At 38.9% G+C, this 72089-nt stretch overlaps 1 protein-coding gene across 4 annotated transcripts; it reads right to left on the reverse strand.

Moving 5' to 3' along the window:
* Nucleotides 1-5336: 5336 nt before the first annotated feature.
* Mtdh (metadherin) lies at nucleotides 5337-59364 on the reverse strand. 4 transcript variants are annotated; one of them, XM_021658523.2, is made up of 13 exons: nucleotides 58660-59364; nucleotides 43976-44077; nucleotides 33347-33431; nucleotides 32509-32685; nucleotides 31027-31092; nucleotides 29622-29858; nucleotides 26746-26835; nucleotides 24406-24504; nucleotides 16519-16643; nucleotides 14207-14314; nucleotides 11736-11876; nucleotides 8960-9116; nucleotides 5337-8260 (listed from the first exon to the last, which is right to left on the reverse strand). In XM_021658523.2, exons 1-13 carry the CDS (start codon nucleotides 59035-59037, stop codon nucleotides 8190-8192), a joined length of 1836 nt encoding a protein of 611 aa, XP_021514198.1. In that variant the 5' UTR covers nucleotides 59038-59364; the 3' UTR covers nucleotides 5337-8189. The 4 variants fall into 4 exon arrangements, with proteins under 4 accessions (XP_021514198.1, XP_060248973.1, XP_021514199.1 ...); XM_060392990.1 differs by lacking the exon at nucleotides 32509-32685; XM_021658524.2 differs by lacking the exon at nucleotides 26746-26835.
* Nucleotides 59365-72089: the final 12725 nt, after the last annotated feature.

Consider the following 72089-nt stretch of genomic DNA (forward strand, 5'->3'; position numbering starts at 1 on the left):
AGTTTTATGGTTGGTCACCAGAGAGAGAAACTAAGAAAGCAGAACACAAATGTGTGTGTGGGATGTTGTCAGAAATTAGAACAAGAGAATAACAAAGATCCGTAAGAAAGAAATCAAGATACAAAGAACAGCTCAGGAGAGAAAACCAGGAAAGAACTGAAGTATGGCAAAGAGTCTCCAAGCAAGGAGTCTGGCTTCCAGGACTTTGCCCTTGTTGCCAATGCACACCCACCTGGGGATGTGCCACCTGTAGTCTCGTTTGAAAAGCAGCACTCATGGCCTGGTGATGGTCAAGGTGCCCTCTTGTGGTGTCTTCAGTTTCACTTTTTGAATGTTTTATTTTAAAAGATTTACTTTTAAGTGTGGGTGTGTTTTGGGTATGTGCACACGAGTTCAAGTTCCTGTGGATCCCAGAGATATCAGATCTTCTGGAGCTGGAGCTGCAGGTGGTTATGAGCAGCTTATCCTGGGTGCTCAGAACTGAATCCAGGTCTTCTGCAAGAGCAAAATGCGCTCTAACCACTGAGCCCAGATTCTTGCTAAGCCTCTTAACCCAGATATGGGTTGGATGGGGGGCTCACGTTCCTCCTGCTGTTCCTCTTAATTAGTTACCTGTAACTTGACGCTTGGGGACTTAAAAAAAAGATTTTGTGTGAGAGAGAGTTGGGGGAGAGAGAAATTGGTGAGCAGCAGCAGCCTGGGCTACAGGAAGCATTTCAAAACACCTCTCGTGGCAAGTCCTGAAGCAGCCACCTGAAGATCATCTGGAGCCACAGCAAGCTGTGGGCCTCCCTGCCTTGAACCCAACCCCAGTCCTCTGAGAGAGCTGTAAACTGTCTCACCTGCCTGGCCACCACTCTCGTCCCCTACTTGGGGTCTGAGGTGGATTTTGGTTGCTCTGTGTGTATATGAAAGCCCAGTGATGGGAGAAAGGATGCCGCATATCTGAGTTTAGAGTCTGGAATGATACATGGGGTTTTCTCCCTTGCAGCAATTGTAGTTTCAGTGTCTCCTGCCTCAGAGAGCACACAGAGAGCACAGTGACACTATGCCCCTTAAAGCTGCCTGTTTTTTTTTTTTTTTCTTTTGGTCTTGGTATCATTGTACACACACATTATATATACATATATATCAACTCTCTATTATATATATATATATATATATATATATATATATATATATATATATATAGTGCTTAGGAGAGACAATTCTCCAGCAAGGAGTTCATGGGCTCCCTGGGTGTATATGCGATTTTTTTTAAAGTAGTTTATTTAATTTTATGTACATTTGTGTGAAGGTGTCAGATCGCTGGAGTTACAGACAGTTGTGAGCTGCCATGTAGGTGCTGGGAATTGAACCTGGGTCCTTTAGAAGAACAGCCAGTACTCTTAACCTCTGAGCCATCTTTCCAGCCCCGTGTGTGAGATTTTTGTGAACTCAACTTCCCACCACTCCCATGATTGTGGAGAGAACCCAGGGCCTGTGCTCATCACACGGACTGTTTTGACTTCAGGAATGACAAGCATTGCATTAGAAAAGTCTGTCCCAGAGAGGGTCCCTACTTTCTTTTTTTCCCATCTGTGTAATTAGCATAAGATGTCATTTGTCTTTTGACATTGTTTGCAGTGGTTTATTTATTTTTTGGGCCTGTCACTTTTTTTTTTTTTTTTTTTTAAGATAAACTGCATCTGTCTTTTAAAACTTACAACTGGATTTTGGGCCATAGACATATTTCCCTATGCCCACAATATACAGAAATTTACATTTTGCTCCTGTAAATGATCGGGGTTCTGCTCCCAGCACCCACATGGCAGCTTATAATCATTGAAACTCCAATTCCAGAGGATCTGATGCCCTCCTGACCTCCTTGGGTACCAGGCATACATGTGGTAGACAGACATATATGTAGCCAAACACTCATACACATAAAACTTTTTATTTAAAGCTATGCACAACTTTTTTTGTTTGTCAAGACAGGGTTTCTCTGTAATAGACCAGGCTGGCTTCCAAATTCAGAGGTCCCCCTGCCTCTGGAGTGCTGGGATTACAGGTGTGTACCACCACACCTGGCCTCTATATACGTTTCTTTGTGTGTATGTACATACCACAGCTCCAAGGTAGAGGTCAAAGGACCACTTTCAGACTGTTAAGCTTGGTAGCTATCTCCCTGGATCCACATTTTCCTTTAGTATTTTTTTCTTTCTTTTTCCTTTTTTAAATGTAGAGGATCTCTTTTCTACTTAAGTTTATTCTTGTGCATGGGGCGAACAGCAGGTTTACTATGGACCAGTACCTCATGTAATGAGCTGCTGGTTCTCTGGAAAAGCACCCAGTGCTCTTAACCTCTGGGCCATCTCCACTAGATTTTCAACTAGTCTTTGTTTTCCATAATAATTCAAGATATTTATATGCATGCATATTTTTGCCTGTGTGTATATCTACATACAATGTACTTGCCTGGTACTCATTGAGGCCATAAGAGGATTTCAGATCCCACAGAACTCAATTTGTAGATGGTTGTGGTGTGTGGCTATTGAATAGTCATTTAAGCAGGGTCTTTCTACATATCCCTGCTGTTCTAGAACTATGCAGACCATGTTGACCTCAAAGTCAGAGATCTGCCTGCCTCTACTGGGATTAAAGGAGTGTGCTACCATGCCCAGTTGCTACTGAGTTTTATTAAATATATCTTCAACCTAACATCACAATCTTGTCTTATAATTTAACTTTGTGATGAAATCTTTTGAGATTTTCTACTATCAACTCCTCATGCAGCCTTGATCTGATTCTAGTAACAGAAACATCTAGTACCAAGGATGCCCAGTGTTTAGGCAGGTTTTCTCACATTTTCATTATTAGCTTGTTTCAATTTTGACTAGATACAGGAATTGCTACAACAGCAATCTATTTCTACATATTAAAAGCAGTTTAGAAGAGAATCATTTGTAATTCCAATAGTCTTAAGCCGCAGTACACTAGCTATTGTATACCATGAACTCCCTTTGCTGTTTGTCAGAGCCTCATTGAGGGGAGGGGGCACTTGCTGTTTCCCTATTGGCTCTCACATAGTTGTGCTCTGACCTCCAGGCGGCATCACTCACATGCAGCCACAGTAGCTATGCATACTCAGGAGTTTTCCCAGGAGGTATGCACTCAATGTCTCAAGGGTGGCTTATGAGACTACTGTGAACAGGCTGAGACCAGGGTACACATTACCTGGAATCCTTAGTCATGTCTTCCAAGGTAGGCATTTTAGAGTACCCATTTTCATCCATTACCGAATAGTCACGCTCACTTCAGGTTCACTGCTGCTTGATGTTCCCACACTGGTGGTGTTTCATTTAAGCAGTGGTGGTTTTAGATGTATCTTTTATTACGTTTTAAAGTTTCTGGAAGTGGCTGGGCGATGGTGGCACATGCAGCACTCGGGAGACAGAGGAAGGTGGATCTCTGTGAGTTTGAGGCCAACCTGGTCTACAAAGTAAGTCCAGGATAGCCACGGTAACAGAAACCCTATGTGTGGTTGGGGGGAGATAAAAATAAAAAAAAGCATGTCTTGATGCTAGAGTAAGAAAAGTATTTAAGACTAGAACTGCAGTAGTGTTTACTTTTCAATGACTTTTGCATGGCTGGGCATTTATTACAACTTACAATCCACACTTGCAGCGTGGCAACAGAATGTCTCAGCATGTCTCAGTTTAACCAGCTCTTCGGTGTGGTGGGACGCACACACGTGTAGGCCCAAAGCAGGACACTGAATATTCTGCTCCATCACTTGCCACCTAACTCCTTTGAGACAGGGTCTCTCACTGAACCTGCAGCTAGGCTGCCACCACTAAGCCCCACGATTCTGTCTCTGCCCCAGCCCCACACCAGGGCTGGGGTTACAAGCAGGCATGTGGTCACACCCTGCTTTTTACATAGGTGCCGAGAGTCAGGACCTCATGCTTGTGCAGCAAGCACTCTCACCATCAGCCAACTCTCCAGCTCTGAAGCTGTTACAAAGTGGCTTTTTTTTTTTTTTTTTTTTTTTGAAGAAACTACTAAGTAGAAAATTGGGCCAGGTGTAGTGGTGCAGACCAGTAAAGGTACATGCCTTTACTCCTAGCACTAGTGAGTTAAAGGCTAGCATGGGATAGGTACATAGTGAGTTCTAAGACAGCCAGAGCTACATAGTGAGGCCCTGTTGAGAGAAAGAAATCAGAGCATCCACAAGTTTTAAATTTCTGCATAGCTGGAAAAGCTAAATGACCTCAGAAATGCTTTGGTACGCAAACACTGAGACTAGCAGCAGTGTCCTCTGCCTAATTCTGTTCATTACAGAAGCAGAAAATATGAATTTAGTCAACAAAAACCTTGGATAAAAACTACTCCTGCCACCCCCCCGCTGTTGGGACCAAGCAACTATGAACATTCTCTGGGAAATGCTTTTTCCAAGTGGCCCAGGTGCTGACAGGAAGTGTGTAGTGAAAGCAGCCGTCTTCAACGACTAGGAAGCAACACAGAAGGACCCCCACTGCTGTACTATCACACTTGGTCCGGGCTACTTGCCAGATCCTTTGTGTGTGTGTATTCATGTTTGTGCAGACACGCATAGTGTAAGCCAGAGACTAACAGGTGTCCTCTTTGATGACTCTTCATATCCTTTTAAAGGCAGGGTCTCTGAACCTGGAACTCAACAATTTGGCTAGACTGGCTACCAGTAAGCAGACTTAGGGATGCTTCTGCCTTCCCAGTACTGGGATTACAAGCCTACGCTACTGCACCTAATTTCTTATGTGGGAGTTAGTTATCTGCCATACTTTAAGGGCTGAACCATCTCCCCAGATTTTTATATGTAATAGAAACAAGTATCTTAAGTCACTACTATTTGGGAACACAGCTAATCTATATACCCACATGCCAAATTCTAGTTCAATTTCTTTAACCTAAAAGGCCACACCTATTAAGCTGACCTATGGTTGTTTCCCATGGAGGACACTATCACGAATGCTCACTGACCCTCCCGCTCAACACACACACACACCACACACCTCTAGGGTCTTACTCTGTAGCCCTGGCTGTCCTGGAAATCACTGTGTAGACCAGAATAGCCTCATACAGATTTACCTGCCTCTGCCTCCTGAGTACTGTGAGTAAAGAAGAATATAACCATGTCTGGCTGCAAATGTTCATTTTCAGATGCTTTAACTTCAAATATGTGATTCTTTGTTGGCAAAGCCTGAAATGGTTTTAATAGAAAGGAAAAACAAATCTCATGAACCAAAGGCTCAATATCTTAAACAGAACAACATAAAAGGACAAAGTCCCTTCCCACACAGAATGTTAACAAACAATTTAAACAAAACAAAAATGGTCTGTTTTATTTACAACACTCAGTGCATCTTACACATGACACATTTTCATTCCCCAAGTCTTTTGAAAGCAATTCCAATTCCAGTTTGTGCAATGAGTTTACAGGAAAACCTTAAGATAGCCATTAGATACCTTAAACCTAAATCCTAAATTTTGATATTTCACACTATATTAAGAGGACTGTTTTTAATTAAGAAAAACTAAACTCTGCAATTAATTACTACCCTCTGGGATTTTTTTTAACTCAAATACAAACTGGATTAGCCTACAAAATAATACCATTAGATTTGGATAAATTATTCCAACCTCCCCTCCTCAATAAAATGCATGCACAAATTAAACATGGTAAATTACATTAATGATATTTTATTTCAATACTTTCTTTTTGGACTCTCTCAACTGTTTATTTCTCAATTTAAGGTATAGACAGGGATAATGCAGTTGGAGAACTCTGACATGCCCACACTCTGTTCAAGAACAGAAAGGCTATTCACAGAACCTATTTCAAAGAGGCAGGAGGCATCAGAGGCCCTTAACCCGCCAGCACAGAACAGCAGGCCTTTACCTCTACTCCCTAATCACCATTACCTAGATTTCTGAGTTTTCTGAGCTGATGACAGAAACCAGTTACTCTGTTCAGTAAAAACAAAAACAAAAACAAAACTCCACTGTCTTGCCACATAAAGATCTGTAAAGAGGCAAAGAGCAATGAACAATTTTATGAGAACTGGCTTAATTTTCACTCATATAGCTGCCTCCTTCTAAAAAAATAAAGAGAGAAAGCAGGCACAGAGGCTATCTACACACTGACCCACCCAGTGTATGACTGTGCTTGCCCACTCCCATGACACATTTCTTCTCAAAAAGATGGTTTCTTGCTACATGGTATAGGTGCTGCCTCCTACAAGAAGTGACTGAATTGGGAGATACTGAACTGAGAAGTAAAGTTTCATGTTCGACCTAGCCCAAAGAATTATAAGAAAAAGGAACGGTGAGGTAGAGTTGAGAGAGTTCAATTAAACTTGTGAGCACTGACCTTTTGGCACACTCTGTAATTACAGACTCCCTATCAAAGTTTCCTTGAGACACAGTGTGGCAGCCCCCCTGAGGGAACAGGAAGCTCAGCAGCCATGTGAAGGCTCTATTCCTGGCACGTCAGCTATTATTCACCCAACAGTGAAGCAAATAAAAACAATGCTATCTATTTCTGCATTTATTTAAACAACTCAATTAATTTAGAAATCTTATTCAATCAAACAAAACTTCTGACGACATGTAAACGTACTGCCATGTTCCTGAAACAGATGTTAATACCCAATGAAAAGTTGTTGATTGCATGTGAGGAAAGCTGTCCAGTAATAAGGCCAGTCTTCAACAGAACTAAAACCATTTTACATCTTGCAGCTTTTCATAGTTGACAATATTATTAAACTACAGTCAAATATAAAGACAGTATTTAATGAATAGATCAGTACCATTGGTTATAGCTTTTAAACAGGTTCATTCCTGGAGCCACACGAAAACAAGCCACTCACATCAATAAATCATGGCTTTTTTTTAAAATCACAATTCACTAAGTGATGTTAATTATGGTCCTTGTCAAACACGCTTGGTAAAGGCTATTTACAGTGTACATGGCCAAGCATGCACTATTAACAATTACAGAGAGGCCTGCCAGTTTCTTAGGGATCACACAGTGCCTGAAAATGGTGACAGATCATACATCACTTAAATCAACACAGTTTCAAGCAGAAAATGTTCCTTTTTGACCACAATTGCAATAATTACATGAAAATTCTTATAAAAACATGAATCCCCTTCAAGAAATTGATGCATATTCTACGTACTACAGGTTAAGGCAGTAAAAAAATGTATTCCTGATAACTGGAGGTCTCAACAATGTCAATTAAAGCGGTCTACTTTTCCATTTTCCATCATATTCTCAAAAGTTATGAATTACTTCATTTTTAAGGTAAAAAAATTACTAGCAACTAAGACTTGACACTGGAAAAACTGATAGGGAAAGAAAGAAATATTAAGTTGGATTTTGCCTGAAAAGTTTTCAAATCAATGAACAAGAGCATTATCTGTTAGTCTCAGTCTTAAACATATCAAACAAATAATATAGTTCACCTTTCTTAATTTAAAATATACTGTTACTTTGAATAATTCAAGTAATGTAAGACTATCAAAAATAACTTTGTAAGCCATAAGTGTCTGTCAATTGCATTTCAATGTTTTAATTAAGAACTTCTAAAGAACTGTAAACTAAACCAAGACAGTTTAGTTAAACAAATGATAAATGACTTTTTATTTGCACTTGTGATTCTTTTAATACAAATTGCTACAACAAATATGTAAAGATATGGCAGATTATGCATTTGATCAAAGCACTTTGATTTAAGCACAAAACAGATTCAAATGGTCTAAGTTTGTGCATTAAGATCCAAGGAGTTGCCTACTGGTTTCTAGGCAGCCTTTTCTCCAATCAGAATCCATTATTCCTCAGCTGCAGATGAGACAGGGCACAATCCGTTGTAAACAGGGAACTGTTGTAAAACCAGGATAATATTCTTAAATTAAGATCATTCTCATTTAATTGAAAAGACTCTCCCAAGTGTCTTCCAGTACTGCAGTATGTATTCTGTTGACCTCTTAATTTCATAAATTAACTTTCCTTTGATTCCATTTTATGGTGGTTGTGTTCAGTTTTGTTTTAAAAATTGGTTTAAATTTATATAAAACTCTGTACATGTTCACAAATTATTGCATAAACAGCATATTCTTCAAGACAGTGTTTGTAAACACATGTCCAATTCAGGGAAAAAAATAATTCACGTTTCCCGCCTGGCTTTTTTCTTCTTTTTTATTTGTTTTGGAGATTCCCAGTTAGCTTCAGACTTGGCTAAAAGGAAAAAGAAAAGGGGTGGTGAGGAGAGAAAAGTGTAAGGAGGATGGTCAAATACACATCAATAATATAAAAATGACAACTATGCTGCCAGGCTTTGGTAGCACAGGCCTTTAACCCCACTACTAGAGAGGCAGCGGTACACAGATCTCTTGAGTTTGAGGACAGTTAGATCAATAGAGCAAGTTCTAGGACAGCCAGGGCTACAAAGAGAGACCCTGTCTAAAAAAGACAAAACAAAACAACTATAAAAAAAAAAAAAACAAACCGGTTTTAAATGTTCAAATTTTATAATTTAAGTTTTCCAGCCTTAAATATTTTCAAGTTAGCTATTATCTTCGTCCGTTCTTTTCTAACCCAAAATATTAACTGTAACAGCTGATACTCAAGTGTTGGCAACCTCCCTCCTGCCTCTCTGAGATGGAACACCATTATGTAGCTGGCTCCCTTGGATTGATAGCTGGTGAAGAGAAGGAATAAAAGTAACAGGGAGCCCCAGGAACATGTGCAAATAAAAAGGGCAAAGAGTCAAGCGAGCAGGCATGACCCAAGCTTGCTCTTACTGTCTTCAGTGCTTACAGATTATATGATTTTAGCAGCCTGGTTCTTACAACTCAAGTCTGAGAAACTTCAAGGAACCACACACTTCCAGCAGGCAGGTAAGAAAAAATGCAAGAGGGCAAACAAAGCACTTACTCTGTGAGGGAGGCACACTGTTTTGCTTAGCATTTGACTTGGGCTTGTCTGTGTCTTGTAACATCGGTGGCACTTGGGAAGAGCTCTTATCAGAGTCACCTTTTGATAAGGTAACAGATGGCTCGGCAGATACAGCAGGTGGAAGAGTCTTGATAGGCTATTTTGGAATACAATTATCTCAGAATTTTGTATAGATTTCATGTAACACATTAAGCATTACAGCAGTATCCAGAGACTATTTAGTAGCATGCAAAATTAAAATGGCTTCTAATTAGGTTATAGGGTAGCACTGTAACTCATTTCTGCCCTCCAGTGACAGAACTAAACAAATCATCTACAACATCTCTAAGTATAATTAAAGATAAAAACAATAAACATGGCAGTGGTGGCACAAATCTTTAATCCCAACAATCAAAAGGCAGAGTAGGGGGATATCTGTGAGTTCTAGGCTAGCCTGGTCTACAGAGTGAGTTCCAGGATAGTCAAGGCTACACAGAGAAACTCTGTCTCGAGAAACCAAACCAAACCAAACCAAACACACAAGCAAAAAACAAACAAACAAACAAACAAAAAACCCATTAGAATGTCAAACCACTCTTTGCTGTAATACTCACCTTTATGTATACTGAGATTATATTTTACCTCACAATACTTAGGTATTTAATAGCATCAAATCTGCCGGGTGTGGTGGTGAACACTTTTATACTAGTACTCCAGAAGACAGAGGCAGGTGTCACTATGAGTTCAAGGCCAGCCTGGTCTACAAATTGAGTCCAGGACAGCCAAGATTACACAGAGAAACCCTGTCTTGGAATGGAACAGAATAGAACAGCACAGCATCAAACCTAAGTGGAAAGTCTGACTACCATTTTAGAACATCACCACTAGAGCTCCTTGTCTTAGCAGCACTTTTGTTAGAGCTGGCCTGCTAACTGTAAAAGTTTCATTAGACAGAATGCTATGTTTTGTCCACTGTTGTGTTTAGTTACTCAAACAGCAGGTGGCACATAAACTTCAAAAATACTTTTTGATCTGGGTGCGCAAGTGCAAGCCTGTGATCCCAGCACTCAGGGAGGCAGAGGCAGGTGGATCTCTGTGAGTTCCAGGCTGGCTGGTCTACAGAGTGAGTCCAAGGACAGCCACAGCTACACAGAGAAACCCTGTTTTGAAAAACAGAAACATTAATTTTTGAACATGTAAATCAGGCAATTCAAAAAGAATGTACTTTATTTAAATCCTTAAAATTTATTTTATGGTGTAAGTGTTTTGCCTGCAAATATTTACGTATACCATCTGTTTGGTACCCAACTGTAGTTACATGGTTGTAAACCACCATGTGGGTAATGGGAACCAAACCCTGGTCTGCAAGAGCTACATGGCCTCTTAACCACTGAGCCAACTTTCTAGCCCCCTTGGATATATTTTAATAAGGCTCAGTGTATTAGCAACTATCCTATCGCTGTGAAGAGATACAACAGCCAAAACAACTCTTAATAAAAGAAAGCATTTAACTGGAGGTTGGCTTACAGTTTCAGAGTTACTCATCATGGTGGGAGCATCGTGGCAAGCATGGTGCTGGATTTGTAGCTGAGAGCCACACCCTGATCCACAGAGACTGGATCTGGCATGGACACTGGAAACCTCAAAGACTATCTCTAACTACACACTTCCTCTAACAAGGCCACACCTCTTAATCCTTCTAATCCTATCAAAGAGTTTTAATCCCTCATGACTAAACCATTCAAATATATGGGCCTCTGGGGAGAGGTATTCAAACCATCACACGCATGTTACCCAATTAGAAATCATCATGTTTTTATTTCATGTCACTGACCTAGAACTTTCATAAACTAGTCTCTTCTGACATCAAAATTCCAGAGGAGGTACATGATTAAAAGACTTGTCACTGTCAGGTGTAAAATCCCAGCAGTGGGATGGTAGAGGCAGGAGGTTCAGGAATTTATGCCAGCTGTGGCTAGACAATAAGTTTGAGGTTGGCCAGAGCTGTAAGAAACCTTGTCTCAAACAACAAAGCAAAATCATAACAAAGCCTCAAAAAAATGAAACAAATGTTACATTTTGAGAAACTGGTCATATTAAGGTGGGTACTTTGGGTAAATGCAGTGGTAAAAGCTCTTTCTCTTAGGTCTTCTATCTTCCATGCCTAGATGTTTAGGAGGGGAAAGCATAGTGCAGCGATCCCTTTAACACTGAAGTGATCTGTTTGGAGACTAGCAGTGGGTGCTTGAAACTGCAGGTAGTGCCAAGCCCTATGCTTTTTTTTTTGGAGACAGGGCTGACCTACAACTCACTTTGTAGACTAGGCTGGTTCTTTTTTCTTTTTTTTCTGTGTAGTCCCAGCTGTCTTGGAACTCATTTCGTAGATCATGCTGGCCTCAAACTCAAGAAATCCACCTTCTTATGCCTTCTAAGTGCTGGCTTAAAGGTGTGCTCCACCACACCTAAGTTGTTCTACATTTCTCTTTAAATTTTCTTTGTGGTCACTGAATCTCATATGTTTAGCATAGTACTTCAATAAAATATGAATTATTGTACAATTATTAAAGCAACACAACTTTATTCTTCTTCTTAAAAAAGATTTATTATATATATAGTGGTCTGCCTGCACTGTAACCTGCACCAGATCTCATTATAGATGGTTGTGAGCCACCATGTAGTTGCTGGGAATTGAACTCAGGACCTTTAGAAGAGCAGCCAGTGCTCTTAACCTTTGAGCCATCTCTCTAGCCTAACTTTATTATTCTTTAAAAATTACCTGGCTATTTTTGACGAGTACTTCAGCTGGATCACTAGTGCTCATGGTCTTCAGGGAAAAAGCTTTCTCCTGTTTTGGACGGGATTTGGAGGTATTCACTGGAAGCTCTTCTCTAATGTCCTTTTCTGGTTCTTCTGTGTCCTGAAGAAGAAAGCTATTTGAGGACTGTTACAAGTTCAAGGCCAGCGTGGGCTACAGAGTGAAACCCTGTTTCAAATCCTGTCTCTTTAAATTACATATACTAAAACACATACCAGAACGATAATCACTGTAATCAAATAGGCCAACTCAAAGAGAATAAACTTAGCATTCAATTTACAAGAAGCATGGCTGATATAGAAACAAACCTTAAGAAAAAAAAAAAAAAGGCATTTCATTCAGTGACTTCTTCAAGGAGTAATGTGTTCACATGTACATATTATAAAGAGTCAAGACATGACTTATCCATGTAATTCCAGGGACAAATCTCTTAGCTTGTGTTTTTATTCCCTTAACTGTGAAAGTTTCTACAGGAAATTTCTATGGTTCTAAGTTTTAATGTATCCAGTGTTCACTATTTATAAAGTTTAACAAAATAATGCTTACATATATAAAGAACACAGAATTTGTTGGTGTGGTTGTGCGTGCCTATAATACCAGTATTCGGGGGAGGCAGAGGCCAGCCTGGTCTACAAAATGAATCCAGGACAGCTGAGGCTACACACAGAACCTGTCTCAGAAAACGAAACTGAAACCAAACCAAAAACACCAAAACAAAAAAGACATACAATTTACTGAATGTCAAGGCATACTCTAGTGACTGCTCTAAAAACTGCCCAAGATGACTGCAAAACTTTCCTTCCTGGGCAGTGAGAGGGCTTACTGGATAAAGACACCTGCTACCAGGCCATGGATCTGATCCCCAGCACGAACATAGTAGAGAGAACCCCCAGAAGTTAGTCTCTGACCTCCACATACATGTTGTGGCACAGGAGTGCATGCTGCATGCATGGACACACATACAAGCAAATGTTATAACAAAATTTCCTTCCAACATTGTTATTTTATGAAATGTGATACAACACCGGGTTTGAATAGCAACTCAAAATTCTGATGTCAATTTAAGTTCAGCACTGAGTTTTGTTTTTTCTATTCTTTTTCTTCTCCAGGCGGGGTTTCCTGGACTTGAACTCCCATGCACTAGGATTAAAGGTGTGGACCACCACCTTTTTAATTTTTTGAGATAGGATTTCTCACTGAACCTGAAGCTCACCAATTTGGTGAGACTGGCTAGACAATGAGCTTCAGGGACCTGCCTGAAGTATCTGACTGCCCTTGCCTCCTGAGACTGGGATTACAGGACATAACACTCTGTCCAGTTCTTCCTGTGGGTTCTGGAGATCCAGACTCAGGTCTTTGTGCTTGTAGAGCAGGTACTTCACCAAAGGAGCCAAATCCCAAAACACTGCCTATCCTCTTGATGAAATGGTCCTCTGGGAAGTCAGAAATTAGAGAGACGTTATAGAGTTCAGGCAGGACTCAAGGCATAAAGATCCAAAAGAGTACATGGATCAGCTTTCCTTAAGACCATGGAGTCCAGAATATATTGGTTTTCACCGTCACCCTTGCACTAAACAATCAAGTAGCTTGTGGAAAAAAATGATGCCTTATGGATCTATATTATCCTTGACTCCATAGTAGTTGAGAGGCCCACAGATGGCTGAGGGCAGCCTCCACTCTGGTGGATTACTTTTGAAGCATATGGAAAGCCATGGTTAGTTGGCAGTATGGAGAGAGCAAAAAAGTGGTGCTGGCTGATTTTGGAAGCAGGCTATAGAAAAAGATGTTCCTGGGGGACATTAGCACTGCAGAGGAGGATTAGAAGGAAGGTGAAAAGGGAAGCGGAAGTGGACTTAGGTCTAGTCCATCCACACGCTAGTGAAGCTAAAGGCAGATCTGCAAAAGCTCGGCATTTGTTCTTTCATGTGTGATCTTGTACTGCCTTTCTTACCTCACCATTTCATAATACATGTGCAATTTGGTTTAAAGGTATAAACGCTTGATATATTTTTAGGGCAATACAATTTTTATTGTAATAATATAATGCAACAATTCTCTACCATGTCTAAATTTTCAAAAGTCCAATTTTTATATTTTAAAAACTCATTGGAGTGGGCAGAAGAGACGGTCCAGTGACCAGGATCACTTGCTGCTCTTGTAGCAGAACTGGGTTTGATTACCACCATCCATGTGTTGGTTCACAATCATCTACACTTTCAGTTGCAGGGGCTCTGATGGGTTCTTCTGACCTCTGCGGGTACTAGGACACATGTGGTACACATACACACAGTCAGGCAGAACACTCGAAAATTTTTATAGATGGTTTAGCTGCTGTCATCTATCTCTACATATTTTTAGTGCCTGTACATTATCTTTCTATACCACCCACAGTAAGTACATCAGAGTGAATGCTCATTGTTCAGGTACTTTACCTGTGTAAGAGAGTTGTCTTCACCTTGCTTCTTCTTTTTCTTTTTTTTCTTTTTAGATTTTCCAGTTGGAAGAGCTCCCTCTCCTTTTTCTTTATCATCATCTGAAACCTGATATTAAAAACAAAACACTGAAGTAAAACCACCTAGTTAAGCTTATATTACTCAGAACAATTGTGAAATAATTTCAGACACTGTTTGGTCTTTATCTTTCAAAATCCAAGTAACAATAAGGCAACTAACAAAAATTTAATAAAACTTACATTATTTAAAAACTCTCTGGAGCAACCTCTCCACTGAGGCAGTTGGGAGAACTGGCTCTGAGATCATGAGAGGACAGCTTACCCTGCACATTGCCTGAGCAACACAGTGGAGTTGGCCCTGATGGTGAAAGGTACAAGTGAGCCAGCCCTGAAGAGCTGGCCCAGGCCCTTAGCTTTAGCACTTGGGAGAGTGGGCCCTGTGCCTTAACTGGGCAGCACAGGGGAGCTGGCTTTAGAGGCAAAGGAGTGGGTGAGCAGGCCCCTAGGACATGAGAGTGGGAGAGCCAACCTTGCCTTCTGCCAGTGCCAGCACTGGGCGGGCTAGCCAGGCAGTGCTGGAGAGCTCATCCTGGTGGTGCCAATTTGGGAGAGCCCCTGGGCTCAACTACTACCCAGGCCCAGATCAAGGGCTTTGAGTTGGCCCACCCCCCAAATCTACACCATCTGTGAACTGTTGGAATGCGTGAATGGGCTGGTCCTGCCAAGTCAAAGCTACAGGATCGCTATGACACAGGGCAAAAGCAGGATAACTGGGAGGAGGTCCCAGTAAGAATTCAATATTGATGGTGTGGCAGAAGCCTTAAACCAGATCTCATCACAATAATCACTTACAAGTAACAATGTGTGGACAGAGGAGTATAGTGTAAGGACACACTACACAGTTATCAGAAGTTGTTTTCTGTGCTTTGTTTTTTTTTTTTTTTTTTTTTTTTTTTTTTTTTTTTTTTGTGGGGGACGTTGCAAAGGTGAAGGGAGGATAAGAGGGGGTGGAGAGATGATTGGGACTGGGTTGCAAAAGTTGAAACAGACAAATAAGAAACCTTCACTGGATAGAAACAGGAGGATCAGGACTTTAAGGACAGTTTGGATTGGATGAGGTTGTCACAAAACTGCCCCAAATCAACATTATCAATAACTCTCAAAGTCTAGACCCCATTCTCCCAAGAGAGGACCATTACCTTGAATTTTTGTGTACATTCAATTTTCTCAAAATTTATAGACATAAAATTTCATAGAAATATTTTACAGTATCATTCAGCTTTTGCTTACTGTTTAGTGCATTTTAAAGCATCTATTCATACTTCATTTACTATAGCTTTAATTCATCCCTTTTTCCTTTTCTTTGCAGTGTTAAGGGATCTAGGGCTTTACAGATAGACAAGGCAAGGAATCTGCCTCTGAGCAGCTGAGCTGCACACACATCCATACCACTCTCTAGATCTTAAACCTGAGCTGGAGAGATGGCTCAGAGTAAAGAACACTTGCTGTTCTTCCAGAGGTCCCAAGTTCAATTCCCGGCATGATGTCTATACTTACTTGAACAGCCCTTACAAAGGGCTGCGTCAGATTCTATGGTTCTTTTGTAACCAGTCTACCACCTCTGCACTAAAATCTCTATTAACATTCCCTCCTATCCTTCCTCATACTGTGTATCACTGTCATCTACTGCTCCTCCTCCAATCCTATCTACTTATTTTTTGTCCCTGAACCTTTTATTTGCTAGTACTTCTTTTTAAAGAAAATTATTTATTTTATGTGTATGAATGTTTTGCTTGTCTGTGGACTAGATGCTGTATTTGGTGCCTGAGGAAGTTGGATACTAGGGATTGGAATTACACATGGTTGTGACGTGGGTGCTGGGAATCAAATGCACTCATCTGTAAGAGCAGCCAGTGTTCTTAACTTTTGAGCTATCTCTCCAATCCCTAATACTAATCTCTTAACCACTCACATTTTTCTGAAATACAGTTTGTAGTCCAGCATTCTTTTAATCTTTTTTGCTGCTGAGGATTGAACTCAGGGCTTTGTACATGCTAAGCATATGCTCTACCACACAGCTATACCTCCAACCCAATTCCAAAATTTGTAATGAGAATACTTTAAATTACAAAGAAGTAGTACAGTGATAATTTTTAGGTCTAACTACTCTGTTTCTTATGCTGGTCAATAACCACGTCGTTCCTGAGACTCAACTGTCCTCTAGGGTTCTGTGGCTTAGAATTCTCCTCACTGTCTTTAACAAATAATCTCAACTTAATTCCTTGTACTTACCTTTTGATCATTAGAAACTGGTTCCTGGGACTTCAGAAGTGAAGCTCTTTCTTCATCTACCCAGTTCCCCCATTCCTCTGCTGGTGCATTCCAGTCTGAGCTGGGATCAGCAGAAGACAAACCATCTAAAAGTTAACAATGTGAATTAATTATTTGTCATTCTGCCGAAGCTAAAATGCAAACACTAAAATTATTTATTTGGAATTAAGCTATAATTTTACTGTTCTTTCCCCCTGAGAATATTTTAAGAACTAGAAAAATGCAGAAAAGTGGTAGCCTTTGTCCAAATGTTGCAAGGCACAAGGTTAAGTGGAATTTTTAGACACACTGTAAGACATACTTATTAGTTATTAATGTCACTACTTTTTGTCAGCCTTCTTAATCTGCACTTTTTTGCTCTATTTTTAACCTAGCCATATTTTTTGTAACTGATTTATTTTTCTACATTACAGAGTTAAACTTAAATAATAGTACCAAAATTATATATCCTCCTGTCACCTCAAAATACACTTCTACCCTTATAAACTTTAAACAATTACATTTTTCAGATTCTCCAAATCATGATAGACTATTTACCTCCTTCTTTTCTCTTTTAATACTTAATTTGTACCATCCTAACATCTCAGGTGATTTGAGTGCCTCTTATCTGATGACTAAAAGTATCTGAGTCGCCTGCAGGGCTTTGATCAGCCTAGTCTTAAAAATAATTTTATTCTAGCATTCTAATTCCTGCCTTTTATTCTGGAGCACTGCCATTTTACTCAGGAAACTATCACTGGGCAATGCTAGAGGGGAGCCATAAATGCCTTTGCTTTTCTTTGGCTAAGTGGTTCCCAGAGTTAACTCTTCCCTCTGCCCCTGAAAACCATCCACTCCCACATACATTCATACAGTATCTACTTACAGTGAAGTTTTGTTTGTTTAAGACAACAGAGGTTACATTTCACTTCCAAATGGTAAGTCTTTTCTAGCATTGCTTAAACGAAAGAAGTCCAATGCTTTCCCATCACTTCTTAATGATACTACTACCAAAGCTAAGTTGTTGTTGTTTATTTTTTTAATATGCACTTCATTGTTTCTGGAATTTCTAATCTGTTCCCAGGGTAATGCCAAACATCACTTGGACACACATTTTAGTATCATGAAGGCATATCTACCTGTTTTATGCTTACTGTTATTTCTTTGCTATTTTAATTTTCCCAGGTCAACTTTCTGTTTATAGGAGACATATTCAAGGATCTTCACGAAAGCTTTAATATACATTTGAGAAGACCAAAAGATGATCTGGGAGAATGCTCACAGAAAAACAAACGAACGAACAAACAAACAAACCAAAATCTTCTGCACAATATGTTCCCAAATTTATGTGAGGAAGATACACATTAATATTAAGTATATCTTCTCAGGATTGAAAGTTAATCTACTCATGAGGAAGTTCCTTATTAAGCTATAACTATTGTAATAAAATCAGTTAGGTAGGTCCAAGAGCTAAAGGACATGTGTAAGAAGCCACTCTTTACATGTAGCTAGTAGTCTATTCAGTGGAGATATGTACACATAAGAAAAGAATGACACATTCTACCACAGGGGACTGTGAAAATAAAGGGGTAGGGCTGGGCTAAGCCTCAAGATGATAAGAAGAGTCCAAAAATAAGCAGAACTTATATAGCCAGGAAAGTGTTACAACAAGTGATTACAAGTGTGAAGTATAAAAAGACAGTCTTTTCTTTCATCTCAGAATTTATCATGTACTATGAGCAGATGGATATTCAGTCAGTACTTCAGAGTTCGACTTGCAGAGGTTAAGAACATGGGCCTTATTGTCAAATGTTCATTAATAACCCTTTATCACTTAATGTGACACAATACTGCTTAGTTTTTCCCCCTTTCTTTTCTTTTTCTTTTCAAGACAGGGTTTCTCTTTGTAGCCCTGGCTATCCTAGAACTTAAGGGATCTATCTGCCTCTGCCTCCAAGCGCTGGGATAAAAGGTATGCACCACCAAGTCTGGCTTTTTTGAGGCAGGGCCTCTATGTAGCCTTGCCTGTCCTGAAAAATTGCTATGTAGACCAGGCTGCCTTGACAGGGATTAAAAGCCTGGTTAATTCCCCATCTCTATCTATCTGTTTGCCTTTCTAAGATTTATTGATTTTTTGGTGCACCAGTATTTTGCCTGCATGTATGTCTGTGTGAAGATGTCAGATCCTATAGAACTAGAGTTATAGACAGCTGTGAGCTGCCATGTGGGTGCTGGAAATTGAACCTGGGTCCTTTGGAAGGGCAGCTAGTGCTCTTTACTGCTGAGCCATCTCTCCAGACCCCTGGCTGAGGTGTTTTTTTTTTTTTTTTTAATCTTAAGGGGCTCTCTCTATATCAACTTCATGTAGTACTGACAGGATGATATATGTAAAGCAGCAGTTCCCAGCAATACAGTAAGCGCTCAACAAATGGCAGCTCTTGTTTTTTTACTAACAATGATGACATTTAAAACCTGTTCTAGGCATATATAATTAAAACTGATAGATTTCTATTCTGAGAAATCTCTGTGAGATATACTTTTTGGTTTTGGAGATAGGGTTTCTTCTCTGTGTAGCCTTGGCTGTCCTGGACTCACCTTGTAGACCAGGCTGGCCTTGAACTCAAAGAGATATGCCTGCCTCTGCCTCCCTGAGTGCTGGGATTAAAGGTATGTGTCACTACACCCAGCTTGGTTTTGTTTTAAATGTAGGAATTCAACCCAAGATTCTTGTTCATGACAGGTAATTGCTCTGCTATATTTGATACTTCTTAAATATAGAAACATAGAGTCATCTTTACAAGCACAAATGGACCCAGTAGATGTTTTGGAGCTGCTTGTCCTTTACCAATAACATTTGTTACCAATACTGTTAGAGGTTTTCAAATGTCAGAGCTTCAATGTGAGATTTAAATCTGATGAAAACTCTGAAAACATATCCGTTAGTCTTGTCTCTTAGACTGATTACCAGAAAAGAAACCGTCAAGTACAAAGAGTTTAGACAACTAAATATGCAGCATACTAACGTATGACCTGTTTCCTTAAAGAATACTATAGGGGAGAAATAAAAATCTAGTTTAATACTTTTAGTGCATTACTTTTCAAAGGCATAGATGGCTTTCAAGTCTTAGAAACTGTACTCTTTGGTTCAATTTCTGTACAACTATTAACAGAAACATAAATCTGTGCTGACTACATAAAATCATGTTATTTTTTTCTATTTATTGCGTAGAGATTAATCTTTTAATTTACTGGGATCAAATAAAAACTACCTATCAATTTAATTATTCAAATCCAAAAATTATTACACAGAGAATTTTCCAATGATTAATGCTCAAGATTCATAGTTTTATTGCACTCTACGAATGAGCTACATCCCCAACCCTAACAATCTTCTTAAACACAGTGGTGGGGGAACAGGGACTGTCTCTTGACATGAACTCAGTGGCAGGCTCTTTGACCCTCCCCCCTCCCAGCCGGGAGCAGCCTTGCCAATGCAGCCAGTTCTGATGACAGCTGCTAAGCTAGGGTCAGAGGGAAGAGGAAGGAGGACCTCCCCTATCAGTAGACTTGAAGAGGGGAATGGGAGGATGAGGGACGGAGGGTGGGATTTGGAGAGAGTGAGGGAGGGGGCTACAGCTGGGATACAAGGTGAATAAACTATAATTAATATAAAAAAATAAAAATTTAATTAAAAACAAAACCAAAAACAAAAACATAGTTTTCTTGAAAATGAATCACAGTGTTGTCCCTAAACCCATCCCCAACCCCACCCAAAGACTGTGCAACAGCCCTGACTGTCCTGGAACTTGCTCTGTAGAGCAGGCTGGACTCCGGACTCAAATTCAGAAACCTTTGGGATTAAAAACAAGCTCTACCACTGCTTGGCTTCACAGTGTAATTGTATTTATTTATTAAACAGGGAAATTTCCCTATCTCCATTTTTTTTTTCTTCAAGACAAGGTTTATCTATGTAGTCCTGGCTATCTGGGAACTTACTCTGTAGTCCAGGCTGGCCTAGAATTCAGAGATCCGCCTCCTTCTACCTCCTGAGTGCTGGCCCTTACCACCACTGCCCAGCACTCTACCCCAAAATTTTTGTATGAGTTTGTCAATCCCTTTTAAAAAGCACACACACACACACAGATTTGTGTATATGTATGTATACATACATATAATATAGAAATAAAATATACAGGTAAGGAATTTATCGCTTCATTTAATCTTCTTGTGGAATAATATTTTAGGTTCAAATATAGCATTGCCTGTATCAATTATTTTTCTCAGAACTCCTATAAACAGTAAGTTTAATGATTTAGTAAAACACAGGTATGTTTGACAGACATTCTCTAGTGTTTAAACAATAGCAATACTCCACTGAATAGTCTTTTGCTCAGTTGGCCTTCCATCTTGCCACCAAGTTAATCTGCCCCATTGCTGCTGCTACTCCATGTGATCCATGTTTCTAAGCTTTTATCATAGATCAGAGACCAGCAGCTCTCCAGAAACATTCTAGGCTTATGGCACCAGACTGGTACTACAGAAGCACTGTGCCCTGTGGACTAGTAAGTACTAAGCACTGCCCCTCAATTAGAAAGAGCTGTAATGAACGGGATTGTTGATTCTAATTTGTGGCAGGATGGTATTAAAATGAACCATAATACACTATGTAATGTATTCTATAAATTCAGAAGTAACAATTAAGGAGTATAATAATTCAATGAGCACACCAAAAAAAAGCACATTAAGGATGACACACACTGTAGATGTAGAAGACTTGGAAGATGGTATTCTTTTCTTTTTCTTTTTGGTGCTAGGACTACAGGTATGTGCCACTGTGCCTGGGTCAAAGACGATATTCTTGATATACATTATGTATAGAATTTCTCTCACAATAGGGTCTCATTCAGGTTGGCCTTGAACTTGATACTCACTGAAGTCAAAAAAGATCCTGAACCCCTGAGCCTCTTGATTCTTCTAAGTGCTTCTACCACCCAACTACTGGGATTACACTCACTCACTCCCATTACCTAGCTTTCTAAAATACACACACACAGAGACACACTTTTTTTTATGGGGGGGGTTGTTTGTTTGTTTTGTGTAGCACTGGCTTTCCTGGAATTTACTCTATAGACCAGGTTGGCCTTGAACTTTGAGATCACCTCCCTCTGTCTCCTGAGTACTGGGATTAAGGGTGTGCACTACCACCACCTCACATTTTTCTGTATTTTTATTTTATGTGTATGTGTGTTTTCTTACAGTTATGTAAGATGTGTGCCATGGCCAGAGGAAGGTATCAGATCGCCTGAAACTAGAGTTACGATAGTTATGAGCCATCCTATATAAATAGCAGGCGCTTTTAGCCCCTGAACATCTTTTTAGACCCCCCATAAGATTAATGTTTATTTAATCATTCATTTTGTGTGTGTGCATGTGTATGTATGTGGAAATGTTGAGGACAACTATCAGGAATAGGTTTTTTTTTTAATATCATGTGGATTTTGGGGCTCAAACTCAGGTTGTAAAGCTAAACCATTGTGTCAGAACATTCCTGGCTTTAAGAATCTAGAATCTTACCAACACACTTTTATATGTAATTTTTCTTTCTTTTTTTAAACTATGTTTTTAGCAGCCAATGATGGTTTCATATTTAAAAAAATCCATACAGATAAGGAAAAAATGTTCAGCATGAAAGTCTGTACTTGCTGGTTCAGTGTTGTCTTAACTCTTAGCAGGCCAGATCTTTTACTGGGGTTTTCCTGCAATCACTTCCTAGTTCTGCACTGTATAGAGGTAATTACTTTTCCTAAGCAGCATAGACTATTTTGTCTTTAAAACCCATGCCTTTGCATTCTTATACACCCTGATTCACTATAATTTATAAAGCTTTTTCAAAACTATTCACAAAGTGGACAAAATGGATTATTTGTTCTACTTTACAGTTCTATATACTCTATTCTAAACCCAGGACTAAAACTGAACTTTCTAAGCAGGTACCATTAGTTGGGCATAGTGGTACACACCTATAATCTCAGAACTCAAGAATTTGGAGTTTGATGCTGGGCTACAAAGTAAGACCATGTCTAAAAAAAAACACCAAAATAACAGAACAAAATAAAACAATCTGGTTTTTGTTGTTTGTTTTTCAAGACAGGGTTTTCTGTGTGGTCCTAGCTGTCCTGGAACTTAGCTGGTAAACAAGGCTAGCCTTGAGCTAGGTGATCTGCCTGCCTCTGCATTCCGAATGCTGGGATCAAAGGCACACACTCCACCCCCAAACACACACACACACACACACACACACACACACACACACACACACACACACACACACACACTTTGACTCCTCTCTTCTTAATCTCCAGACATGGCCTCTCTAACCCCATCTCCCTTAATCTTTAAGGATTCTGTTTCCATCACTGTGTTACAAGTTTGCCTTCATGGTTACTATTATTATTGTGACTATACCAAGCAGGAATTAGAGAAAACAAAAGGAGCAAGACTATCAAGGTCTGAATCCCATCCTCTTCCACTTAAATAGTTTGTAGAAGTTAGACTTCTGTTTGCTTCAATTTATCTGAAAAGTGTGAGGGGAAAATAGTATCCAACTAATACAACTGTTTTAAGTGATATGCAGAAGACTATCCTGGGTAGATAGTCTGTGTTTACTTTTATCACCATTACTACTAAATCATTTTTTTAAAATCACATATTATACTAAACACTAAAGAACTGCAGTAGCTGGGGACTGTGGTGCATGCCTTTAATCCCAGTACCTGGGAAGTAGAGCTTAGGTAGATGGATCACTGAGTCCTAGGCTAACCAGGGTTATTTAGTTAGAACCACATACTGTAAAAAAGTATGTAAGAGTAACCAAGTTTTTCTTTTAGGGGGTTTCAACTCAAAAACAAAAATAATTTTAAAAATTAATTAAAAAAACTTTTACACACAAACATTAACTCTGTACTTTCTTTTCTAAAAGAAAGACCAAAATGATGGAATATATACAAGGTAGGAAAGAATGGGACATAAAAATGCAGAGGAAAAGATAAATTCTGAAATTTGGAGTTTTAGGAGGAAAAAAAAACCTTAGAAGTTTGTAATCTTAAATGAAAGTGGTAAGCTTTTCCAATATTAAGACTCTTTTTCTCTTTCTTACTTTTTTGAGACAGTGTCTCGTATGCAACCCTGTTAATTGAAAATCCTATATAGACCAGACTAGCCTTGAACTCAGAGAGCTCAGCCTTGTCTCTCCCTCCTAGCAAAATGACACAATGTGCAGCATACTTTTTCTTTTCTTTTTTGTTTTTGTTTTTCAAAACAGGGCTTTCACTGTACAGCCTTGGCTGTCCTGAAACTCACCCTATAGATCAGGTTGGTCTCAAACTCACAGCCATCTGCCTGCCTCTGCCTCCCTGAGTGCTGGGATTACAGATGTGTGCCACGGCACCCAGCTTAATTCTTTCTTTTACACTTATGCTTTTATTGGAAATTGGGCTATGAAAATGGTTGTTCACTAGCACAAAAATGTGCACACACCATAAATGATTCAAAGCTACTGCTACAGATTCTATTTCTTCTTTTACCCTAAAACCAGAGAAACAGAACTATTCATTTAAATAGAAAAAATTAAAAATTAGTCCTACAAAACAACTATGTGAAAATACTGCCTCAGTCATTATGGAAAGTTAGTTTTAATTCCTTAAAATTCAGTCAGAATCAAATTCCAAGTAGTACAGCTGTTGTTAAATTATATTAGTATGACCTTTAAAGGGGAGAAATTAGGATTACAATTAAGACAGAAAACATAAATTTAGGGTGCTAGAAAGAAAATTCTGAGAAAAGTAACTGAAAAAATTTAAAAGGACATACTTAACCCAGACCATTCATCATCGATATAGGGTTGATTACGGCTAACATCCCACTGATAATCAGAAGTGGTAGACTGAGAAACTGGCTCAGCAGTAGACCCTTAAATGAAAAACGAATGCAATAAAATTAAAAATGGAATTTCCTAAGGATGCTTCATAACAATAGTTCTATAGTTTGCACATGGACTCTTTTTTTTTTTATTTCTCCTAAAAGGAAAATTTAGACATAGCAAAAGAGTTAAATTAAAAGGAAAAGTAAAACTGAGGGAAATTTTAAATTAAGTATGATAATTAGATCTAATTCACCACCACCACCCTGTACCAATCAGAGCCTGACTTTTATTATCTGCAAATTTCAAAATGTTGAGAGAAGTTCCATTTTTCTTCTTAAAGGTAAGTAGTAAAACACAAAATCTTATTGCTAGATGCTTCAGTGTATGTATATATCCACAGAACTCAGAAAAATGATTATAAAATGTTTGAGTTAGCTCAACTTTTAGGCCACAGAAAGTTAAAGAAACAGGATTAATCAGAGAGGTGAGAGAGAAAAGTCAGAGACAAGATTGCTAGAAACTGAGAGGTAAGTTCAGGTGCATTTAAAAGAACAGAATATTATTTCCTAAATTTGGCTGTTGGAAAAGGTAGGATGAGAGTTACAAGGATTCTTAGGAATTTGATGAAAGCAGTGGTGGCCCAATGTCCAGAACTTTGTACAAAAATCTGAATATAGTTTTGGGGCATAATAGTCCATGAAAGTAAGGTCAACTCATTGCCCTATGGCTACAAATTAAGAGTGCAAATGAAAGCATTCTGTCAGGTGCACAAAGAGACACACACATACACACAAGAGCTTCCAAATCAGAATTTCTGTGTATTAAGAGTCCTTAGGTGACTCTTGATAGTCACTTGGATTCAGAGCCATTGACAGGAAAAAATGCTTAAGAGGTATAGGTCCTTGGTTAGTATAAGACTAACAATCACTTCTTTCCTTCATTGTCCTCACTAATTTATACCTGGTTATATAGATGAGACTGCTAGCATTTCATTTAACTAATGATTACTGTCTATCTAATTACATACGAAAAACAGCAATATATTTTAATATAGAATTTATTAAATTTATAGATTACCCTAAGAATGTGGTAATATTTAGCATATTAGCCACTTAGTTGCATAAATATAACCAAATTACTTCAGTAGCCCCTACTGCTCTATCTGATTGTATCAATCTGTGTTGTATCATCAAATGAAAGAAGCAATTAACGTGCTCTCCTGTACTTATGGGTGATGAGACCGGGGGTTAGCAAACTGTATCTTGTAAGCAACTCCAACCACAGATTTTAATTGGCACATGAACCAAGAAGAATTTCATATTTTTAAATGGTTGAAAAAAAGTCAAATGAATAGTGTTTTAAGGGCAATACACTCATTTGCCTGTATATTATCTCTGTTTGCTTTCTTGTTACTTTGGCAGAACTGAGTTGATAGTTGTAACAGCGACAGAATGGCCCACAAAACCTGAGCTCCTTCTTATTTACTTTTACAGAATCTGCTAGCCCTGTTCTAGGCTAGTGTTCCAAAAACCATAAAGTAACATCATTAGTAAATGAAGTGTCCATAGGAAGTGTTGTGAATAAAGTAGTATAAATCAAAAGTGCACGCCTACTTATGTAATATTTGATAAACATATGTAGCTTTTGTTGGTTAAGATAAGACCTACCTCCATTTAGGTGATGCTGGATTGACAGTTTATCAATAATAGTGTGTACTCTGACTCAATAGGTACTAAAAAAAGTTATTGTGTATGTGTTGTCCATATAATTTGAGAGGCATATTTATAAACTTGTAAACAAGTAAGCGTGAATAGAAATGCCAAATTCAGCCACAAGAACCACCTAACCCAGTGGTTCTCAATCTGTGGGTCACGATCTCTTTGGGGATTGAATGACCCTCTTACAGGGGTTGCCTAAGACCATCAGAAAACACAGATATTTACATCATGATTCATAACAATAGCAAAATTACAGCTATAGTAAGTAGCAATAAAAGTAATCTTATGGTTGGGGTCACCACAACATGATGAACTGTACTAAAGGGCCGTAGCATTAGGAAGGTTGAGAACCGCTGTCCTAACCTAAAAGGAAGGCCTTCTAGGAGTATTTATGCTAATAAATTGCCAATGGCAGACCATAGAATCTAAGTCACTGGCACAACTTAAAGACCTATGCTATTACATATATTAATTATGTTGATTTGATGCTAATCAATTTTTCAGATAACAAGTGCTTAAAAGTAAACAAAAATGCTTTGGTTAACTAAATGAAAGACTGTTTTCACATACCAGAGACAGCAGAGTTAAGTGTGAGAGATGCAAAAGAAGCAGAGTTCTGTTGAGAGGCACTCATCCCCCTAGCCACACTAGACCAAGCAGCTGGCAAAATAAAGAACGTCACTTGCAACCTTCAATTTGCAATGAAACTTGAAAGATGTACAGATTTAAAACTATGATAGCAATATTTAAAGATTATCTTAAAAACAAAAACCAATAAAATAGCAATAGCTATTATTTACTGAGTGTCTACTATGTGGGTGGCTCCCTTATAAACTGCTATAAACTAATCCTTATAGCAACCCTGCTAGGCCATTTTACAGAGGCAAATGATTTTCTAATACTTAGAAAACTACCTAACTATAAGAGGAACCTAAAGTCAATTTCAAAGGTTACTCTTTCTACTACACAATCATTATTTATCATAATTTAAGGAATTACTTTAGACTAGGCTCCAAACTTGGTATCCAACATTCATTACAAACAATTCTCACAATTACTTAAATATGAGACTCATTCAGGCTACATAACTAAATGTTCATAAGCTCCCAATAGCTCTGTCTTAAGTAGTCTGTCTTCATTTGACTATATCATGCTATCTTTTTTTTAACATTTCCAAGTTACTTCTCTGAAAACAGAATGATACTCTGACCGATAGCAGGCCACATAAACATGTGGCCCTATAAGGCTTTCTCAGCTAGTGGCATCCCAGGTTCTTAGTGTAAGTACAGGCCATGATGTTGACACAACAAGAAATTCCCTAGCATACATTTTAAAGATGTCTTTTTACCTGATATGACTGTATTCTAAGGAGGACACACATGTCCTCATGATCAGTCATACTTGCCTTTCCTTGATCCATCACCAACTTAACACAGTTCTCTTTCAATTTTAACAAAATCTTAAATCCAGCTAGGGAAGCCCACCTATCTAACAGGTTGCTTAACTTTACCTTTAATATTAACCAAACACTATGTAATCTATGTTCTAATAATGAAACTACATAGCTTCTGTAAGTAAACTAGAAATATATTACAAGGTCAGTGTTCCTAACATTACTGCATAAAACCTGGTCATTTTTAAAAACTAAATATAAGAGGATTTTTTAGCAAGGCAATTTGTTCTCCTTTCTCTGTTGAAAATGATGGTACAGATTTAGGGATTATCTTTGTTAACAGATTTTGGTATTTCTAGGAGATGGGAGCAACTTGGAACAGTATGACTGAATAAATCATAGTTTGCTTGTTGAGGGCATTAGTCTCTAAAGGCCGGAAAGCTAAGGGCAAAGGAAGAGGTTGTGTTTTTTTTTTTTTTTCTTACAGAGTAAGAACTTCGAGTACCCAATGCTCACCAAGTTATGCTAAGTAATCAAAAATACCTGCCATAAGTACAACAGAGAAAACGGGCATGGCCAAGTGTGGCATGGTGGCTCACAACTGTATTTCCAACACTTCGAAGGCAGAGACACACTGTCTGGGAGTTCCAAACCAGCCTTGTCAACACAGTTCTCTAGGCTAGGTAGGGCTACAGAGTTTGATAAAACAAAACAAAACAAAAACCCAAAAAGAAAAGAAAAAGTAACTTATTTACTATCTGAGGAATTTTAATTCAAATTTAAAAAGCCAACAAAACAGCATAAGGCCATTAGGCAAATGGCAAAGAACATAGTTAACTGATAAAAGATAGAAATGATCAATTAATTAATGGAAAATGTCTAATTGCATCAGTGATGTAAAAGTCAACCAAAATAATTTATACATTTTTGCTTATCAAATCAGAAGAATAAAAAATGTTCAATCTTGGTAAGTAAAAATACCATAATCGGGCATTTACACTAAAAATGAAAGTATGAGAGTAACTGACAATACAATGAACACTCTGTAACCCAAGTCATTCCCAATATTATATCCTAAACAAATATACTAAATGTTAACATTACCCAACAGTTTTTAAAAAGTCCGTCTCCAATGATACAGAAATAGATGAGTAAACTGTTATAATACACAAGGCCATTAAGTAAACATGCTTATAAAGCAACTAAAACTTTTTTTTATGAATTTGGGGATGGGGAAAAAAAAGAACATAAAAATGCATATTTAGTTCAGTAAAAGTATACACAGTGGAGAAAAACCCATAAATACAAAAACTGTAGCTGTCACTGGGTAGTGTGATAATATGCTTTCTCTTACCTATTTGCAGTTTTCTATATTTATAATAAAGGTTTATTTTCTATAATATATAAGCACATGTTGCTTAAAACACAATACCTCCCAATAGAAACAAACTGCTCAACTATTATTTTTTACCATTAAAATCCTGGGAAAAAATAATTATAACAGATATTTTACAGACGATAAAAATAAAATGGATGCTATAAACTTCTATCTAGTATTTAGACTCAATAAAACTGCTAAAATCTATCACATCTACTCACATATTACATTTATGACATCACTAAGAACATATAATTCTATCAGTTAGCCATACTGATGAGCAAATGTGATAGAGAATGTGAAAGTACTCTCTATGAGTAAATGATGTTAGTCACATTAGTTCCACCTGCTTTATTCTATGCAAAGGATCTGAGATAAGTTAATTATCATTATTACTTGTGCATGGCAGCACTATTATATCTTCCTCTTTTTTTTTTTTTTTTTTTAAAGACAATATCCCATGTAGGCCAGACTATTCTCTAACTCACTATGCAGCTGAAGATAACTTCCTGATCCTCCAGCCTCCACTTTCCAAGTGCTGGGATTGCAGGCACGCACTACCATGCCCAGCTTAGGAATATGTCTACTGATGGCTTTCCTTCACCATTCCCGAAAAATTCAAGACATATCAGCTTACCGATTTTAAGTGAATTATTTTTTTCTAGAAGTTCTTACCAATGCCAGAAAATATTGAACGATCACTCCAATTCCTTCCCCAGTCTTTCCCATTTGCATTAGCATCACCAGTGTCTTGAGTCCAAGCAGATGGCTCTGTCTTCCTCTTGCCTGCAGAAGCAGGTGGAACAGAGTTCCACTTCTCCTCAACTGCACTCAGTTGTGAGGAGAGTTTTACAGACTTTTCATTCCAGCCTCCTCCATTGACAGTAAGATTTTCATTCAATCCTGAAGAAACTTAAAGAAAAGAAAGTAAACATTAAGAACAGATACATGATTTCTTGGGCATTTTCAAATTTCTATGACAGATTGGCTTAGTATTCTTTTTTCTTATTGTCCTTTAAGTAGCTCGAGTGTAAAAAGGTAAACTATACAGTTCTGACAAGGTTACTACAGATCCCTTTTAGTTTCATGTTCTCCTACCTCTGCCTCTATAGTGCTGGGATTACAAGCATGCACCACAATACCTAACAGACTCCTTCTTAATTTTAAAGTCAGCAGCAGGTTTAAAATGTAACATGCAGAGCAGTCAGCTTCTCAATGGCAAATTGACAAAATGAAAACACATTCTGGTAATTTCTGCATACTCACCCACTATGAAAATGAAGACTTCTCCTTAGTTACATATTCTTTCCTTAAATACACTTTTATATAGATTATGTATAATGACTGCACATTAGAACCAAATGAGAAATTTAAATAGACTTTATGGTATCAGCCCAGACCAACTGAAAAAGTCAGGATCTCAAAGACAGAATCCAGGTCTCATGTGTCTGTGTGTTTTAGCTTTCTAGACATGTAGCCAGAATTGAGATACATGGGCATAAAGCAAGCAATAAATAGTGTTAAGAACAAGCCTGAAATGAGAAGGTGCTTTTTTTACTGTGACACTTCTGGTTTTAAGATGGCATACTGCTCTGCTTTTGCTTCACTGATAAGAAATGAATGAATCAGGTTATTTTTGTTTGTGAAGCACCCAATAATCTTATACCATATTCATTTATCACAACATATCATCAAGGAAGCAGTTAAAATTGATAAGAACTACATTTTCTTAGGATGCACAGTAAAGTCTTTTATCCCAAATATGCCCATATTACATTCATGCCCATTAAAGATCCTTCTCTCTTGGCTTAAATGATGCAAGCAAGAAGCAAAACTGCACATAAATTACTATTAAATGTTTTGATATATAGGAGGGGGAGGAGCTAGAACATATCAAACCCAGAGTACAAATGAGCCTCTGTTTCCATTTTTCAAAATCTCTGGATTATGATCATATTAATTTAGAAATTAAAAATAACTTTAATCCCTTCTTTCCTTTAACATCATTCATGTAAGGAAAGAGACATGTATCCAAGTTTCTATCAGGCCTTCAGCTTAAGTTATATGTAATTTCTCTCACCCTGAAGTGTAGAATCTCCTTTTCCAGACTTAAAGTTGCTAACTTGAACATTTAGATGAGAATCACCTGGGTTGAAATAGAAATAAAATTTATTTAATACTAAACAGGCCACTATGCACATTAAATAAGGAGGAACATACAATTGTTATCTATAATAAATTGCTCCTTCAAGTGCCAGTTTTGACATTGAAAAAAGTGATTTTACAACATATTTCAAATGTCCACAGGGAATTAGATCTCTTCGTACCACATTTTTAGTCAATTAAAATGCTAAATCCTAGAATACTGCCCAAATATTAACAGGGCCTGTTATTCTGTAATGTGTCTGAAGGTTTTTTTTAGGTAGGAACTGAAAAATTGAGCTCTGAAATTGGATTCAACTTTGCCTCATCTCAGTATGAGCTGCCTTTTCAATAATCCCAGAAGCAAGCATTATCAACTTAAGAAGAACATTGCCAGATTTGGGATTATATATAACATAGGAAATATGGTAAAAAGTGAGAATAGATGTTTTAACTTAAAAATTCCAATTTTCTGGCACAAAATAAGCATAATTATCACAATGTACCAAAACCAAACCAAACTAACACAAAATATCCATGAAATACAAGATGCAAGCAAGGAAGGCATGCCCAATTCAGTAAAAAGAGTCACAACAACAACAACAACAACAAAAAACTAAAAGCATCGATAATATATGACAGAGAATGGGTAAGGAAAACTCATTGCTGTACTACGACAACAAATTTCAGTTAAGTTAGCAGGAAAAAATAAAGCAACATGGCTAAGGAGGTGATCTGCTAACAACCGAGGGACAGAAACAGGGAGGTCACTAACAAAAGACAAATAAATAAACTAATACTTTGCAGCAAGTTGAACAACATCACTTTGCAGACTAGTGTCTTCAGGATAAAATGTTAGCAATGCAAAGTGCTACCAAGAAGTAGCTATCAATATTGGAGAGATTGTGCATCTGAATTTGTGGTAGGAAGGACATTGGCTCCATCACTTTTGAAGTTTAGTCTAGCTTTGTCAATACCTACAGAATTGTCAAAAACAAAACCAAAAACTGGGTGGACAGACAGAACCTGCACTAACTAGAACATGCTTGTTTCATCTTGGAATGCAAGTGCCCAACATGCAGAATGATGATAAATATTCCATTTAATTAATGTCTTATCTACTGTAAGAAATGGAGATGTAAGAGGACTGGGGCAAAGCAACACACACAGGAAAAGAAGCAACATTTTCTAATGTGACTCAAGGCAGAAAGGCAAATTTTAATTTAATAAGCCATTCATTAGGCAATATTAACAACACTGCTGTTATGAGGTAAACCAGGATGTGGTTCGCAATACTCTCATGAAGAAGGGTATATCAGCACAATGTTAGCAGATCAAAATAGATTGTGACATAATATTTTGTACATCTGACTTAAAGGAGTTTGATTTGATGTACCACTCTTATGTTCCACTAATATACCTTTATTCTTCTTGGAACCAACAGGAAATGATGCAGTTGTAAGTTGCTCGGTGGTAACTGTGATGGCATTTTCTATCCCAGGGATAGTTGAATCCAATGAACCAGAATCAGGCAGCACTTTATCGCGTCTACGCTGTTGTCGTTTCTCTCTGTGACTAATTTTAGTTTCCCAGGCTCCTGACATAGCCCGAGAAAAAAATGTTATTCAGTAAGGGGAAAGCAAAAAAGTTGTAGTTTTGAGGGAAAAAATGGGATGGGCAGATAAAATAAGTTTAGATATTAAGCTAAAAACCAAGAGTGCTGATTATATTAATTTACCCTAAGAATTTATTCTAATCTCATGTTATTTTAGGCAAAAAACTATTTTTATTCTAGTTTTGTTTTTTTAATAAAATTTGTCAACTATGGTTTAGAAAAAGCGATAGAAAAGAATCATCTCTTTTCTTTTTATCCTGTTGGGTACAGGTGACAGGAGAGTTATAGCTGCTACTAATACATGAGTTTAGGGTGTGATGATAATAAATGGCTTATTCAAGAATTTTGCACACAGCCTTTTAGTAATGGTATATTTAAGAAAATGGGAAACTCCAAACCATATTTTTAGGAAACAAAGACAAGATGAATGGCCTCTATATTGCTCAAAATATTGAGCAAACATAAATTTAAAGGTAAGTAAGCACCACTGGATGCTTAAATGACTTTAGATAACCAAAGTGTTTCTTAACAACGTCACAGATCTTTATGATAAAATTTATGGCAATTAAAAAGCACTACATACCACACACCTCAGTTAAAAAAATTTAAATATTTTCTATAGGCCTTTCCCTTGCTCAAATACCTTCATCAACTTCCTTTCCATCATGGCGTGAACTGTTTTGCACTGCTTTAGCATCTGACTTTGACTTCTTCTTATTTTTCTTTGACTGAAATAGTAAAATAGAATATTACTTATTATTTTGTTATGTTTTTGAAAAGGTAGGAGTCAGTAAAATACATAATGAAATGTATGAAACTGACAACTAAAAAAATTTAAGTTTGATTAAAAACTTAGCATATTAAGTGGCAATGAGAGGTTATCATTTATTGAGTGGTTACTTTATGCTAATTACAGTAATTTGTTTATTTTTTAAAAGTACTCACAGAAGGTTATTACCCCATTTTAGATATGAGAAAATGAAGGTAGAAATATTAATTAAATATTAAACAGGCCTTATTGGGTCACATTAAATTAGTAAATGAAGTTAAAACAAGGTCTGCTTGGCCCCCAAACCACACTATACTTTTATACATAATGTGTCCTAAATTATAGCATAAATATAATACTGTAATATACTGTTCTAGGAGCAATTAAAATTAAAACCCACTGCTATTTTCAGAAGGAAAATTATGTACCAAATAATGGTTTGATTGTATAAGGTACATTGCTAATAAACCCTGTGTACTACAAACCAATGAGTCAACTGCATAAAGTGGGGAATATTTGATCAGTTTCAAAGCAACATGGAAAAAAAATGAAAAAATCCCTTAGACTGTATGTTTTACAATCTGATAAAGACAAAAATACCAACATAAGATACATAAATTCTGGGATAGTCTTCCAACTTCTGCCTGCTAACTTTATATTCTCTTTCAAAAGCTTGACCAAAATGCCACATGATTTCCGTATTAAGATAGGTGTCTCCAGAAAAGAAGTAACATTAACAATATGGTAGGGTTTTGGTGCGCTTTTTTGTTTTTTTAAATTGAGATAAGCAGCCCATAGGTTGCTCAGTGTCCAAGTGGTTTCCCTAGTAAGGAGAGCAGGTGCTGTTTTGACATGAACTCAGTGGCTAGCTCTTTGGTCACCCCCCCGGGGGGGGGGGAATGCAGCCTTGCCAGGCCACAGAAGAAGATGCAGCAGTCCTGATGAGACCTGATAGACTAGGGTCAGATAGAAGGGGAGGAGGCCATCCTCTATCAGTGCACTAGAGAAGGGGCACCAGGGAGAAGAGGGAAGGAAGGTGGGGCTGGGAGGGGGCTATAGCTGGGATACAAAGTAAGTAACTTGTAATAGGTAGGTAGGTATAGACAGAGATAAGCTCTCCTTTACCCCAGGCTGACCTCAAACACAGCAGAGGATAATCCTGAATTACTAACCCTCCTGCCTCTTCCTTAGGGAGTGCTGGGATTACACTATAGGCACACTTGGATTCTATGTGTGCACTACCACACTCAGCCTTAAAGAGCAAGTTACATATATACTGTTGTCACTAATTTAGTTATATATTGAGATTGGCTATTCACTCACTACTGTATACCATCTTTAAGATACAGGTGGCATTTTAACTACAAGATATTTATAATATGAATAAACAATAAGAAAAGGGAGCTGAATAGACGGCATCTATAAACAACGTGCAAATAACTTTATATACTTGTGAGTTTCCCATCTACAGTTTCAACCAACTTCACACTGAAAATGAGGGAATAAAATGCTTCTGTGGAGATTGTTTTCTCATCAGCATTCCCTGAACAACACAGTACAAAAACTATTTATATAGCACTTACGTATTATTAAGTACTGTAAATAATTTAGACACAATTAAAAGTATGAGGATATACATAATAGATATTACAAATACAGTAACATTTTATATATAAGGGTATCTGTATGGTTCCAGGTGCCAATACCATATAGAGATTTGCAGGACAGCTGTATGGTATGAACTTTGAAACTCAGTAAAAACTTTTTTACATGACAGTATATTTTTTTTAAAAACACTTTTACAAGTTGTGCTATTGTCTTCATAACTGATCTGCATCTGCATTTGGCTCTTTTTTTTTTTGGAATGACTTCATTATTATGTATCATGTTTAGTATGCTGCTTTATTATATTTACCAGGTTGTTCATATCTACTTCAAAAAAAAAATTCAGTGGGTTTAGTACATTCAAAGTACTTGTAAAATATTATAATTTTCTTTAGCCGTACATAGAAACCTTGAATCCATCAGCAGTCATTCCCCACCCCCCTTTTCTCACTATACTACTTATCTGTCTCTGTCATTACAATTCAAAAGAAAAGAAAGAGCACACTGAGTATCTATTACAGTCCAGAGTAGAAACAAACTCAGTCTGTTAAAGACTATTTTGATGAATTATTAATGACAGTATGAAAGAGCGTAATCTAAATCTTTGATATGTTGTAATCATGACTAATCTTTGTCTGAAACATAGTGTATACTATACCTAATTTCAATTCAGATGAGTTACATTTTAAATATTCACTATCCAATATAGCAAGTGGTTGCTATAATGGATAGTATGTCTCCAGAAATTATAGTACACACCCTTCCTTTACAAATAGAAATTGAGGCCATAAGGAGACTACAGAAAATGTCTACGATCATGTGTTATTATTAAGTGTGAAACTAGGAATAAGGCCCAGTTCTAAATGTAGACTCTGCTGGGGAGAAGTGTCATCAACTCTGCTCACTCAGCTGTGGACATTGAATGCTATTCTGATCTGCCAGGCAAGTTGTGCCCACTGGTGCAATAGTGGCCTGGTTGGTATGAGAGTAACCAACTGCTATTTAGACTAAAGGCCTGCTCTACAGAGGGAAATCACACGTGGTACTGTTAAATTAAAAAGGCTGTGGTGAGGATAAGGTCATATGCCTTGGTGGAAGCTACTACAGTTTTTTTGTTAAATAAACATGATGTACCTGTCAAAATGCCTTCCAAATATTTGTTTATGTAGCAGATTAGGGTTGCTGTCAGCTTTGGTAGAGAAGCTTCTTTTTGCAATGGGCAGTGGTTATTTCTGAGACTCAAAATTGTTCAAAATATTGAGAATAAGGACTGAAATGTTTAGCCCTACATGAACATCTGTATCACTTTCTCCAGGGCTCAGAGAACACTGTAGAAGAGGTGGCAGAAAGGATATGAGAGCCAGAAGTGGGGAAGTATTTTTCAGACACAATAAGACTCTTTAACCCCAGTATTTTTTTTCACAAGACCTGTGTAAGATGGGGCTTGTCAACATTCCATCACAGAGTGAAGTACCTATAATGCTCTGCCCCTCTCTGACTTATTTCAGACAGTTAATGGTTTCTAACGGGAAGGAAGAGACATTTTCTTCAGCAGTACAGTCCCTGGATGCCCACACTCCTATAAATAAATAACCCCTTATCCATGCCCCTCTAAGCTTACACTGAGCGATAAACACATACATTCTCATGCACTCGCTCTCGCCTCTCTCCCAGCCCTCCCCCTCCTAAAGGATAGAAACTGGGGAAAAAAAAGGATAAAATTATATTCATGAGTATACTAAGATTTATTTGTCAGTAAATATCACCTTGGACTAGATTTAAATATACTTTAACTTTACCAGTATCTCAAGATTTTTTGTTTTGTTTTGTTTTTAAACCAAAAACGTACATTCAGATGAGACTGTATATGCATGTAAAGCTTTTTTGAGACAGGGTTTCTCTGTGTAGCCTTGGCTGTCCTGGACTTGCTCTGTAGTCCAGACTGGCCTCTAACTCAGAGATCCACCTGCCTCTGCCTCCCTGAGTGCTGGGATTACAGGCATGTGCCACTGTGCCCAGATGCATGTAAAGCTTTAAGATAAACTTGCAATACGTAGTTATTTACCTCGGTCATCTTACTGATATGAAAAATTTCTTTTGTGTAGCGTGAAATCATGTTATGTGAGCACTCTGCCCCTGAATTGTATCTCTGGTCCTCAATCACTGTGTAGCACAGGCAAGCCGTAAACTTGCTGATTTTCCTGCTTAGGCCTCCCATGCAGCTATGATTACAGGCCTGTGCCCTAAGGTCTCAGTTACTGTCTTACACTTTTAAGGAACTCTCTACCATGGCGAAGACTTCTAGGGGGAACCTTCGGCACAAGTTTACCTTTCTTGTTACTATACTCCCAACCCTATTTCGCTGCTGTCATATTCCACTATAGACTCAGATTATTAAATCTTGTCCAAACAACCTAACAGTAAAAATCCTAAATACTTTGATTTAAAAATGGAAATGATCTAAACAGACATTTCTGAAAAGATGACATATGGCCAGTAAGTACACGAAGAAATGAGCAACACCGCAATCATCAGGGAAATGCAACTCAAAACTACAGTGAGATATTATTTCACCTCAGTTAGAATGGCTCTTACCAAGAAAACAAGGGCTGGTGTGATGGTTCAGCAGATAAAGCGCTTGTAATGCAAGGCCAATGATACAATATTTGATTCAGAACCCGCAGAACCCATGTAATATATAGTGGCATGCACCTCTAATCCCATGACTCTTGCAAAACGAGAATGTAGAGACAGGAGCATGCAGGGGGGCAGAAACAGGACAAACTCTGCCTCTACAAGATACGAGAGAATCCACTTCCAAAAGCTGTCCTCTGACGTACACATCCATATGCTGTAGCACACACATGCCTACACACACACATGCATGAGCACCTATGATGATAAGCTATAAACAAAGAGAACTCTACTATTGGTAGGAATGTAGACTGATATAGTACCAAAATCATTACGGGGAGTTCTCAAAAATGAAAATAGACCTACTACATAAACTAGCAGCACTCTGGTTAGATATATATTCAAGGAAATGAAATACTGCGTTTCAACTGTGAGCTTTTAAGAGTTAGTAACATGAAAATATAAAGTAGAATAGAGCTCACTACAGGCTATGAAGTATAGGGAAAGATGACAGAGGGTGACTGACAGGCACACAGAATTAGAAGCTCTAATGTTCTTTAAGCACAGGTTAATGTTAACTATAGTCCACAACAATTAATTATACATTTTCAAAACAAATACTGGAAAAGTGGTTGATTACTCGAATTTCATAATCACGTTATGTATACTGGGTTATTAAACTCCATAAACAAGTACAAATACTGTATGTCAATTCAAAAAACAGCCTTTAACTGGGCATAGTGGCACATGCCTTTAATCCCAGAATTTGGGAGAGAGAGAGGATCTCCATGATTTCAAGGCCAGCCTGATCTACAAACTGAGTCCAGGACAGCCAAGACTCTGTCACACAGAAAAACCCTGTCTCAAAAAACCAGATGCCATTTTTGAACTGAATACTGATGTTAGTGGACATCAGTTATGCCAAAATCTAATACAAGGCAGAGGCAGGCAGAATTGTATAAGCTTGAGGCTGTTGGTCTATACAGTAAATAAGAGTACAGAGGCCTACACAGTAAGACCTTGTTTCAAAAAATGAAAGCCAGTAAAGATTTATATATGTGAGACATTTATTCATTATATATACACACAGAATATAATGAATAATTTAAGAAATCATAATGGATATGAGACAAGTTTGGAGAATTCTAAAAATCTAATTAGGAGTTACCCAAAACCTGAAATAAGTAGTTCCAACATTCAATTATGAGCCCAAGTAAACTCATTTAAATACTTAAAAGTGTGTACACACTTGAAAAGCAACTATAACTTGTAAATCTCTGACTTAAAGTATAATTTCTAAGATACATCACACAAGGAAAACCACAAAGGTACACAAATAAGTACTCTGTGCACATAGGAGACATTCAGTATCGCTACAGATTGTTCTAGCTGATGCTTGTGTCAATGTATGCTGTTTTGGAATTATTTTGTTTGGTGAGAATTCTCAAACCTCTTGGTCAGATGACACTCTTAGACACTAAGGATTTATCTAGTTAGTTATGCTACTGTATTTCAAAATAATCACAACTATCTATAAGCATAACTATATCTACTTAGCGGTATTTTCAAAACAAAATGACAATGTGAGAGCAGCATTATATGAATTATATGAATTTCAAATATCTTTAATGTTTGTTTGTGTAACTAATTTAACTACTTCTGTGTGAAACTTATGGCAGTAATTTGTTTTGAATGTGGATCATGAAGAAACTCCAGAGACATTCACAAGTGTGTGCACTTGTGTAAGTTTTACTTTATGGTGTCGGGGCTTAAACCCAGGGTAGGCAAATGATCTATTACTGAGTTATACCCCTAGCCCACACAAAGATATAATCCAATGGAGAAGGGAGAATTATTTCCCTTTTCCAATAATTCTGACCATCAGATTAGTGTTTCCAGGGTTAGAAGAAAAAAAGGAAATAATGATTATTAAAGGAGCCGGGCGGAGTGATGCACACCTGCAATCCTAGAACTCTGGGACGCAGAGGCAGGTGGATTGCTGTGAGTTCGAGGCCAGCCTGGTCTACAAAGCAATCCTAGAACAGCCAAGGCTACACAGAGAAACTCTGTCTTGAAAAACAAAAACCAACAACAGTAACAACAAATTATTAAAAGACACAAGATTTCTTTTAGAAATGAGGAAAATATATAATTCGACTGTGGCTGTGTTTTTTGTTTTGTTTTTTTGAGAGAGAGTCTTACTGTGTAACTCTAGCTGTTCTGGAGCTCCTCTGCCTCCTGAGTGCTAGGATTAAAGGTGTGCACAATCATGACCAGTTTAGTACTTTTAAAAAATTATTTTTTAAAAAAAGACAGCAAATCACTATGACTAGAGCTGAGAAAGGTTAAGTTGAAATCAGGCTAGTTCCACAAGCAAGTCTTTTACGTCAGATTCAAAACTGACGTGGAGTGTGGGAGATGGAAAGAGGCTTATTGTTCTTGCAAGTTTGGTTCCTAGCACCCATGTTGGTGATTCACAACTTATTTGTAACTCCAGCTTCTGAGGATTTGTGTGGCCTCCTCATACACCTTCACACACAGTGTGCATAAACCTACACAGGCACACAAATATACACATATACTTTAAAACAACAACTGTGAAGTGTCTTCTAAGATCACTGAGAAAGCATGAAGGGTTTTTAGAGAAGAAACTCTGTAACTAAGTTTCAGAGGATCATACATACACACACACACACACGTTTACATACACTCAAGCAAAACACCCTACACATAAATCTTAAAAAAAAATTCATGCCACATTGTATTAAAATTAACTTTGAATGAATGTTTAATGATCTTTTTTTTCTTCTTCAAGACAGGGTTTCTCTGTGTAGCCCTGGCTGTCCTAAACTAGCTTTGTAGACTAGGATGGCCTCGAACTCAGAGATCCACCTGTCTCTGCCTCCTTGAGTGCTGGGATCCACGCCTGGCTGAATGATTTTTTTAAAGACAGGGTGTCTCACTATATAGCCCTAGCTGGCCTCGAACTCACAGAGATCTGTCTGCCTCTTCAGTGCTGAGATGAAAGGTTTATACTATGATGCCTGGCCTATACATGACTCTGTATTGGCCAACTACAAAATACTTGTTCACTAAGTTACACAAATCTTATGAAATATTAAGAGATTTTCTTTCTTTTGAGACAGGATCTCATAGTTGCATTTCATATAGCAGGATCTCAAACTGAACTAGTCACTTAGCTCAGTTGAAACTACCCTTTAATTTCTAATCCTCCTGATTCTACCTCCTAATTCTGGCCTGAAAAGCATGTCCCATCATTCCAAGCTTTTTTAAAAAAATTCATATTTTAAAAAGTACATATTCTAGTACTTTTTTAAGTACTAGAAGTTGTTAACGTCATTGTATTAAATCTCAATCTTCCAAATTTCTAATTTTCATTTGACAACTCCTTTTATCATTTGCAGTAAACACTATCTTATTTTTCTTGACATGATGGTATAAATTTTTTCCCCCCGAGACAGGGTTTCTCTGTGTAGCCTTGGCTGTCCTTGAACTCACAGTGATCTGCCTCCCAAGTGCTAGGATCACTGCCATGCACCACCATGCCCAGTTTCATTTTGTTTATTCTTGAGAAAATACAGACAGATACCCAAGTCTGAAAAGCCAATGCTGTTTATCAATCATTATGTCAAAGGAAAACAGAATATGAGATAAGTTGCTACTTTAGCTTATGATTCACCGTACAAGTGTTAAGACACCTGTTCTAAGTATGCAGTATACTTTTATACACAGTCACATTTCACCATGCAGAATAGTTAAAACCATGAACTTTAAAATTTAGGGCTGACAAGATGGATCATCAGGTAAAAGTGCTTGCTTCCAAGTCTGACAACCTGAGTTCAATCCATAGAACATACAAGGCAGAATGAGAGAACTGATTTCTTTCTGCAAATTATCCTGATTACACGTATGCACGCGCACGCACACACAACGTAGTAACAAATACTGAGTAAGAATTAACAATCATTTTTTATTGCATCCTTGATAAAGCACTCTTAAGTTGAAACTGGCAAACTTTCTTTCTCCAAAATGGAGCACAGAACAGTAAGACAAAGCAGCCGTTTGGCCGCAGTGGCACACTCCTGTGATAGCAGCACTCAGAGAGGCAGAAGGAGGCGGATCTCTGTGAGTTCAAGACCAGCCGAGTCTACAAAGTGTGTCCAGGACAGCCAAGGCTACACAGAGGGAAAAACAAGCAAATAAATAAATAATATCAAAGACCAGCAGTAGTTTAGTGCTATTGCCTTGAGTAAATGGTAAAGATCCAGCAATTTCACCCACTGTTCTGGCACCATCAGTGCAAATATCAACACAATGAAAAAGGCAAATAGTGTATAATTACTATGCAAATAGTTTTGTTTTCAGGGATTCAAAGAGTCCTTAGGGTGCCTTTCTCAGGGATTCACTTACCAAACTTTATGTCCATTTGTTTCATCTGAATAACATCCATGCTTATTTGATTCTTTTCCTCCAAAACTGGCTTCCCTCTTCCAGTTACTGAAATACTATCCATCTTAATTAAGTCAGTATTTTATCTTTTTTTTTTTCTTTCCTTTCTTTTTAAGACAGAGTCTGACTATGTAGCCCTTGCTGGCCTGGAACTCACTATGTATACCAGGGTGGCACAGAGATCCATCTGCCTCTGCTTCCAGAGTGCTGAATTAAAGGCATGTGCCACACTGTTTAGCAAGTCAGTCTTTACATTTCCATTCTCCATTGAATACCTAGCACCAAAGACCCTAATTTTACCAGACAGCTTCTGTTTGTCTTACCAGATAGCTTCTCTGTTTGCCTTTCCTTAAGTAGACTGTAATCTTTCTGAGGGTAAAAATATAGTCAGGCAATAGTGGTACACACCTTTAAAGCCAGCACTTAGGAAACAAAGCCAAGTGTATCTTTTAGTTTGAGGCCAGCCTGGGCTACAGAATGAGTTCCAGGGACAGCCAGAGCTACATAAAGAAACCCTGCCTCAAAGAAAACCAAAACCAACCAAACAAACAAAAATACCTAGTATTATCTCTCTAACCCTTCAATAATTATCTAGCACAGTACCTGTCTAATATAATTGCCCTACACCATCTCTACCAGAAACTAATATCAACGAGGCACTGATTGACTCCATATCAAAACAAAAATCTAGAAAATTACTACATGTGGTGGCATGCACCTGTAATCCCAGCATTATAAAGGTAGAGGCAGGAGGATCATAAGTTTGAAGCTAGTCTAGGCTCTAAAAACAGAGACATTAAAATATATTAAAAAAACTAGAAAACTATAGTAGTTTAATCTGCTTTACACACATAAGCTCACTTTAACTCTCCATATGTAACATATGTGTATACATATATTTTTCCTTTCTAGACCAAGTTTTATCTATAAGGCTTACTTAAAGAAAGCCAGTATTATAACCTAAAATATAATTACTTGGTACAAAACTCAAACTTCTTCAGGCTGGAGACAGCCCAGCGATTAAGAGCAATCTTTACTTTTCCAAACGACCCAAGTTCAATTCCTAGTTGCACACAATGGGCAGCTCACAACCCTCTATAACTCCAGCTCCAAGGATATCCAATGTCTTCTTCTGGTCTCCACAAGCATGTAAATACACATACTCACACTTGTGTACAAGCACTTGTGGAAGTCAGAGGACAATTTATCCTATTATGGTGGTGAGTTCTGGGGATTGACTGAACTTAAGTCTTCAGGCTTGGTGACAAATGCCTTTATTTGCTAAGTCACATGGCCAGCCCTTATCCAAACCATTTAAATAATCATCTCAACATAGAATTATTGTTAAATAAAGTCAACTGTTTAAAAGGTAGATGATTCAGTTTCCTTAACAAGGGAAAGCTATTTAAACAACACCACTGGACAATTCTGCTAAGCATTTTTTATATTACAAAGTACATTATCATGAGTAACATAATTCTATTATATAGAATCATGTTAAGATTTGTATCAGAAGTAACCTATAAAGTCAGAACCTCACTCAAACAAAAGGTATTCAAGTCACAAATTACTTTTGGCATAATGAACATTTACTAATGCCACTTTAATGTTTAAAATATTTGGTGACACAGTCTTCTTTAAACTTTTTTTTTAACGCTCACCACCCATCCAACATGATGTTAGATTCTGCAGTTTCCTTAAATGGAAGCTATACAATCCTGTCAAATATGAAAGCACAATTTTTATGTCACTCTCTTTATTAAAAACTTTGCATACATATGTTCCCAAGCTTACCTTTTCATTTTTCTTATCTGTCTCTGGTGGCTGCTTTGCTGTTATACTTCGGGGAGTTCTAACAGCTTCATCCTCGGGTACTTCAACAGTTCGTCCATTTGGCTGCACAGGTAACAAGAAAACACCTTATTATTAAACTGATTGACTGATCAAACCAAAGTTTTAAACCTGGGAAATAATATACAACAATCAAATTCTTTCCAGACCCAATTTAACAAGGTTGCTTTTGAATTACCATATCATCTAAACCTCAAAGGACTAGTAAGAGTATTCTGTGAGACATATATAATGAATTTATCGTTTTTAAGTTTTGTATTTTTATTTACTTTTATTGTATGAATGTTTTGTCTTGCATGTATGTCTATTGGCCATGTGCCCCTGTGGAGGTTAGAAGAGGACATCAAATCCCCTGGAACAGGAGTTATAGGCAGCTGTGTGACACTTTGTGGGTACTGGGAATTGAACCCTGGTCTATTCCAAGAGCAGCCAGTGCTATTAACTGCTAAGCCATCTCTCCAGCACCTCCTTATAATGAACTTATAAACAAAATAATGTACCACAAATTTTTCTGATCACACACAGATATTAGTTCTTCTAATTAAAACAATGAAACAGAGGTAATTACAAGGGGCTCTGAGGTGTATTTACATTGTGATCACCATTATTAGCTGGGAAATATCAGAGAATCTCACCATCTTGAGATTTTATTTCTATACATATAAGATGACTGGCTCTATTCAAGTTTTTGTAAATTATGTGTGCGTGGGGGGATGTATTTGGATGGCTAGGGAACTAGGAGAAATCTGGGAGGAGTTGGGGAAGGGAAATCATATTGTATGAAAAAAACTATTTTAAATTTTAAAAAAAGTGCCTTTAATATGACTTTACATGTCTTGTTAAAAGCAATCACACAGGAGTTGGAAAAATGGCTCAGTAGTTAACAGCATTTGCTGCTGTTGCAAAGAACCAAAGTCTAGTTCCCATTACCGACATGGTGACTCACAACCATTAATAACTCTAATACCAAGAGAGCTCATACTCTCTTCTGTCCTCCCCAGACACACACCTGGTGGACTTGCTTGCATGCTAGCAAACCACTCATACACATATAATAGAATAAAAACAAATCCTTAAAGATATTAGGCAAATAAGGCTGGCAACAGACCATTTACATATTAAAACCCAATTTGTTCGTTTTCCAAAGATTTGTGGCAGTCAAACGCTGCCTTAGTAGTTGAATAAATGTCTAATTAATCAACATTTAATCTGCTGGATCAACCTGTTAAAATAGGACAGCCAAAGGCAGGTTTACTCACTCTTAATGTGGTTTTCTTTCTTTTGTGTTGTTCTGACTGCTCTCAGGGTAAGTGCATGCCATAGGAGGTGCATGCCAAGGTAAGAAACCTCAGAAGGCAAGCAGACTTATGAACATCTACAGCAGGTACTCAGAACTAGCTGGTTCTTCTATTCTCATTTGCTAGTTCTTCTTCTTTTAAATCTTGTCTTTGTTTGAGGTGAAACCTTGATATGTTGCCCAGGGTGGCCTCAAACTCACTATCTTTCTCACCCATCTTTTGAGGTATAGGGTTTTCAAGTGTGTGCTGCCAGTCTGATCTTTTTCTTTTTTGTAGACCAGACTGGTCTCAAACTCACAGAGAGATCGGCCTGCCTTGGCCTCCCAGAGTGCTGGGATTAAATGTGAATACCATCATGCCCAGCTAGAAATGAAATCTCAATGAGCTGTTCAAATTGGCTTCAAACTTCTTCCTTTAGCCTCCAAAGAAGCTAAACGTATATGGAAAAGCCACTACACCCAAATATAGACTGTTTTCTGTAGCCAAACTTAACTCTTCTCTTTTCTGTGGTTAGCTTTTCCTTCCTTCCTTCCTTCCTTCCTTCCTTCCTTCCTTCCTTCCTTCCTTCCTCCCTCCCTCCCTCCCTCCCTCCCTCCCTCCCTCCCTCCCTCCCACTGTGTAATTCTTGCTGGCTCTTGCTATATAGAACAGATTGGCCCTAGCCTCTGGAGTGCTGGGATTAAAGGCCATGTGCCACGATACCTTGCCTGCTCCAACTCTCTATGCAACTTAACAGTCTTTCCTTTTAAAATTTTGGTTACAATTACAATGGTTAACAGCAGACTTCTATTTCACTTGAGTAGCTTTTATTTAACAGGATTGCAAAGCAATCTGTACCTGAAGTAAGCATTTACAAGGTTCAAGAATTGACTTCTAACATGAGCTCTATTTTCTTAGGTATGTAAATTTTATACCTAGCTATAAAATTTGAACAGCAAAACTTGAAATTACTTGGAAACTGGAAATTTAATTACCAAGTGCAACAGAAATGGAACATGAGTTTTGAAAATGCACAAACTGAGGTAAGATGCAATAGCTATAGGTAACTCCTGTGATTTAAAAATATTTTTTCAAGAGTATATGTGGAAATTAAGAGGACAACTTCTGGGAGTTGGCTCTCTACTTTTACTATGTAGGTTTTAGGAACTGAACAAAGCTCACTGGGTTAGCAGCAAGCACCTTTATCCACTGGGCCATTTTGTCCCTAATCACTATGATTTTTATGCATTTTTCTTGGTTTCACCCTCAACTTCATAATTTGTAAGTACGATAAAACTTTATTCCTGTCTTCTAGGGCTCTTGTTAAATTATATGAAATGGGAGTACATGAAAACATAACTGTTCAAGAAAGTTTCCTCCCTAATCTCATATTAAAGCATCTGAATATTTATATATCATTATAATACTAGCAGTCTCACAATAAATATTAAAACTGGTGGTCAAAACTTCCTGGACGGGGCTGGAGAGATGGCTCAGAGGTTAAGAGCACTGGCTGTTCTTCCAGAGGTCCTGAATTCAATTCCCAGGAACCACTTGGTGGCTCACAGTCATCTATAATAAGATCTGGTGCCCTCTTCTGGCATGCAGGTGTATATTCAGACAGAACATTGTATACATAATCAAGAAATCTTAGAAAAAAGAAAAACAAAAACCAAAAACCAAAAAACAACTTCCTGGACATGCACTCAACAGACCTAAGGCTCCAGACATAAATTTTCAGGAAGTTAATAAGTTACAACTAATAGATAAACGTATTCCTTCCAGTGCTAAAAATAATATACGGCTTGCTTTTCAAGAAGAAGTACTCTTATGTTAACTTTCTTTGAAACACAAAAATTACTGTCCCAGTGCACACCTTTAATCCCAGCACAAAGGAGGCAGAGGTAGGTAAAGCTTGAGTCCAAGGCTAGCCTGGTCTACATAGGGAATTCCAGACCAACCACAGTAAAATCTCATCCCTAAAAAAAAATCATGTGGCGTTCACCTGTGTTCATGCAACTGAGACCCAGAAGCAAACACAACAAAGCAGTAACATGTCGACTCCTGAAAACCTTGAAACAAAGAAAAGCACAAACTCTGCTCTGAAGGAGTTTACAAACAGGAGAGCACAGTAGCTGCATGTGTTGGTAGCTGTTAAGTCTTAGGCAGAGTCAGGACTGAGGCCAGCAGTATAGCAACAAAGTTCCAGGCCAGTGTAGGCTGCACTGTAAGACTCTCTTCAAAAACAAAAACAAACATGTGACAATACAGCAAAAACAAAAAGGACAGGACCTAGCAAAGGAACTCAAATACACAATAGCACATACCAAAATAAAAAGTAGTATTTCCTCTTTCTTAAGAATAATGGTTTGGTTGCTGGAGAGAGCTTAAGAGCACTGTCTACTCTTCCAGAGATCCTGAGTTCAATTCCTGGCAACCATACGGTGACTCCCAACCATCTATAATGTGATCTGGTGCCCTCTTCTGGCATGCAAATGTACATGCAGACAGAGCACATATATATATATATATATATATATATATATATATATATATATATTTTTTTTTTTTTTTTTTGAAAAAGAAAAAGAAATGGGAGATGGCTCAGTTTGTGGAGTGCCTGAAGTGGAAGCATGAGGACGTGAGCTCAGATCCCCAGCACTTACTATAAAAGCCAGGCGTATGGGCTTGTAATCCCCCCATTGTGGCAGCAGGGTTGGCAGTTTGGCATGTGGAACAGAAAGATCTCCGGAGCTCACTAGCCATTTGGTCAAGCCCATTCATAAGCTCCACAATCAGTAAAAAAATAAGTGGACTACTTAAAGAAGATATTCACATGTTAACCATACATGTGTATAAACGTACACTCACATACTAACACACACATATATGTACATACATACACTCTCACATACACAAATACATTTGTGTATCAAGGCAAACAGAGAGACCAAGACTAAAATTCAAATTGTGTCACCCTAAACCGGCTTCTACTTCAATAGATTTTTAATTTGTACTTAGGTTGAAGCTATATGGAACATGTAGGAGTCCTAAATCTATTAGTGTACATCATAAAAATGATAAAAGGCAAAACAGTATGAAAATTGAGAAGAGAATAGAATATATGTGTCATTATAATAACAAGTAATTTCTGTGCACTTGTCCTGTGCCCAGAACCTACCAAAAGCTTCACATAAATGATTTTTATTAATGGACAAGAATGACTTTTAATTGTGAATAATTCTGATACAAATACCAGATAATTTCTTAGGAATTTAAAAACACAGACTTCTACTTCACCACCCCCCAACAAATGTTGGGTACTTTATTAAATATACACACTGCAGCCTGTAATTTACCTATTTATTTTACAATTCAACTCCAATTTAAAAAACTTTTTAAAACCAACAGAATACACAAAAAGGACACTTGCTCAACCATGTTTATAGCAGCTCTATTTGTAATAGCCAGAACCTGGAAACAACCCAGATGTCCATCAACGGTGGAATGGGTACAGAAATTGTGGTATTTTTATACAATGGAATACTACTCAGCAATCAAAAAGGAGGAAATCATGAAATTTGCAGGCAAATGGTGGGATCTAGAAAAGATCATTCTGAGTGAAATATCCCAGAAGGAGAAAGACAAACATGGGATATACTCACTTATATAAACCTATAAGATATGATAAACATAATGAAATCTATACACCTAAAAAAGATAATCAATTGAGCGGACATGGGGTAAGATGATCAATCCTCATTTAGAAAGACAGATGGGATGTGCATTGAACGTATGACAGGAGTCTACTGAGCGCATCTGAAAGACTCTAACTAGCAGTGTTTTCAAAGCAAAGACTCATGACCAAACCTTTGGCAGAGTACAGGGAATCATAAGAAAGAAGGGGAGTTAGTCTGATGGGGAAAGGATAGGAGCTCCACAAGGACCAAATATATCTGGGCACAGGGTCTTTTCTGAGACTGACATTCAACCAAGGACCATGTATGGATATAACCTAGAACCTCCACTCAGATGTAGCCTGTGGTAGCTCAGTAACCAATTGGTTTCCCAAAGTGAGGAGAACAGGGACTATTTCTAACAGGAACTCAATGACTGGCTCTTTGGTCTCCCCACCCCCGAAGGGAGGAGCAGTCCTGTTAGGCCACAGAGGAGGGCTTTGCAGCCAGTCCTGAAGATACCTGATAAAACAGGATCAGATGAATAGGGAGGAGGTCCCCCCTATCAGTGGACTTGGAAAGGGGCATGGTGGAGATGAGGGAGGGAGGGAGGGACTGGGAGGGAATGAGGGATCGGGACATGGCTGGGATACAGAGTTAATAAAATGTAACTGATAAAAAAAAATATGCAAAAAAAACCCAACAGAATAATCGTATAAATATGATCTATAATACAATTTGCAAGTCATTTAATGGTGACCAAGCGACATATATGCAGAGGGCCTACGTCTGTCCCATGTAGGCTCTCTGGTTGTCAATTCATTCCCTGTGAGCTTCCAAGTCATTCATACACTTAAAGAACACAGACGTGAAAGTAGAATACAGTGTTCAAATGGTTTATTTGTTCTTGCTATCTAAGAACAGATATTGATGGTCTTTTTATGATAGGCCTCTGGCAATATGAAGCAAAAAGATAAAAAGTCTTGTCACATAACCAAACAAATGGAGCCAAAATTCTGGAGCCTTTAAAAAAGTTATTTTTTCAAAATTTCTAAAAGTAAAGTAATAAAGATGTAACTTAACTAGGGATGTTGGGCTTAATTTATAAATACAATTTAATATCCTGGAAGATATCATGGAAATTAGAGAGGTACAGTGAAAACAACATGATCTAGGCTGGGTTGTGGTGGCACACGCCTTTGATACCAGTACTCAGGAGGCAGAGAGGCAGGTGGATCTCTGTGAGATCGACACCAGCCTGGTCTACAGAGCAAGTTCCAGTACACTGAGAAACTCCTGTCTTGAAAAATCAAACACCAAAACCAAAACCAAAACCAAATAAAAACAACATGACCTTCTTAGACTGGAAATTAGGACACCATTTTGCTTGTAAACTCCTCTGGTCTATGATCTCGAGTACGTCTCAAGGCTCTTCTGTGAAACCAGGAGTATCTTTTATATACCACTTAAAAGTTTCTTAATCCATCATTATTTCTTAGAAAGATTTTATCTTTTAATACATTTACGACTATGGGTGCATGTAGCATGTGGAGGTACGCATGGAGGCTTGAGGCATGGGATCCCTGCGGAGCTTGAGGCATATGTGAGGCACCTGATGTGTGTGCTAGGAAGTGAACTTGGCCCTCTTTTAACTGTTGAACCACCTCTCCAGCCCTATATAACTAAACTTTTAATAATTAAAGGTAGAGGAATGGAGTTGTTATGGTAAAGTAGGCTGTAACTTATTGGCAGAACACTTCTGTGTAGCATACAGGAGACTTGAGTTCACTCCTTAGTATGTACCAAAAATAAATAAATAAAGACTTATGTGTCAAATGATAAAATTTAAGATTTAAAAAATTTATGTAAATATTTATAAGCTGGTCTGAGTATATGTGCACTGTGTCCACAAAGAAGTCTTTGAAGGCCAGAAGAGGGAATCAGATCCCCAGGAACTGGAGTTATGACGGTTGTAAGCTGCCAAGTGGGTGCTTGGTATTGAATTGAGCCCCATCCAAATTTATTTTCAATAGTACCAGCAAAACAACTAGCAAAATAAAATAAAACCAAGAACAACCACAGTTCTGCCGGGATTATATTAAGTGATACATTTATTTAGCTCAATAACAAATACTTAAATAAATTTTAAGTATTATTTTAGGCACTTCATCAGCTATCGGTCAACAAAGCCTCTCATGTAAGGCATGATTTGCCACTGCCTTGCACTCTATTCCAATAGGCTAGTCTAACCTAGGAAAAGACCCTTGAAAAGTAAAAGAGTAGGACACATTCTGGTAATCCAGGGCAGAGGAAACAATCAGTTTGAAGACAGAATACTGAAGGGAATTTCAAATACTATGATTGGAAAAGGATTTTCTAAGGGGATCTTTATTTTTGATTCATGTCAACCCAACTGGCTTTAAACTTGCTACGGAGCCAAGGCCAGCCTTAAATTACTAATCCTGCCTCCACTGCACAAATGCTGTGATTACAGAAATCTGGCTCTCTAAGGTGAATTTTTTAAAGATAAGATCTACAAATGGGATACAAAGTAAATAAATTTGTAATAAAATAAAAAAATAAATTTTAAAAAGACCTAAGGACTGATAATAATGGAGAAAGACTGCGCTAGAAGCTCTAACATTTATTCATGTAAAGACAATGAACTAGGGAAAAAAAATGTGAAGAACTAAGGCAAACAACAAGAAACCACCAGTGTAGTTTAAAGTAGAAAATAAGACAAAGCTAACAACTGGCTTTGAAAGAAAAGCAGGTGCTGGGCCATATAGGCCATGGAAAGAGGTTTTGATCCTGAGTACAAAACTATGAAGTGCTGATTTTAGGCAGGATGGCTATTGATTATTTCAAAAGGACTCCTTACTAGCTAAGCATGGGAGCACATCCCTGCAATGGCAGCATTCAAGAGTCAGAGGACCCAACACCACATTGATGCTGAGAGAAGAGCTTGTGCTACCAAGTGAGAAAGACTTTCAAAAAACAAGGGCTAGGACTGGAGAGATGGCTCAGCAGTTAAGATAGTGGTTCTTAACCTTCCTAATGCAGTGACCCTTTAATACAGTTCCTCGTTGTGGTGACTCCCAACCCTAAAGTTATATTTATTGCTATTTTATAACTGTAAATTTGCTATGTTATGAATCATAATGTAAGGATCAGTGTTTTCTAATGGTCTTAGGTAATCGCTGTGAAAGGTTTGTTCAACTCCCAAAGGGTGCTGTAGCAACCTATAGGTTGAGAACTGATGAGTACTTACTGTTCTTGCAGAGGATGATCAGGGTTCTATTCCCAGCATCCACACAGTGGTTCACAACCATCCATAACTCCAATTCCAGGGAATCTGACCCCCCCCCCCCTTTTTTTAACCTCCCTGGGCATCAAACATACATGTGGTACAAAGACATACATGCCAACAACACACACACACACAGAAATAATCTAAAAAATAAAAACACACAAGTAACAAAAACCCAAACCAAAGATTCCTTAGTAGGGTACTGAAAAATTACTGGAAGCAGCCAACTGCTGTAGTTGGTGAGCTTAAAGGCTGCAGTCTTTGAACGGTAAATTTTTTGTAGATAAAACTGATGGCCCGTTGCCGAAGGATTAGATACTGGGATTGGATGATTTTTGTTTGTTTTCTTCAGGCAAGATATCAGCGCAGACTGGCCTCAAACTTCTGAGTCTCTTGCCATCACCTCCTTAAGTAAGAGATTAGAATGCCCAGATTTTAAGGATGGTTTGGCAAGACTTAGTTTAAATAGCTAAATGGATGGTGACTTGTATTTTACAGAAACAGAGAAGGCTAGGAGAGGGCAAGAACTTGAGTTCTGCTTTGGAGATGCTAATGCTTGAAAATAAACACCAGGCTTCATTCAACAGGACAAAGTATTCGTAACTACTGTACTAATAATCTTGCCCACTCACAAGAGCTACAATCACAGAATCAGTATCTGAGGTACTTCTGCAGTCATGTAGTCTGAGAGCATGAAAACCTGTATAAAAGATTGAGTTGCTCGCCCCAACACATTCTTAGCCAAGGTCAATGTAATATTCTCACTTATATTTCGGTTCTCTTCAGGAGAAACAAAAATCCCTTTCAGCTCTATTTTTAGCCACTTATTTTGCACTTTTGTGCTTTTTGTTAGTGATTTTACTGTTTAAAATGGACCCCAACCATAAAGTGTTGTCTAACATTCACAAGTGATTGGACTTTACAAACTTCATTCAGATACAAATCCTAGTACCAACGGCTATGATTTCAATGTTAATGAATTAACTATATTAAATAAAGCATCTTTAAACATAATATACATGAACAAGGATATATAGGAACTAAATGGTAAAAATATTTTGACAGGGACTTAATGGAACCTAGACTTGCATTATGCCGAGGAGCTCAGGTTTAAAGGATAGCTAAAATAAAAGAAGCTAGACATAGTGGTGCAAACTTGTGACCCAGCATACAGAAGCCAAAGCAGGCACCTGGGCTATACAGTAAGAAATGGTCTTCACAAAAGATTGGTAAAGAGAAAGGGTCTTTTAATATATATATATATATTGAAGAGAGTTATCTATTGTCTTCAAAGTAGTGCTAAGACAGAAATCTAAGGTAAGCTTTAGCATATCATAGATCACCAAGTGTTATGTGAAAACCAGAAGAAATGTGAAAATTAAAGTCACATGGTCACAATTAACTTCAAAAGATTAAACTAAGATGAATAAGTAGAAAGGCTGGCAACAAAGACACTGAAACAGGACAACCAGTTAGGAAACTGTTTTTAAAAAAGTGTAAGCAAAATCTGGGTTTGGTTCTCACTCCTTTAATCTCAGCACTTGGGAGGCAGAGGCAGGCAGATTTCCAAGTTTGAGGGTAGCCTGTCCTACAAAATGAGTTCCAGGAAAGCCAGGGCTACACAGAGAAACTTTGTCATGAAAAACCAAAGTAAGCAAAAACTAGTAAAAGTCATAAAGAAGGGCAGTATTATTAAAATAGGAGGAAAAAAAAACCCCTATGATATGTAAAAGGTACAGACTATCATTAGAGCAATTACTGGCTGTCAAAGGATGAAGTTTACAAAAGTAAAGTTAGGCAAGGCAGTCATCTCCCCCTGCAAAAATAAAAAGGTGGGCTGACACAGCTTATTCACCTGGTATAAAGAATAAAAGTTGTGTAAGCACTCTGCTGGAACATCTTACTGAATTATGTATTTAATATTGTTATTTTAAATGCCAAGCAAGGTTATAGAAGACAAAACTTTTAAAATTCACTGATACTCAAAATTACACTAGAGCAAATATGTATAAATAACTTGTCCACCAAAATGACTTTCTTTTGAAGTTGATTCTGCTTATGTGCTTCTAAATGAAACTGAAAGCAACAACTGCTAAAGACCATTCATCTAAGATCATACATTCTCCTAAATCATTACTCAGAATAAAAGATCAAATGAAGAACATATTTACCCATTTAAAACTTGAACTGCCCTGGGACATCACAGAAAAAACATAAAAGATTTTTTTTTTTTTTTGGTGTGTGTGTGTGTTTTTGAGACAGTGTTTCTCTGTGTAGCTTTGGCTGTTCTAGACTTGCTTTGTAGACCAGGCTGGTAGAGGCAGCCTGATCTCTTGAGTTTGAGGCTTGCCTAGTCTATAGAACAAGTTCCAGGACAGTCAAAGCTACACAGAGAAACCATGTCTCAAAGGGGTAAAAAAGAAAGAGAAAGAGAGAGGAAGGAAAGAAGGAAGGAAGAAAGGAAAGACTGGAAGAAAGAAGACAAAGAGCTGGTGGCAGGGGTGTCACATGCCACCATACTTGGGAGGCATGGAGGTCAGCCTGGTCTACAGAGTGAGTTTCAGGATGGCCAGAGCTACCCCAAGAAACCCTGTCTCCAAAACCCAAACCCAAACCCAAACCCAAACAACAGCAACCCTGCCACGCATCAAAAAACAAAAAAGTGAAAAGAAGGGTTTTCTCCAATGTTATTAGGTCTATCAACTACCTTCCAGGGTACATCCCATGCCCAGGAGTAGTTGGCCAGCACAAAACAGAATCTTTTTTTTTTTTTAACACCTCTTGATTTTTTTGTTTGTTTTTGAGAGTGTAGAAAATGAAAGTTGGATGGGTTGAGTGGGGGTAGGATCCGGATGGTTGGGGAGGTCAAGGATTATGTTTAAAAATTAAAACATTAATTTATTAAGAAAAAAAAGGGGGTTGGGGGCTTAAGAAGCACTTGCTGCTCTGCCAGAGGTTCAATTCCCAGTACCCATATGGTACTCACAACCATCTGTAACTCTACTTCCAAGGGATCCAATGCCCTCTTTTGCCTCAATGGACACGAGGCACACATGTGGTGCTGGCAAAACACTCAAACACATAATAAACTGTTTAAGACAGAAAGAAAGGAGATAGATTTGTGGAAGACATCCAACATTGATATTGTCTTCTACACCCAAACATGTACATATATGTACAGGTTTATACAAACAGATACACATACCACACACATAACACATTTTGAAAATAGAGGTTGCATGACTTAAGGGGGAAAAAAAACTAATGAAATAAAATTTATATGTAGGCAAAATATCCTACAATATAGAATGTTCACTCAAAGAAACTATAGTTTAAATCCACCTGAATAAGTGACTCAACTAAAAAAAACTTGGGGGGGCAGAGTCTTACTGTATAGCTGAGGCTGACCTCAAATTCAAAATCCTCCTGCCTCTGCTTGAGTCTTAGGGTTACAGGTGCACCACCACTGCCTGACTAGAAAGGTCTTTATTTAGTTTTTTGTTTCACACCATAGTCCAAAATGGTCTGAACCTCAATATGTAGCCCAGATTAGCCTTAACTTCACAGTACTTCTCCAGCCTCAGTGCTGAAATCACAAACATGAGCTACTTGACTAGCTTAGAAAAAAAAATGTCAGCTGGGCATAGTGGTACATACTTTTAATCCTAGCATTCCAGAGATAGAAGCAGGTGGATCTCTGTGAATTCGAAGCCAACCACCTGGTCTAGATGGTGAGCTCCAGGACATCCAAAACTAAACAGTCAGGGCTTTGTATGTAAAACATACATACAAACAAACAAAAAAATAAAAGTTCTTCTAGTATAGACTTTATGGCTCCATTCCAGGAAGTGGTTTTCAAACTAATCAGCTTGTTATGAATACAAATTCAAAAAGCCAGGTGGTGGTGCACACCTGTAGTGTCAAAAACTCAGGGCTGAAATTAAGAGGACCACTTGAGCCAGGGAGTTCAAGTTCAGCTTGGGTAATAGTCAGGTACAAGAAAGCAATTCTCCAGATACAGTTCTAAAAAGTTTGAACTTTAAAAGTCTGAGATATACTGCTCAGGAATCTACAAATTTTAAGGCGCATTAAACAGACTCTACTGAAAATACCCAGGAAGGGATTTAACTTCAGTGTTTTAACTAAGATCTTCAATTTAGACACACTAAAAATTTAGCCAAACAGATTAGGTTGGTCTCCCCTGGGGCCACAGTGGGCTATATTGTTAATGTTTTGAGTAAAGCCCCTCAGCATCCATTGTAGAGGGATTCCGGAACTCTCAAGAATCCAAAATGTACAGATGACAAGTACCTTATAAAATAAAACAAAACATTGATATGTCACCTACATATATTCCCATATACTTGAAATCAGTTTTAGATCAATTACGTAGTCCTAAGTAAATATGCACTTGTTATGCAGTATAGGTTAGTGAATAATGACAAGGAAAAGGTCTGTACCTAATTCAGAACAGTTGCAGTTTTTAAAAACGATTGTTTTGGGGGACAGAGATCTCATGTATCTCAGAATGTCATCAAGCTTCTTAAGTAGTATGGGATGACCCTGAAAATCTAATTCTCCTGTCCCCTATGTTGGAACTATAGGCACATGACAAGACCCCAGTTTATGCAGTGCTGATCATCAAACCCAGGGATTTATGCAAGCCAAGTGAGCACTCTACCAACTTAGCAACATCACCAGCCACTAAAAATAAATTTCCGGTCCTTAGTTGGTTTAACCCATGAAGCAGGGCACACCTGGAGAGTGGACTGTGTACAGACATCTTCTGTAACTGGCATAAAGCTCCCTGGGGAAGGCACTGATGTCTTTACTTGTCCCCTTCATAGTAAGACATAAAGCAACTCCCTTTCTTGCTTTCAACCTGTTAGTTTTCTCCCCTAAGTAAAAATGCAGCACAGTACAAGAAATAAAATGAACATGAGAATCCTAGCCTCCTGAAATAACATTCTTAAGTTTCTCAAACTGGATTTAGTCTCCACCCTCCAAATCACACCAACACTGTATCCACACCTCTATTTTGCACTTATGGGTCCATTAACACGGCATTTATGAATCTGTCTCCCACATAGCTGCCATGATTGACTTTAATCCTATGTTGTCACCTTGCACCACCCATCAAATATACAGTAAGAACCTGGTACTGGCTTATGAATTGTTCTGAAAAGGTGAAGAATCACATTCAGACGATATAAAAATAGGAAGTATTTGCTTTTGGGGACAGGATTTCTCTATGTAGCCCTGGTTATCCTTAAACTCACTATATAGACCAGGTTGGCCTCAAACTCAGAGATCTGCCTGCCCCTAACTCCCTAGTGCACGTGCATACCGCCCATACCTGGCTAATAGAGATTTCTAATGTTGCATATCTTTCATGTTACATAAAATATGTAAAGCAGGCTAGTAAAATAGTTCAGTGAGTAAAGGCACTTGCCATCAAGCCTGACTATTGAGTTCAACCATCAAGATCCACGTGGTGGAAGAAGAGAACCCACTCCAACAAGTTCTTCTCTGACTTCTGCATGTGTGCATGGCACAAGATCTCTCTAATATTCATATTGCACAAATATATACATAATTATATATATATAAATAAAAATATTAACACGGAGAAATGATAACAGAATACAGATGTAAAACACTAAGGCCTGATTTAAAAAAAAAAAAAAAAAGAAATGCCTTTTGCATTTCCACATGTGCAAACTTCGGCTTGAAACCTTTTCTCAAGCTTCAACATTCCAACCTGTCATTCCTTTTTACTTTATTTAAAAACAAAAAACAAAACAAACAAACAAACAAAAAAACCTTCTACACCATACTCTAGTGTACTTCGCTGAACTCGCCTTACCTTTTGCTCAGGGAGCCATATATCCCGAAGGAATATTAGATAGCCAGCCCCCCAATGACCACATTCACCAGGCCAAGATAGGGCAACCATTTCCCTTTAACATTTCCAACTAAGATGGAAGTATGTCTAGATCTGGACACCTTTAATTCTAATTAAGCCAGAGTTTTTAGGTCACCGTATATTCTACACTAGGGACGGTCTCAGGTCTCAAAGTGAATTGAGATAAACATCTCTCTTCCAGGCAGTCTTTCCACAACTTCCCAACGTCACTGTAAGGTCCCATTAACCTCCACATGCAGCCTACTTCAATAGGCCTCTAGGAAGGGCATGCCGTTGGGGGGGTAAGGTTTCCCAGATGATGACTGTAAGCTTGGCCACTTCTATTTATACCTACACCTAGAGTTAATTTCCACGCAGGAAACCCGACTTTCCTACAGGTTCTTACAGTTCCCGACTTTCCCCTACTCTCTCGTCCTGGGCTTCTCGCCGCTACTCACTTTGGGCTTTTCAGGCAGCTTCTTCCGGTTCTTCTTCTTCTGCTCGTCGTTTCTGAGATTCTTCAGCTGGGCTGGGTCCTCCGGGGCCGGGGCCGGCGCGGCCGCCTCCTCCCGCTTGCGGGGCGGGCTCCTCCGCTTCTTGCGGGCGCCGGCGCAAGCCGCGGCCCAGCCGTAGCCCAGCAGGAAGAGCAGCAGCAGCCCGAGGGCGCCGGTGCCCACCAGGATCACCCAGCCCGGGTACCGCTTGGGCTCCAGTCCCAGGTCGAGGCCCAGCTCGGTGCGCAGGAAACCCAAGCCGACCGAGAGCAGCTCCCGCAGCCGGGCAGAGCCCTCCTCGGCCTGCTGGGCCAGCTCGTCCTGCCAGCTCCGTGCAGCCATCTTCCCTCCCGTCAGAAAGACTCGCGGGATGACGCCGGGGCGCACGGACGCCGCCGGCGGAGTCGTAGGAGGCGACGAGGGCCGCGGCGCCTCAGGCCGAGCGCATCGCGGCCACCCCGCACGCCGGGGCGGGAGACAGGCAGCCTCCGCCGCCGCGGGGAGGGCCGAGGGCTCCCAGTCCCCGCAGCCGGCCTCACGCCGCCGCCGCCAGGAGGACGCGGGGCGGCAGGGGCACAGTGTCTCCAGAGGCGGCCGCTAAGCGGCGTCGGGGCGCCAGCACCAGGCCCCGCCGTCCTCCCCCGGCGGAACAATGGCGGCTCCGGCCGCGATCCACGCCGCGCGCGGAGGCCGGCCCGGGTCACGTGGGCGCGGGGGGCGGGGCATGGGCGCGGGGGCGGGGCATGGGCGCGGAGGCGGGCCCGGCGGGCTCGGGCGGCGGGGGTCCGCTTGCGCTGCGTGCCGCTGGTGGCGCGTGGCGCCCGGGAGCGTGGGGAGCGGGAGGTGGAAGCCTGGCTGCGGAAGTCCTGCGGACCGGGCGCCCTGGGTGCGCGGGGCCGAGACGGTCAGAGCCTGAGGAGCAGCTTTCGGCTCTGTCCTGCAGCGCTGCTGCAGTGGGCCGGCGTTTTCTCCCGAGGTCACGGGTCAGGTGGATGCTTCCATGAGGGGACTCCGTGGCGTCTGAGGCCGCGGGCGCGTGCACAGTCCACAATGATTTCTACGGGGCCGACTGGCATATTAACATTTGCCAACGTTTGCGTCTGTTTGCTCATTCACTCCTGCTGTCTGTTGTCAGGCTCCAGAATTAAAAAGTCGCCTTTCGGCAAGCCCGTGGGCGGCACTATTATTTTCCTGCTAATTTGTAGCCTTAATAGGGAATATTGAGAGGAAGCACATTAGGTTGTATTTAAGGAAGCTTCCTTGTGGCGTATTATTTTAAGCTTTTATACAACCCAAAAAGAGTTGCAATCTTTGAATGGATGTGTTGCCCAACAGTCGAACGTAGCTTTAGAAGGAAACTAGGTGGGCTGGGGAATGTCACTCAGCAATAGAGCATGCTTGCTGAGCATATGCCAGGCTCTGGCATCGATTACCAGCACCAAAAATAAATAAATGAGGTGCTTCTTCAGTTCTTAATTATAAAAATGCTTAGGGACTACATTAGTGTTTATATTTTGATTTTGCTATAAGGAAACAGTGTCTATCGTTAAATGATAATTAGCATATAAGCAACTGAAGTAAATAGAAACTAAAAGCCTATTAATGTATTTTGACCTACTTCAGTGTTGTAATGAGTATTTTGATTAATGGGTGGAACAGAGGTTTGTAAGTAATAAACTACTCTTGCTAAGCTTTATGTAGACTAATAATTAAGGACTAAATTATAAAGACCAGAACTTTAGAATGGGATCTACATGAACTATAAAAATTAACAAATTCTGTTCATACTTTTGGAATAGGATTTATAACCCCACCTATGTATGTTGGTTCCAGACACAAAGGATCATGGTTTTCCTAAGAAGTTCTACTGATCATTATAGATTATCACCTGTGGGTTTATGAATTAAATGATTACAATAATTGTAGGTGGGCATGCTAGTCCCTTTGATAGTCTAGCAAATAAATGTGATTTAGTAAGATCGTATTGTCTTTTTTTTTTTTTGTATTTGGAATCAGAGTCATACTTATTATCATATCTCCCTCTCTCCTTTTCTGTGTACTTACATGTACATGCACTTTATTTTTTGTGGTTATGCTAGGGATTGAACTCAGAGCCTTAAGCAGGAGAGGAAAGCAGTCTCCCACTGAAATGTATCTTTATCTCAGCATGCATTTATATTTTAAAAACAAAAAAGTGGGGTCCCACGCTACTGGTTTGCATTCAGTGTAGCTGTGAGCATTCAGGACAGTTAACAAAAACTTGTAAGAATATAATTGTACTTCGGCTTCCTCATTGCAACAGCACAATGGTTAGATTAAACTTTAAATGAAGCAATACTTTGAGAGAATCTAGGCAAAATAAAACTGCATGTGATGAAATATTAACTGATCTAAGGAGACAGAGTCCTAATTCCTTGAGAATAACAAAGATAAAATGTAAAATGTGCCCAAAATCCTTTATGAGAAGTTCTGGTTGGAAATGGGTACTTTTTCTGAGAGTAACCTGTTCAAGGGACTGTCCCTCATAAATAAAAAGGAATGAACTCTAACTCCTACCGTGGTATGACTGTATCAACAAATGCTGAGAGAAAGAAGCCAGCCAAAAAGCACATAGTGTATGATTCCATTTGGGTATAATTAGAAAATGAAAACTGATCTACAGTGACAGCAAATCAGTGGTTACTTAGGGACATGGGGTAGGACAAGGAAGGTGTTAAAAAGAGATAGGAGAAAACTTGAGAGAGGTGACTATGTCCTTTATTATGATAGTTTCAGAGGTATATATGTCTCCCAAAGCTTCAAGTTATGCCCTTTATATATTTTGTTTTAGGGCTTGTCAACTACTTCAAAGAAGAAGCCATTCAAGCAATTTTTTTTAAAGTCACTCATTCCTGGCTGTGGCATTACATGCTTGTGCTTTTCAGTGGTCAAGAGACTGGGGTAGGAACATTCAGAATTCTGGGCTAGTCTGGACCCCATAGCCAAGCCCCATTTCAAACAAACAAAACCCCAAACACTTAATTTTTATTGGCATAAAATACTATGACCGATTATGACAAATTTGAAAGAATTTATTTTGTCTAACTGTTCAAGAGGGTTAGGGTCTATAAGGCCAGGAAGGCATGGCAGCAGGAAAATGATGGCTCACATTTTGATTGACAGGAAACAGATCACATCTTCAACCACAAGCGAGAAGCATAGAGAAGAAACTGCACTTGGAATTATTCTAACCCTCATAACCCAACCCAATAGCTTTCTTCTTTTAACAAGGCTCTACAATCTAAAGTTCTATAACTTTCCTAAATATACCCGAAGGGGACATTATTCATATAATCCTCTCCCAAACCAAGCAAAAACTTGTAGCTTGGGTCCTACAAAAGTGCTATTCCAAGCCAAGCTTTTTTACACCCATGATTTTTAAGAACAAAATTTCTCAACACTATACCATTATTTATTATAGAGACATTTTATAGTTTTATACACAAGATATGCATACGTGATATCAATTTTAATGGCAACAAATTTTTAATTGAAACCTATATTCTTGAGAATTTCATAAATATATGTAATATGATCACAATCCACTCAGCATATTTCCCTCTAACGTCTCTTGCATCATCTGTTAACATGTACTCACCCAACTTCATGTCATACATATATATGGCATGATATATATGTCATGATACACACATACATATCCCACTAGTGCTTTCCATGTGTGCATGGATGTGTGGCTATCCAGTGGAAGGTGGGAAAACTACCAGTGAGAGCAACCTCAAAAAGGAATGATTCTCTTTTAGCCAGCAGTTGTCAACTGGTTGTCAAAAACTTACATTGCCCATCTCTAATGTCTTTTTTTTTTAAAGGATTTGTTTTATTTTATGTGTATTTCATGCTGTTTCATACCTTAATTCCTTTGGCCAAGCATGCTCTACTCACTGTCACTTGACAAACAGCAAAGCCCCAGCCTAAGCAAGAACCTTGCAACCTAGCCCAGAAGACCCAGAATTCCCAACCAGAATTTCAGCTTCACCCTCAGGGCAACTGCAGCAGAGCCACCAACCTGCAGTCCAGTTCTGTTTTGCCTGCACGTATGTAAGTACCCCCGGTGCATGCAGGGCCTGCAGAGGCCAGAAGAGAGCACCAGATCTCTGGGGCTGGAGTTACAGATGGTTGTGAACCACTTATCTGGCTGTAGGAACCCAACCAGGGTCCTTTGTAAGAGCAGCCCATGTCTTAACTGCTGCACCAACTCTAGCACTCTTTACTGTGTCTTATATACTTATTGTTGGGCAGACTATTTAGATTTTGTGTTGCCATCAAATAGAATTATCATGAATATGCTTGCAACTAAATCTTCATAAATACCCATCCTTATTCCCCTGAGGTTAGAATTCTTGGCACTGTATTGCTTAAGCAGCAGTATATTAAAATGAGTTAAATTCTTTTACTTTGCAAGTTTTCTTTATTATTATTTTTTTGTTTGTTTGTTTCAAAGAGCCTGAAGAAATACCACTTGAAGCCAGTCATTTTATAGAGAAGAGCGTTAAGGGTTACCCCGGTGTTAAGGGGACTGAGCTCAGACCTAAGACTAGAATACAGACCTCCTGCTGCTCTTGACCCTCTGGTAACATGTCTTTTCCAGTATGCTGTGTAGTCATTTCTTGTATTCAGTGCATGTGTGGATTTGCTCTAGTTAACAGAACAGATTATTACAAACTGTACTGCCTAGTCTCTTCCTGGTGCTATCACAAAATACCTGATAAAAGCAAACTCAATGAAGGGAAGGTTTTTGGTTTTGGTTTTGGGTTTTTTTTTTTTTTTTTCTTACAGTTTGAGGGTATTGTCAACCATGGCAAGAAAGTCACAGGTAGGAATGTGAAGCAGCTGATCACATTACATCCAACGGCAGCAAACAATAGAGGAAGAAGAACACCATTTCTCAGCATCACTTTCTTCTTTTTATTCAGCCTGGTACTGCAGCTTCTAAATGGGAAGATGTCACCCATAATTAGGGTGAGTTTTTCATCAGTTAAACCCTTCTGGAAACACCCTCATAGCTACACCCACAGGTGTGTTTCCATGGTGATTCTAAACCTCATTGTATAAAGCTCAATTCTAGTATGTATACTAATATATAGAGTATATGTGTAATTAAAAATTCATAATGGACCTTAGAATAAATGTGTAAAAATACCTGAGGGGATAGTGAAAAATGGTTGCGAAGCTGATAGAAAGAAAATAACAGTATTTTGTTAAGGTCCTGTAGACCTAGGTATGGTAATATGGCTCATTCCTATAATCTCAGCACCTGAATGACCTGGTCGACAGGACTGAGAATCAAGGCCAGGTCTGGAGCAATAGCACAGTGGTTAAGAGCACTTACTCTTACAGAAGACTCAGATTCCAGTACCTACAAGGCAATTCAGTTCCTTGAGATCCAGTGCCCTCTTCAGGTCACTCACAGGCACTGCGCACACATGGTGTACATACATACATGCAGGCAAACATCCATACAAGTTTCCTCTGTGTAACCTCAGCTGCTCTGGAACTCACTCTGTAGACCAGGCTGGCCGTGAACTCACAGAGATTCGCCTCTCCTAGGATTAAAGGCATATAATCCCATGCCTTTACTACCACTACCACTAGTTGGAACTTGGAGGTTTTTTAGTGTGTTTTGTGTGTGTGTGTGTGTGAGAGAGAGACAGAGTTTCACTATGTAGCCCTGGTTGCCCCCAAACTCTAAGTCTTCCCTGCTTAGCCTTCAAAGTAGCTAGGATTATGACATATGCTGCCTCACATGTCTTCTAAGGTTTATTTTTTTAATTACACACATAGTAATATAATTTGATTTTAAAATGCCTTCCTGGATAACTTGTGTTATTTGTTTCAAAGTTATTTCATAAAGACTATTTGTTGAATAAGGCAACCATTGAGTATTAAAATAGGTGAGCCCCAATCCCCATTCAGAAAGGCTAAAAGCATGGACATCAGAAGGGGAAAATGGGGAACAGGATAAGAGCCTGCCACAGAGGGTCTCTGAAAGTCTCTTCCCTATAGGGTATCAAAGCAGATGCTAAGACTTGTGGCCAACCTTTGGGCAGAATGCAGGGAATCTTATTAAAGAAGTGGGAAATGGTAAGATCTGGATAGGAACAGGAGGTCCACCACAAGAGCAACAGAACCAAAATATCTGGGCACAGGGGTCTTTTCAGAGACTGATACTCCAACCAAGAACCATCCATGGAGATAACCTAGAACCCCTGCACAGATGTAGCCCATGGCAGTTCAGTGTCCAAGTGGGTTCTATAGTAATTGCAACAGGGACTGTCTCTGACAGAAACTGATTGGCCTGCTCTTTGATCACCTCCCCCTGAGAGGGGAGCAGCCTTACCATTGCCACAGAGGAGGACAATGCAGCCACTCCTGATGAGACCTGATAGACTAAGATCAGAAGGAAGGAGAGGAAGACCTCCCCTTGGAGAGAGGCATTCATAGAGAAGGGGAAGGGAGGGTGGGATTGGGAGAGGAGGAGGGAGTTGTTCACGGGGGGGGGGGGGATACAACATGAATAAAATGTAATTAATAAAAATTTAAAAAATTTAAAAAAGGAAAAAAATAGGTGAGCCTTTACCATTTGTAGCTTAACCATTATGTACCTTCAAGGGTTCCTGCTAAATTTTATGATGTTTTCTAATGCTGTAAAACTTACTGATAAAAGGAAAAACTGTTATACATAGACGGTAAATAATCACCTTTGGAAGAGAGGAAAAAAATAACATCTTAGACCTCATGGGAGACCTGACCTTTGTAAAACCAAGGAGTTGTTCTGGGGTCTTAATGGGAAGGAAAGAAGCAGCTGCCTCCATTGAGTAAAAGTGAAAAGTTTATGTAAATTAGTGACCTCAGTTGCCTAGAAGCTGACAGAGGAACTGAGAATTTAATCTGAGAACTAAGCTTTGGCTTTATACTACAGCTGCTGACCATGAGAGCTTCAGGACAGCCAGGACTGTTACAGAAACACTGCCTCAAACCCCAAAAACTACAGCTGAGTACTACTGCTGATGGGTAACTCAGCCCTGTAACTCAGTGTGTGCCTCTCCTCTCTTCTCTTCCTCCTCCTTTTCTGTTCTCCTTTCTTTCCATGTCTCTGTCTGTCTTTCTGGCTAGTATGGAATATGCGTACACGGCAAACCTGGTTGAATCTGGACAAACTCATTTTGTCTGTGCTTTGATCCTGGATGCTAGCGCTCCACTTGCTTCCATACAAATCTGTCTCCATCACCAATGAGAGGACTTTGTCGATGGGAAGGGCAGCTTTTTCACGTACTTCATGCCAGGACTTCATTTTCTAGGGAACAAAAAGGTAAAACCTATAATATGAAATACCTCATTAGTTTAGAGCTTCATAAGTGTACCTAGTTTGAGCCATGGGAATTGTCAACTTTCAGTATCAGATGAAGCCTGTCTGCTTACGTATGTTAGATGCACAGGGAAGCAGCACTCCAGAGACTTATTGCTAAGTCATGAGTTGATGTTGAGTAAGTCACCCTCACTGTTACAGTATGACTACGGCACAAGCTGTTTCGCCCTTCTATTTCTTGTTCCCACAAGACTTGGGTTCCAGACAGTAATATCATCCTTCTACTACAGCTAAATAAAATCTCCAGACAGTCCCCACTTCTTTTCTACTCCCATCCTCTGTTCCAATTGCTCATTCTCACTAGACCTGATTTTTGTTTTTGTTAGTTAGTTTTTCAAGTCATTTCGTTTTTCAACAAAATGACTCTAGAGCATGTAAAAACCCGCTTGCAACGAAATGACTCCAGAGCACTTAAAAACCCGCTTGCAACGAAATGACTCAAGAGGACTTAAAAAACCCGCTTCCATTGAAATGTCTGAGAAGTATGAAAAAACCCGCTTGCAACGAAATGACTCCAGAGCACTTAAAAACCCGCTTCCAGTGAAATGTCTGAGAAGTATGTAAAAACCCACTTGCAACGAAATGACTAAGCTGCTCCCCCCTCCGGGGGAGGTGATCAAAGAGCAGGCCAATCAGTTTCTGTTGCAATTACTATAGAACCCACTTGGACACTGAACTGCCATGGGCTACATCTGTGCAGGGGTTCTAGGTTATCTCCATGGATGGTTCTTGATTGGAGTATCAGTCTCTGAAAAGACCCCTGTGCCCAGATATTTTGGTTCTGTTGCTCTTGTGGTGGACCTCCTGTTCCTATCCAGATCACTCAACCAGGCTGGCCTTGACTCAGAGTCCCACCTGCCACTACCTCCCATGTGCCGAGATTAAAGACATGCACCACCAAGCCCTGTTCTTATAAAGACATCAGTCCTATGCAGTCAGGGCCCTACCTTTTTGATGCCATTCCATCTTAACTACTACCTTAAAGGCTTATCCAAATATAATGACACCTGGCTAAGGGATTCAGCATGTGAATTGGGTGGTAGGCATCATGAGTATAGTGGGTACATAGTGTAGTTCATAACCTAGGGTAATATCTGGGATTACTCTATAGTTTGTGGTGACAGAGATGATGTACAGTTGGTGGGCCTGCTTATCTGGCCTTGCCTTGTTTGTGGTACTGCCAGCCCTTACTGAAGTACTTGTTACCAAAGATATTTGTTGATGAAAGGAATTAATGGATATGATGATTAGAAGTAAAGTGGAAGCCAAGCAGTGGTGGCCTACACCTTTAATCCCAGTATTCAGGAGGTAGAGACAGGTGGACTTCTGTGAGGTCGAAGCCAGCCTGGTCTAAAAAGTGAGTCCAGGACAGCCAAGGCTACACAGAGAAACTCTGTTTCAAAAAACAAAACAAAACAAAACAAAACAAAACAAAAACCAAAAAGTAAAGCTGTTTTGTGGCCTGAAATTTAATAGTGGAAGGAATGAAGGGAAAGGGTGACAATGAGTGATAAATAGTGTGATAATAAGGAAGAAAAAAAATCATGGATGGCTACTGTTCTATGATTAAAGGACTTGATAACTTTTCATTAGTAAAAACTGGTGAAGTTTAACCAAACTAGTTATCGTTACCAATTTTCATTTTGAGACAAAAATGACTCTTAGGACTTTTAGAATCTGTGAAAGTGAAACTCCACATAGCTTCTTCTAGGTGTTTCCTGAGAGTTATCTGAAGACACGTGACTTCTTTCTCAGAGATGTTCAGGGTTGTTATTTTCTTATCATTCCTATCCAACTTTGGTAGTCAAAAGGTAGGTATGAGAATTAGGTACACATTTCTCTTCTACTGATAACATTTCCTTTTTTGTGTGTTCAGTGATGCAGAAATAGAAGTATGGCTAGTGCCCTGCTAGGCGCTAGAGATCTTTACTTGCAAATTATTTCTCCTGGTCTGGGGAGTAGGCAGTTGGTAGAATGCTTGCCTAGCATACACAAGGCTCTGGGTTCCTTCCCTAGCACTGGTATAAACTTTGTGTGGTGTCTCATACTTGTAATTCTAGCACTTAAAAGGCAAATGCAAGAGGATCAGAAGTTCAAGATTATCATTGGCTACAGAAGGAGTTTGAAGTCAGCCTGGGCTAGATACTTTGCTTAAAATATTTTTTCTCTTTTCCTGACCACTTCTTTGCTATTATAATTCTGTAAGAAAGGACTTAATTTCTCTCTCCTCTCTTTCTTTCTTTCTTTGTTTTTTTTAAGACAGGGTTTTTCTGTGTAGCCTTGGCTGTCCTGGACTCCTTTGTAGAACAAGCTGGCCTCAAACTCATAATGATCCACCTGCTTCTGCCTTCCTGAGTAGCATGTGCTACCACACCCAGCTAGGTCCCTGACAGAATTATTTATGAATAGAAATTAGTATCTAGTGGCAAAGTATTTTCTGAAAGACCTCACATTCACCAGAGTCACAGTTTATATCAAACACTTTTAAAATATGTTCATTCTCTGTCTGGAGAAAATGTTCTTAGCCTACTTTAAAACTGAAGCTTAAAATGCCTCGTACTCACAGAGATCTGCCTGCCTCTGCCTCCCTGAGTGCTGGGATGACAGATGTGTGCCACTGTACCTGGCTCTGAACAGCAATTTTGCCTGAACTTTATCTTGAAAGTTTTTTCTTTTTTTTAAATTAAATTTTTATTTTTTTTAATATTAGTTACAGTTTATTAACTTTGTATCCCAGCTGTATCCTGCTCCCTCCTTCCCCCCCAATCCCTCTCTCATCTTCTCCCTACCCCTTTCCAAGTCCACTGATAGGGGAGGACCTCCTCCCTTTTCATCTGAACCTAGCTTATCAGGTATCTTCAGGCCTGGCTGCAAAGTCCTCCTCTGTGGTCTAGCAAGGTTGATCCTCCCTCGGTAAGGGGGGTGTGTGTGTCAAAGAGCCAGCCATTGAGTTCATGTTAGAAATAGTCCCTGTTCCCCTTACTAGGGAGCCCACTTGGATACTTAGCTACCATGGGCTACATCCAATGGTAGAATCAGCATTACTGAACAAGCTAAATGTCTCTGCTTAGTCTAGCTTTCAGCTAACAATGTAGTATAATTACTTTAGTACTTTCTAGGAAGATAGTCTGTTGATCTGTAGAAAGCATAGATTTGTGGGGGATTAGTTCTGGGACTTCATTGTATAACAAAATCCAATGATGCTTAAAGTCCTTATATAAAATGCAGCATTTGCATATAACCTATGCATATCCTCTTGTATACTGTAAATCACCTGTTGATTATGATATTTAATAAGATATAAATATAAAATATGATATGTATTTTATTGTTCTGTTAAGAGACAATGACAAGGGGCTGGAGAGATGTCTCAGAGTTCAAGAGCACTGGCTGATCTTGCTGAGGTCCTGAGTTTGATTCCTAGCAACAACATGGTGGCTCACAAATATCTATGAGAACTGGTGCCCTCTGCTGGCATGCAGGCAGAACACTGTATACATAATAAATAAATAAATCTTTAAAAAAGGGACAATGACAAGAAAGTCTGTTCATGTTCAGTGCAGATACAGATTTTGTTTCTATTAGCAGTCTCTGTGTCCTGAGATATCTCTGATAAATATAGGATGCCACAGCATCCTTGGGGCTTTAATGTCCTGAATTGTGTACTATTGAAAATATCCCTTTAGGTTAAGCAATTAAGATGAAACAACAACAACAACCACTTGGCTTGTGGATGTGGACCCTACGATGTGGACAGTGTCTGTAGCTTGGTTTGGTGCACAGAGAAGAGTCTGTTGTTAGTCATTGGCAATGCCCGGCTGCTCTTGGAGAAAGCACATTTTCCAGTGTCCTGATAAGTGCTGTTAGGTACTGATACCTCTGCCTGGGAGAGGAAAAAAAAAAAAAAAAGCCTGTGAACAAGTGAAGTGCCAGGAATGGAAGAGTACCATGCCCCAGGTAGGGTCCAAGTGGCCTCCAGAAAATGTTGATCACATCTTCTGGATCCCAGATCAGTAGGAAGAAGTCATGTGGTACTAGGCTGTGGGAGTAACAGGAAGGGAGAGAACAGAGTTGGGGTCGGGGTAGGGCCCATCTGCAATATTAGAGCCATAGTGACTTTTGGTGTTTGATGAGCAAGCAGGACTAAGTAGTGATCTGTTCCAGCTTCTTTCAGGGGCCTCTTAAATCAAACTCAGCCTTGTTATATTTGGTTTAGTGGTCTCTGTGTCCTGAGCTATCTCTGATAAGTATAGGATGCCACAGCTTCCTTGGGGCTTTAATGCCCTGAATTTTCTACCCCTGAAAGCATCCCTTTAGGTTAAGCAATGACAACAACAAACAACACATTTTCTCTAAAATGTGTTTCCTATATTTCCCAAGTGAGTAGAATTGTATCTCTAGTCTTATTTGTCTCGTACCCCCCTGTAACTGACCTATCTGGTGAATTGGTTGCTAAACTACAAACAGGAGAGAGTTGACTATCAGAGTCTGCATATCAGGCCACTATAATGTGATAAGCTTGACAAGCAACAGAATGGCCAGGGCCCATTTTGAGGATGCCTAGCTAGGGAGGTCAGGGTCTCTGTGTTGTGTTGCTCAAAAGAAGGATGTGGTGGCAGGATACCAGAAAGGCATAGCATATATATTTTTTATCTAAGGCTGGTTCCATTCTGACTCCTTTTTACCTAAGAATGCCTGGATTAAAAGCAATATTCATTATTATAATAGTCCAAGTCACTATGGTCTAGAACTTAAAATTTTTCCTTTTAAGATTTCATGAATTTTTGTTTTCTATTTTTTGAAACAGGGTCTCAAGTAGCATAAGCTGGCCTTGAACTTCTGACCGTCTTATCACTATTGATTCTATAAGTATTTTCTCTATGTTACAAATTCCGTTCTCACTGTGAGGGTGCTGGCTTTGCCGCGTCTGGATTAGTTATTAGACCTGCACAGACTCTCTTATGGGTTCTGTTAGCTCCCTTGGCTCTGCAACCCCCCATTCACTTCAACCTGTTGTACTGGAGCCTCATCTGGCCCTGGGCTTTCTAGAACACTGGTGTCACAGAGTTACTCCATACCAGAGAACACTCAAGAAATCGCCCGACCCCCACCAAAGTGAGTATGCTTTTGTTATTTTAAAAGTCATTTCCTCTCTTTTTTAAAATATCATTTATTTATTTTACGTATATGTGCTCTGCTGCATATTATGCCAGAAGAGGGCATAATATCCTTTTATGGATGGTTGGAAGCTACCTTATGGTTGCTGGGAATTGAACTCAGGACTACTGGAAGAGCAGCCACTGCTCTTAACCACTGAGCCATCTCTCCAGCCCTCATTTCCCCTCTTAAAACAACTCCCCCCCCCCTTTTTTACCATGTTCATGAAAAGTTTACTTTGTTCTTTCTTTAGTACAAGAAATCACAGTTAAGGTTCATACTTCTCTATATTATATCCATGCAGTGTTGTAACTGAAGTTAAAAAAAAATCATGCAGGTATGGTGGTGTATGCTTTTTGCCCTTGGAAGGTGTATCCAAACATGAAAACACAAGGAACACAGTACTCAATGTTTTTTATAGAAACACATACAAAGAACATGAAAGCCACTTTCCAAAAAACTAAAAACCCAAACACCAACCTTCGAGTTGAAATCTAGTCAAAGAAACAAATGAAAACCAAAACTTTTAGGAGAGGTGGAAGAACTAACAGTGAACCTAAGTCTATTATAAAACAGAGTAAAGACTAACAGGAGACTGGTAATTATAGAACACAATGTGATGGTTTATAACCTGGCAACACACACACACACACACACACACACACACACACACACACACACACACGAGTGCAAACAATAGAGAGAGGAAGAGGAAAAGCCATAGGTGGGAAAGACTGCTAGGAATGCATTCCCTTATCTCACATAGCTCAGAGCCAACCCATGCTATCTAAACTGAAACCACATGGTTGGGAAA

This window comes from Meriones unguiculatus, chromosome 1 (genome assembly GCF_030254825.1).
Source record: "Meriones unguiculatus strain TT.TT164.6M chromosome 1, Bangor_MerUng_6.1, whole genome shotgun sequence".
In the NCBI taxonomy this organism is placed as follows: domain Eukaryota; kingdom Metazoa; phylum Chordata; class Mammalia; order Rodentia; family Muridae; genus Meriones; species Meriones unguiculatus.

Excerpts from the sequence above, each read along its gene's own strand:
- Mtdh (XM_021658523.2), bottom strand. The coding sequence starts at position 59,037 with ATGGCTGCACGGAGCTGGCAGGACGAGCTGGCCCAGCAGGCCGAGGAG. Across the intron at positions 26,836-29,621 it reads TTCAATATTTTCTGGCATTG|CTGCTTGGTCTAGTGTGGCT; the intron begins GTAAGAACTTCT and ends TTATTTTGCCAG. Across the intron at positions 24,505-26,745 it reads ACTTAACTCTGCTGTCTCTG|GGTCTACTGCTGAGCCAGTT; the intron begins GTATGTGAAAAC and ends TTTTCATTTAAG.